The following is a 71,516-nucleotide window of genomic DNA, read 5'->3' on the forward strand; positions in this document are numbered from 1 at the left end:
TGGAAAGATCGTCTATGATTTCATCTGACATATCTTGTATATTCTCATGGTTACTCAGGGCTTCCCTATGTTTAAGCCTTTGGTCTCTGTTTTGCATGGTGGATGTGTTAAAAAATAAAAATATCAAGTGCAAATGTGTTAAAGTTAGTAAGTAACACTAATCTAGTAGCCCAATAGTATGATATTATTGTGTATATAGTGATAATGTGATACAATAATTGTAAAAATCACATGTGGTACAAAAAGTATAAATATATTCTGTATGTATAACAGTGCAGTGATTACAAGCAGGATATAAGAACCACTGTTCTTTTCTATGTGAGGGTGTGCACAAAAAAGTGGTAATTTATATATGTGCACAAAATAGTGCGGTATCATAAAGGTTAACTACCGTATAACCACATATATAGTGGCCGGTATGGTAATATATAATAAAAGTAGTCGCTAACTGGTCATACCCAAAGAACAAAAGATTAATAAATGTGAAAAAAACCAGTGCGCCAAATACCTGTGTATAAATAAAAGTGAAAAAACCAACATATAATGCAATGATATAAAATACCCCTATATATATATAAATACAGGAGTGAAAACTGCAAAATATATACAATGTGAAAAAAGTCCCAATCAAACCAATGTAGTAGATGATGGAAATATGATATTGGACAGTTCGTCTAGTCCATAATCCAGATTCTGATATCTGGAACGGATGGCAGGCTGCTTCTTCGAAATTCTTGTCGGTGTCCCAAGATGTTATATTCTGCAGAAGTAAAAGATAAAAAAAGGCAATAAAAGTTCGTGGTTTTAATTATTATGTATATTGCACCTGAGGAAACGGTCAGGAGAGACCGAGAAACGTTGTGCTGCTATACTCCAAATAAAGTCTGTTTGCTTTTACAAGACTTTTGCCACGAATCATCTTTTATTCATTCATATATTTCACATTTTAATTCAACATTTTGATCCATTTGATACATTGGATCTACTAGTGTATCTACTATTACTAGTGTATCTACTATTAACAGTGGACAAGTATTAGACGATCCGGCTCTGTGAAAAGCCTGTGGCTGGATACTGCATGCTGTTTGCTATCGCCGCTCCCACACTCCAGAGCTACTCCGATATCCACCAGTGTGAGTTAGCTGGACGACTCCTAACAGTCCAGAAGGCATTTGTGACACTTCTCAAGTGTCATACAGCTTGTAAGTACGGTCTTACTTGTATATTTGGCGTGTTTTAATCATCTGATTGTGCACTATGGTGGCGCCTTCTTTTTTTATCTTTTACTTCTGCAGATTCAAGTTCAATCTGATTGGCTGATCCAGTCAGCCAATCAGATTGAGCTCGCATTCTATTGGCTGATCGGAACAGCCAATAGAATGCAAGCTCAATCTGATTGGCTGATTGGATCAGCCAATCGGATTGAACTTGAATCTGATTGGCTGATTCCATCAGCCAATCAGAATTTTCCTACCTTAATTTCGATTGGCTGATAGAATCCTATCAGCCAATAGGAATTTGAGGGACGCCATCTTGGATGACTTCCCTTAAAGGAATCGTCATTCGTCAGGAAGTCGTCGGCCAGGATGGATGTTCCGCATCGGCGGGATGAAGATGGAGCCGGAAGAAAGAAGATTGAAGATGCCGCTTGATAGAAGACTTCTTGCCAGAGGATGGCCCTCTTCAGCCCCCGCTTGGATGAAGACTTCAGCCGGATGATGGACCTCTTCAGCCCCGGCGTGGATGAAGACATCGCCCGGATAGGAGGAAGACTTCAGACCCTCTTCTGGACGGATCGGTGATACCCGGCGTGGTGAAGATAAGGTAGGGGGCTTAGTGTTAGTTTTATTTAAGGGGGGTTTGGGTTTGATTAGGGGTATGTGGGTTGTAATGTTGGGGGGGTATTGTATGGGGTTTTTTTACAGGCAAAAGAGCAGAATTCTTTGGGGCATGCCCCGCAAAAGGCCCTTTTAAGGGCTGGTAAGGTAAAAGAGCTTTTCAATTTTTATTTTAGAATAGGGTAGGGCATTTTTTTATTTTGGGGGCTTTGTTATTTTATTAGGGGGCTTAGAGTAGGTATAATTAGCTTAAAATTGTAATATTTTTATAATGTTTGTAAACAATTTTTTTATTTTTTGTAACTTAGTTCTTTTGTTATTTTTTGTACTTTAGTTAGTGTATTTATTTGTATTTATTTTTAGGTATTTGTATTTAATTTATTTATTGATAGTGTAGTGTTAGGTTTAATTGTAACTTAGGTTAGGATTTATTTTACAGGTAATTTTGTAATTATTTTAACTAGGTAGCTATTATATAGTTAATAACTAAATAGTTATTAACTATATAATAGCTACCTAGTTAAAATAATTACAAAATTACCTGTAAAATAAATCCTAACCTAAGTTACAATTAAACCTAACAATACACTATCAATAAATAAATTAAATACAAATACCTAAAAATAGCTATTGTACCTAGTTAAAATAAATACAAAGTTGCCTGTAAAATAAATATTAATCCTAAAATAGCTACAATATAATTATTATTTATATTGTAGCTATACTAGGGTTTATTTTACAGGTAAGTATTTAGCTTAAAATAGGAATAATTTATTTAATAAGATTTATTTTATTTTGTTAGAATAAAATTATATTTAACTTAGGGGGGTGTTAGGGTTAGGGTTAGACTTAGCTTTAGGGGTTAATACATTTATTAGAGTAGCAGCGAGGTCCAGTCGGCAGATTAGGGGTTAATAATTGTAGGTAGGTGGTGGCGACGTCGGGGCGGCAGATTAGGGGTTAATAAATATAATATAAGGTCAGACTGATATGCTTCAGGAAAGTTCTTCTCTGTGAAAGGCACATGTTGAGCAAAAAGAGGCTGCTTCTTGGGTGGTAACTAGCCATAGAGCAAGCTATTATGCTATTGTTCGTTCCCAGGTTGAGCGCTTCTCTCTTTTTATTTATGCAAATTATGACATTTTGGGAAGTCTCCCTAAGTGTGATGCGGGAATCCAGAGGTGGACCCGTTGCTCAGTGTGCCTAGAGGGATATGGCTGCACCTCACTGACGAGGCCCACAATAGGCCGAAACGTACGTCTGGGGTTTTGCTGTTTCTCTCGTTCAGAGAGGGATTGCCTGGTATTTCGGGGCTGGACTGTACTGTGAAGTCAGGATCAGACTGATATGCTTCAGGAAAGTTCTTCTCTGTGAAAGGCACATGTTGAGCAAAAAGAGGCTGCTTCTTGGGTGGTAACTAGCCATAGAGCAAGCTATTATGCTATTGTTCGTTCCCAGGTTGAGCGCTTCTCTCTTTTTATTTATGCAAATTATGACATTTTGGGAAGTCTCCCTAAGTGTGATGCGGGAATCCAGACGTGGACCCGTTGCTCAGTGTGCCTAGAGGGATATGGCTGCACCTCACTGACGAGGCCCACAATAGGCCGAAACGTACGTCTGGGGTTTTGCTGTTTCTCTCGTTCAGAGAGGGATTGCCTGGTATTTCGGGGCTGGACTGTACTGTGAAGTCAGGATCAGACTGATATGCTTCAGGAAAGTTCTTCTCTGTGAAAGGCACATGTTGAGCAAAAAGAGGCTGCTTCTTGGGTGGTAACTAGCCATAGAGCAAGCTATTATGCTATTGTTCGTTCCCAGGTTGAGCGCTTCTCTCTTTTTATTTATGCAAATTATGACATTTTGGGAAGTCTCCCTAAGTGTGATGCGGGAATCCAGACGTGGACCCGTTGCTCAGTGTGCCTAGAGGGATATGGCTGCACCTCACTGACAAGGCCCACAATAGGCCGAAACGTACGTCTGGGGTTTTGCTGTTTCTCTCGTTCAGAGAGGGATTGCCTGGTATTTCGGGGCTGGACTGTACTGTGAAGTCAGGATCAGACTGATATGCTTCAGGAAAGTTCTTCTCTGTGAAAGGCACATGTTGAGCAAAAAGAGGCTGCTTCTTGGGTGGTAACTAGCCATAGAGCAAGCTATTATGCTATTGTTCGTTCCCAGGTTGAGCGCTTCTCTCTTTTTATTTATGCAAATTATGACATTTTGGGAAGTCTCCCTAAGTGTGATGCGGGAATCCAGACGTGGATCCGTTGCTCAGTGTGCCTAGAGGGATATGGCTGCACCTCACTGACGAGGCCCACAATAGGCCAAAACGTACGTCTGGGGTTTTGCTGTTTCTCTCGTTCAGAGAGGGATTGCCTGGTATTTCGGGGCTGGACTGTACTGTGAAGTCAGGATCAGACTGATATGCTTCAGGAAAGTTCTTCTCTGTGAAAGGCACATGTTGAGCAAAAAGAGGCTGCTTCTTGGGTGGTAACTAGCCATAGAGCAAGCTTCTCTCTTTTTATTTATGCAAATTATGACATTTTGGGAAGTCTCCCTAAGTGTGATGTGGGAATCCAGAGGTGGACCCGTTGCTCAGTGTGCCTAGAGGGATATGGCTGCACCTCACTGACGAGGCCCACAATAGGCCGAAACGTACGTCTGGGGTTTTGCTGTTTCTCTCGTTCAGAGAGGGATTGCCTGGTATTTCGGGGCTGGACTGTACTGTGAAGTCAGGATCAGACTGATATGCTTCAGGAAAGTTCTTCTCTGTGAAAGGCACATGTTGAGCAAAAAGAGGCTGCTTCTTGGGTGGTAACTAGCCATAGAGCAAGCTATTATGCTATTGTTCGTTCCCAGGTTGAGCGCTTCTCTCTTTTTATTTATGCAAATTATGACATTTTGGGAAGTCTCCCTAAGTGTGATGCGGGAATCCAGACGTGGACCCGTTGCTCAGTGTGCCTAGAGGGATATGGCTGCACCTCACTGACGAGGCCCACAATAGGCCGAAACGTACATCTGGGGTTTTGCTGTTTCTCTCGTTCAGAGAGGGATTGCCTGGTATTTCGGGGCTGGACTGTACTGTGAAGTCAGGATCAGACTGATATGCTTCAGGAAAGTTCTTCTCTGTGAAAGGCACATGTTGAGCAAAAAGAGGCTGCTTCTTGGGTGGTAACTAGCCATAGAGCAAGCTATTATGCTATTGTTCGTTCCCAGGTTGAGCGCTTCTCTCTTTTTATTTATGCAAATTATGACATTTTGGGAAGTCTCCCTAAGTGTGATGCGGGAATCCAGACGTGGACCCGTTGCTCAGTGTGCCTAGAGGGATATGGCTGCACCTCACTGACGAGGCCCACAATAGGCCGAAACGTACGTCTGGGGTTTTGCTGTTTCTCTCGTTCAGAGAGGGATTGCCTGGTATTTCGGGGCTGGACTGTACTGTGAAGTCAGGATCAGACTGATATGCTTCAGGAAAGTTCTTCTCTGTGAAAGGCACATGTTGAGCAAAAAGAGGCTGCTTCTTGGGTGGTAACTAGCCATAGAGCAAGCTATTATGCTATTGTTCGTTCCCAGGTTGAGCGCTTCTCTCTTTTTATTTATGTTAATAATTGTAGGTAGGTGGTGGCGACGTCGGGGCGGCAGATTAGGGGTTAATAAATATAATATAGGGGTCGGAGGTGTTAGGGGCAGCAGATTAGGGGTACATAGGGAAAACGTAGGTTGCGGCGGTGTACGGAGCGGCAGATTAGGGGTTAATAATAAAATGCAGGGGGTGGCAGATTAGGGGTTAATAAGTGTAAGGCTAGGGGTGTTTAGACTCGGGGTTCATGTTAGGGTGTTAGGTGCAGACTTAGGAAGTGTTTCCCCATAGGAAACAATGGGGCTGCGTTAGGAGCTGAACGCTGCTTATTTGCAGGTGTTAGGTTTTTTTCCAGCTCAAACGGCCCCATTGTTTCCTATGGGGGAATCGTGCACGAGCATGTTTTTGAAGCTGGCCGCGTCCGTAAGCACCGTTGGTATTTAGAGTTGCAGTGGCGGAAAATATGCCTGTACGCTCCCTTTTTGGAGCCTAACGCAGCCCTTCTGTGCGGGGGGAAAAATACACGCGTAGCTAACGCACCCCTTTGGCCGCAGAACTCTAAATCTAGCCGAAATAGTTTCCTTCCCCTCTTTCTGCCTGCCTGCCTGTCTGTCTTTACAAAAGATAATTATCTTTAATACAATGGACATCTAATTTTTAGTAATTGCAAGCTACAGTTGTTTCAATGAATATTGCTACTATCAGTAAATATGAGGCATGCTTCACTGCTTTAAAAATGAAAAAAAGCCTACCTCACCTGGTGTTCCCAGGCGGCCTCCCATCCAGGTACTGACCAGGTACGCTTCTTCCCAACGCTTTTTGTTCTTGCTCATGCTGTCATTCACGGTCTGTAAAAAATTGAAGAGTTAAAATGGGGTTAAAATTTAGATGGCAAACATATAAATAAATTACTAAATAAATAGTGCCAGTACAGGCCCAGAATCACTTGCTGACCCATGACAAAAAGTATACATAGATACAGAGTTTCCTGCCCCTCTTTCTGCCTGCCTGCCTGCCTGTCTTTCTGTCTTTACAAAAGATAATTATCTTTAATACAATGGACATCTCATTTTTAGTAATTGCAAGCTACAGTTGTTTCAATGAATATTGCTACTATCAGTAAATATGACACATGCTTCACTGCTTTAAAAATGAAAAAAAAAAGCCTACCGCACCTGGTGTTCCCAGGCGGTCTCACATCCAGGTACTGACCAGGTATGGCCCTGCTTAACTTCCGAGATCCAACGGGATGGGGTGCATTCAAGGCAGTGTGGCGGTAGACACCAATCTCTTCTTCCCAACGCTTTTTGTTCTTGCTCATGCTGTCATTCACAGTCTGTAAAATATTGAAGAGTTAAAACGGGGTTAAAATTTAGATGGCAAATATATAAATAAATTAATAAATAGTGCCAGTACAGGCCCAGAATCACTTGCTGACCCATGACAAAAAGTATACATAGATACAGAGTTTCCTGCCCCTCTTTCTGCCTGCCTGTCTGTCTGTCTTTACAAAAGATAATTATCTTTAATACAATGGACATCTAATTTTTAGTAATTGCAAGTGTTATGAGCTGCTTATTCTATTTTCATTATTTTATATGTTTAACCAAACTTTTCCTTTTCTTTTACTGAACTCTTCTCTGAAACTGCAGATATATTACTTCTGTATTTTCCAATAAGTTATGTATCTTTAACAACTTACTTTTAGCCTAATACGTATGTATCAGTACATCTTAAAGTTATGGCTTCTCCCATACATTGTTTTCTAAATATCTGAAACTCAAGGTAAAATCCAAGGCTTCTCTGTACAGTATCAACTTCTAAATCCAATTAGCCAACTAGCCTCTGGTCACATTCCAAGAAAACATATCTCCCAAATTTTAACATAGAGGACCTGTTTTTTTTCCCCTTTCCTAGTAACCACTAATCACGTGAGATTTATTGGCCAATCATTATCAGACAATTAGCTCTCTGATTTGTAAGTTACTGTAATATGGATGCATGTATATGAAAATGTGTTAGTCTTGCGTTGCTGTGTTTTTGTGCTGGTACACTGTTGCAACAGTGTAATAAAGATTACCTCTCCTGAGGTGAGCCCTTGTTTGATAAATATCTGGTCTGGACCTCTTTATTACTGCACCTGAGACAAGCTCACTCATGACAGTAACTTGGCGACTCTGGTGGGACGTGCTTCAGGTCGACCTTTCCGTGCCTCCCTGGCTGGGAACCAACATATGCGCACACCCATCTTATTCAGGTCTATAGCTTACCTGTGGGAGGTTTTGTCTTGTTGGCCAGGGAGTCCCGGGGGGCGATAAGGGAGTACATCCTGAGGAACAGACCAAAAACAACGGACGCAATCTACCCCTTGGACAAGTCTGTGAGTGTCTTCTTGTCTTTTGTGTTCATGTACGTGTAATATATGTTGTGGGTCTTTTACCCTGTTTTTGTTTTATATACTGGATCACTATTAAATTCAGTGGGACATCTGTCTGGCAGTTAAATACCATTAGGGTGCCAGCCCACTATAAAATAAAGTTTCAGGTGGTAGGGATTTTACAGAGGCAGAAATAGTGATCCAAGACATATTGTGACTTGAGACTATAGTGCTAATCTCTAAGCAGGGACGTTGAGGTAGTGTCCGTCCGGTAACTGCAGGGACTTGACTTGACTATAGTGCTAATCTCTCCCGCTAAGCAGCGACGTTAAGGAAATGTCCGTCCGAAAACTGCAGGGACTTGATTAGGGATTAAAGTGAGGTGTGGATTTTGAGGAGTTAAAGTGCCCCTGTTTTTGGTCTAATTTTTGTAGACTGGGCACTTTGTCATCAAAATTTACATTCACTTTAAGGAACAGGGATATAATAATGGGATCCCGGCTGTCTAAAGTAGACAAAGACTCTCTCCTTGTTAAAGTATATGCAAATTAGGGAAAACTCAGTACTGCTTGGTTATTAAAAAATTAGACTTTATACTTTGTGCACAGAGCTCTGAGTTTCCTATACTCTCAGCCTTGATCCTGAATTAAGGTGGCCGAGATTTGGGTCCTTTGAGCTCTCTAAATTAATTGCCCTCCGCAATCTTCTGGTTGATATATGCCCTGACCAGATGGACTACTATTATCTTTTTGAGAATAGTAGGGTTGCGGACGTCAAAACCCAAATGAAAATGTGTTTTCTGTATTACTAAAAGTTTCATGTATGTTAACATTGCTTTAGAATAAATGCTGGGAGTGAAATATTTGAGGTATGCGAGTTGATATGAATTTTTGTGTACAATCGCTGCAAAAGAAAGCTGACTTTGATGTCTGATGCAGGCTAGAGCTGTGTGTGTGTGTGTATCAGGGATTCTTAGCTAAGAAATTTGACGCTGTAATGATTTGCTTGTTATTGCTGTAACTTGGTTTTAAAGTCATATGTATGTATCTTAATTTTGTGTGCCAATAATAGCATTTTTTTTAGTTTTAAGTGATATTTGTTTTATGTATGGGCTGATAAGAGATTTAATGTGTTTCCATCTGTTTGAGTCATATAAAATATATGCAAGTGAAGTAACTAAGGACTTTGAAAGTGCGATGGTGTGTGTCATTTTTGTCACGCTCTAGTAAATATGAGTTTTTCTTGTATATGATTAATGGGTTAAGTATGTTTGTGGAAAAGATAATAAGGTAAAAAAACTTGTCTTGTTTGCCATTGCAGTTCTGCTTCTTTGCTGTATTATGGACTGTGTGTCATTAGATGTATGTATTTGGGTCTGTTTCTTTTGCAATAAATATTTAAGTATATGCAGGTTGTGATGCAGTAGGGAGGTGGAGTTTTAATGGTAAATAAGACAATAAGGTTGAATATATAATATACATGATAAATGGTCAGCCCTTATGGGGACAGTACACTGTAAAATTGTTTTTATATTAATGTATTTTCAATGACTTGTTATACAAGCTGCATAGTATAAAATATAGGAGAAATTGCATTTGCAAGTTTATTTGTATATATATGAAGTAGCTGGTTTTATGCTTTCAAAACACAGTTGATTGCAATGGGTTGAATTTTAGATAATAAGAATATCTCATTGTGTTATATTTGTCTGTAAAATCCGAGCTCAGTGCTTAGACAGAGCAATGGAAAATTGTCATTTTATTACTTAAAGGACCAGTTCACTCATGGGAGTTCATGAGCAGCAATAACACTGGATTAGCAAGTAAAGAAGATAATATATAAAATGTAGTAGTTTGTAAAATATATTATTTTTTTTAAATTTTTTATCTTCTTCTTTGCAGTTCAGCTAAATGTCCCTGGAATGCCCTGATAAAAGGGCAGTGCTACAATGCTCTATTACCCCGCACCATGGCCAATCAAAGTGCTTTAGTAAATGATATGCTAAAGACAGTAAACCTCCAATGTGCACACACAATCGGCAGCTAACAAAATAAATTTAAATATCACTCCCCACACTTTACACTCAGGTTTTATAAAATTTTCATGATTCAGATACAGCATGTAATTTTAAAAAACTTTCCAATTTACTTCCATTAAAAATAATGTGCACAGTCTTTTATATTTACATTTTTTTTTAGTCACCAGCTCCTACTGAGCATGTGCAAGAACTCAGACTATACGTATATGCATTTGTGATTGGCTGATTGCTATCACATGGTACAGGGGGGAGTAGAAATGTGTTAGAAAAGAATCTACTACTCATTTGAAATTCAGACTAAATGCTATTGTATTGTCTTGTTATCTTGCATTTGTTGATTATGCAAATCTGCTGTGTTTACTGGTCCTGTCTCTGGGAGCATAATAATTGGATAAGACCTGGATGATTTTCTATATTTTTACTTTAGTTTGTTTTACAATAGTTTGCTTACATAATCACCTTATGCAGACAATATAAAATCCGTGAGACTAGCAGTGAAAAAAAAAAGAGTTACATTTGCTTTCCAGCTGATTGAGGCTTCATGCCGATGTGGATTTGACTTCTGAGTTGAATACATACAGTTCTGTGTAAAAGTGTGTTCTAATACAGGAGTGGAATTGCATGTTGCAAACGCTTTTTTTTTGTTTTTTTTTAAGTTGCAAACTGAGAGATATCACTGACCTGAATGTATTCAAGCTCTAAAAAAAAAACTGCTCACTGCTCAACATGGAGTCAGGGGGTGGAGCAAGTGCTATGCACAGAAGGTAGGGAAAGAAAAAAAAATATTTAAAGGGTATAGGCAAACTGATATAAAATCTGAGATTTCAAAAAATATTTACAGAGAAAGAAAATGAAGTTTATTGTATGCTCAGCACTAGTATATTTAACTATGTCAGCAGTTTCAATTAAAAATTATTTTTAATTTGGGTAAACTGTCCCTTTAACTATCCTGCACCCCACTGTGAGTGTGGTTTCTTATGCTGGCTTGTTTACTTAGGCTGATTGATAGCTGAGACTCCAGTATAAAACTTTTACTATAGGTGGGAATACCAGAGGCTAAATCGGCTATTTCAAATGCCAAAATAAAAGGCAAAGGAGCTTGTACAGGGACATTGTTTACACATTTATGTGCCACACGCAGTACATCTCTTACTCAATAAGACAAATACACAACATTTTTTTTAAACCAACGTCTCACTAGGTATGAGACATTGCTTCTTGTACCTTGTAATATCACTATCATCCACTGTACCTCTCTCAACCCAGCAACTTTGTTACCTCTGTCTGAAGATGGTACCCCACACTATGACTATTTATCTGTATCTCTCTTTTCCTCCAAACCAAGGGATGACCTCTCTGATGTGCCTCTACCTAGCCTGGATTGGACACTGTTCTGTGATGGAAGTTTGAGGATGGTGAATGTTTCTGGTGTAGTCATGACAGATTCTGTTATAGAGGCCGAGCCCCTCCCATCTCACTACAGTGCCCAAGCGGCTGAGCTACATGCACTCACACTAGCTTTTCAGCTCTCAAAGGACAGGGAGGTCAGTCAACATTTACACTGATAGTAAATATGCTTTAGGGATTGTATATGCCACTGGTCAATTATGGAAATTAAGGGGTTTTCTAACTTCTGCTGGTACCCAAATTGCCAATGCACCACAAGTTTCTGCACTCCTTGACTCAATCCATTTACCCACTTCCATCTCTGTCATGCATTGCAAAGCACACACCCACTCACAGGCACCCATTTCACTTTGTAATAGTTATGCTGATCAAATTGCTTAGCATGCAGCTTCTCTGCCATTTACACTACATTGTCTTCTCTTCACACTTCTCTTCCTGAACAAACTGTTCACCTCTGGACTATTCTTGGTCTTACCTGTGACTCTTTTGGTATCTGATCCACTCCAGATGGATGCCCTGCTCTACCTCAACCACACCTCTCTCTTATGCTATCCTTTCTGCATAACCAAACACACTGAGGTACCACACAACTTCCTGAAACCCTTAACAGACAGTGGTTTGCCCCCCCATCAAGCTGCGAAATGAGTTGTATTGAATTGTGAGACATGCTCAATTCAATCCAAGGGGGGAACCTAAAGGCCCACCAGGCGAATGCCCATGGGCATTTCAACCTTTTGAACGTTTACAAATTGACTTTTCTGACATACCTCCCTGTAGGGGTTTCAAACATTTACTTGTGATAGTGGACCAACTTACTGGATGGGTCGAGGCCTTTCCTACAAGAACTGTGAAAGTCCAAGAAGTTGCCAAGTGAATGCTAAAAGAACTCATACCCAGGTTTGGCCTCCCAGAGTAATTGAATCTAACAGAGGAACACATTTCACAAGTAATATTATTCAGCAACTGACATTAGCCTTAGGCTTTACTTGGCATCTTCATACCCCTTGGCATCCAGAAAGATCAGGCCAAGTGGAAAGAAAGAACCAGACCCTAAAACAGACTATTGCTAAAATTTGTTCTCAAGAAAGCCTTAAATGGGTAGATGCTTTGCCCCTAGCACAGTTTGGGACTCGCACAAACCATAGGGGGACCCTCAAGCTCTCACCATATGAACTGTTGTTTGGTAGGCCACCTCCTTTGTATAGTGCCAACACTTTACACCTGCCTGACCTTGCGGTGGGTGATGTACAATTAACTGCCTATCTTTTGCAATTGCAAAAGCAATTACATTCTCTCCACAGACATGCCTCTCTCTCTCTCAGCCCTTGCCATTGGATGTGACTGCACACTCCAGGTGACTCCATTTTGGTCTAGACTTATCAAAAGAAGCCACTGCAGCCTCTCTGGAAAGGTCCTTACTGGTTTTGCTGACTACTCCAACAACTATTAAAGTTGCCAAGGTCGACTCTTGGATCCACTACTCCAGGTGTAAAAGATACAGCCCAGAAAAAGAAGCAGCCTACAATGTAGCAAAGAAAGAAGAAGCTGGGGCAGCCAAGGCCTCTGAAGAAGGGGTAACCAAGACCCCTGACGACGAGTGATTAATTCAGACCCTTCTTGGTTTGAAACTCAGACTAACCAGAAATAGTAAAATCTCTCTATCTGAATGAGTGAAACTTAAAGATTTGTCTTCCTTACTCTTATTTTCATTGTCTCACTCCTCTGTTATCTTGAGTAACATCCCTCAATATGTCTCCTTTGTTTTGTGTCACACTTTTGACCATGCTCTCTTACTCTATTTCCCAATTTGTGTCTTCTGTTCAGTGTGTTTGTCCTAACCCTTTACTAAATACTCTTGTTCTGGTAACCTTGTATCTGTGGCAGTTTTCCTCCTACTACTAGCTGCCCTCAACAAGTAATTATACTCAAAGTTCGTATTTAAAGGTCCTAAGGGGTTTGTTATCCAGTTTATTTGCATAGCCCCACTAGTGAATGTGGTTTGAAAATTATGAAGTGGGTAGCTGAGAAACTAAAGTCACCCCTTCTTGCTTGATGTTCCCATGTAACTACCTCTGCCACAACCCCTATTTACCCCCATGATTCTTTCCCCCATAATGATAATTTACCTAATGCCCAATTGTCCACAGAGAACTATTCTTTAGGTGAATGGGGACTAAACTCACATGTTGTCCTACTCCGAACTATAGCCAATCACACCGAGGGCAATTGTTATATTTGTGCTCGCATTCCCACTCATCATAAGGGGGGTATTCCTCTTATGGGTATTAATGTTGATTTGTTTACATTTGATTTGTCTACTTTTATTCCTCCAGGTACACCATTGTTCAACCTATCAGGTAATTTTATCTCTATGGGAGGCACCTCATATGGTACTATCTGCAGGGAAATTGGCCAAGGTAAGGTGCGGTTGGGTGCCTCCCTATGTGAGTATGTAATCTCCAGTAATGGCACTCATTTCCAGCTGGTAAATTCCTCTGGTATGATCCTAACTGTGAATCATAATCTCACTGCACTTTTTTGTTTCCTCCAGGGCCCCAATTGTACTTTTGTTTCCCCATCCCTTGTACAATCTTTCCTCAGCAGACCACCCCCTGGGTTGTATTGGATATGTGGACAGACAGCGGTGTCAGTCTTCCCTGGTAACTATACAGCCATCTGCTTCCTGGGTGTGGTAACCCCAGCCATCCGTGTTGTCCCCACGCTGCCCTTGGGCCCAATTCGCAATAAACGTGAATCTGGAAGCTTGCTGCCCCCCCTTGTCCAACAGTATGCTGGAGATTCAACTGGTCGAGCTATCCTCCCGGCCGTTGGTGTCTACCTGAATCATCAGGACATCATCATGTTATCTGTGATACTACAGACCTTCATGAATGAGAGTGCAGGAGTTGTTCAGAGTGTGGCCCAAGAGTTGAAGCAGCTTAGACAACTAGCATTGCAGAATAGGATGGCCCTTGATTACCTCCTGGCTTCCCAAGGAGGGGAGGGGAGGGGGGGTGTAGTCTTGTGAGCAAAGAATGTTGTACCTATGTTACGGATCAATCACTTAATTTGAATCACCATCTCACAGTTATTAGGTCCCTATCCCAGGATGTCCAAGATGTGATTGATGACAAATTTAGCCTTGGAGGTATTTTTAACCATCTCTTTGATTGGCTACCTAATTTGGGATGGTTACACTCCCTTTTTCTGTATGGCATTGTTATTATAGTATGCCTTATCCTGATGTGTTGCTGTATACAATGTGTACATGGTCTAATCTCTACATGCAAGAATGTTTCCACTGTATCTCATTCTTCTCCCAAATACTTGTTTCCCTCTATCCGTTTTGAATCTCTCCACCATGTTGAGATCTCTCTTGACCCTGATTTCTTCTGAGTTCACCTACTTCTCTCCTACTCTATGTCTCTTTTGACCTCTTTATCTTACAATGTTATTACCTACCCACCAGCTGTGCCCTAAAATTCCCTGTCTTTTCCCTATGCAGGATGCACTACGTCCCTAGGATCGTCTAGAATTTTCCTACATTGGGAAACTGGCCACGGAGAGACCATGGACCATCATCTACCTTGATGGCCACCCCGGTCGTAGCCTGTATAACCTACTCCTTTTTCCCTCCCTGGTGGTTTCTATTTCTTCATTGTCTTTCTGTATTATTTTATTTTGCTTTCATATTGCATTACCTTATACTTACACTCTCTATATTTCCTTCACAGGTGCGGAATTCCTTCACCTCCCAAACATGCCATGATACTGCCTGACAACCCACTATTCACCATCAACTCTACAAGAATGATGGGGATTGTTAATTGTTGTTAATGAATCTGGGAGGGGATGTTTCTGCACTATGTCATGCCACACACACATATACAACATAGGAATGTTTAGGTAGTTGTCAACTCCACCCGATGGCGACTAGCGTCCTGGAATAGCGGAAGAGTCTCCTACCTAACAACTTAACTCCTACCTTGTTTTTGCTTACCCTCTTGTAGTCCTGTGAACCATCTTGGACAGGAGCACCCATGTACTAATAGCATTGTGATGGTCAAACCGCCATGAGTCGCATTTACTTTTTGTGATCGCGGCACTTTGACGTTTGCGATCAAAGGGGGGAATGTTATGAGCTGCTTATTCTATTTTCATTATTTTATATGTTAAACCAAACTTTTCCTTTTCTTTTACTGAACTCTTCTCTGAAACTGCAGATATATTACTTCTGTATTTTCCAATAAGTGATGTATCTTTAACAACTTACTTTTAGCCTAATATCAGTACATCTTAAAGTTATGGCTTCTCCCATACATTGTTTTCTAAATATCTGAAACTCAAGGTAAATCCAAGGCTTCTCTGTACAGTATCAACTTCTAAATCCAATTAGCCAACTAGCCTCTGGTCACATTCCAAGAAAACATATCTCCCAAATTTTAACATAGAGGACCTGTTTTTTTTTCCCTTTCCTAGTAACCACTAATTGTGAGATTTATTGGCCAATCATTATCAGCCAATTAGCTCTCTGCTTTGTAAGTTACTGTAATAGTATAAAAATGCATGTATATGAAAATGTGTTAGTCTTGCGTTGCTGTGTTTTTGTGCTGGGACACTGTTGCAACAGTGTAATAAAGATTACCTCTCCTGAGGTGTGCCCTTGTTTGATAAATATCTGGTCTGGACCTCTTTATTACTGCACCTGAGACGAGCTCACTCATGACACAAGCTACAGTTGTTTCAATGAATATTGCTACTATCAGTAAATATGACACATGCTTCACTGCTTTAAAAATGAAAAAAAAAGCCTACTGCACCTGGTGTTCCCAGGCGGTCTCCCATCCAGGTACTGACCAGAGCTTGCCCTGCTTAACTTCCGAGATCAGACAGGATCGGGTGCATTCAAGGCAGTGTGGCAGTAGACAATTAGCGCTTCTTCTCAACGCTTTTTGTTCTTGCTCATGCTGTCATTCACAGTCTGTAAAAAATTGAAGAGTTAGAACGGGGTTAAAATTTAAATGACAAATATATAAATAAATTAATAAATAAATAGTGCCAGTACAGGCCCAGAATCACTTGCTGACCCATGACAAAATGTATACATAGATAGAGAGTTTCCTGCCCCTCTTTCTGCCTGTCTGTGTTTACAAAAGATAATTATCTTTAAGACAATGGACATCTCATTTTTAGTAATTGCAAGCTACAGTTGTTTCAATGAATATTGCTACTTTCAGTAAATATGACGCATGCTTCACTGCTTTAAAAATGAAAAAAAAAAAGCATACCGCACCTGGTGTTCCCAGGCGGTCTCCCATTCAGGTACTGACCAGGCCTTGTCCTGCTTATCTTCCGAGATCAGACAGGATTGGGTGCATTCAAGGCAGTGTGGCGGTAGACGCTTAGCACTTCATCCCAACACTTTTTGTTCTTGCTCATGCAGTCATTCACAGTCTGTAAAAAATTGAAGAGTTAAAACGGGGTTAAAATTTAGATGGCAAATATATAAATAAATTAATAAATAGTGCAGTACAGGCCCAGAATTACTTGCTGACCCATGACAAAAAGTATACATAGATGCAGAGTTTCCTGCCCCTCTTTCTGCCTGTCTGTGTTTACAAAAGATAATTATCTTTAATACAATGGACATCTAATTTTTAGTAATTGCAAGTTACAGTTGTTTCAATGAATATTGCTACTATCAGTAAATATGACGCATGCTTCACTGCTTTAAAAATGAAAAAAAAGCCTAACTCACCTGGTGTTCCCAGGCGGCCTCCCATCCAGGTACTGACCAGGCCTGGCCCTGCTTAACTTCCAAGATCAGATGGGATCGGGTGCATTCAAGGTAGTGTGGCAGTAGACACTTAGCACTTCTTCTCAACGCTTGTTGTTCTTGTTCATGCTGTCATTCACGGTCTGTGAAAAATTGAAGAGCTAAAACAGGGTTAAAATTTAGATGGCAAATATATAAATAAATTAATAAATAGTGCCAGTACAGGCCCAGAATCACTTGCTGACCTATGTCAAAAAGTATACATATATAAAGAAATTCCTGCCCCTCTTTCTGCCTGCCTGCCTGCCTGTCTTTACAAAAGATAATTATCTTTAATACAATGGACATCTAATTTTTAGTAATTGCAAGCTACAGTTGTTTCAATGAATCTTGCTACTATCAGTAAATATGACGCATGCTTCACTGCTTTAAAAATGAAAAAAAAAGCCTACCGCACCTGGTGTTCCCAGGCAGTCTCCCGTCCAGGTACTGACCAGGCCTGGCCCAGCTTAAATTCCAAGATCAGACAGGATCGGGTGCATTCAAGGCAGTGTGGAGGTAGACACTTAGTGCTTCTTTCCAACTCTTTTTGTTCTTGCTCATGCTGTCATTCACAGTCTGTAAAAAATTGAAGAGTTAAAACGGGGTTAAAATTTAGATGGAAAATATATAAATAAATTAATAAATAGTGCCAGTACAGGCCCAGAATCACTTGCTGACCCATGACAAAAAGTATACGCAGATAAAGAGTTTCCTGCTCCTCTTTCTGCCTGCCTGCCTGTCTGTCTGTCTTTACAAAAGATAATTATCTTTAATACAATGGACAGCTAATTTTTAGTAATTGCAAGATACATTTGTTTCAATAAATATTGCTAGTATCAGTAAATATGACGCATGCTTCACTGCTTTAAAAATAAAAAAAAGTCTACCGCACCTGGTGTTACCAGGCGGTCTCACATCCACCTGGATGTGAGACCGACCTGGTAACACCAGGTGCGTTGGGAAGAAGCGATAAGTGTCTATCTCCACACTGTTTTGAATGCACCCGATCCCGTCTGATCTCGGAAGTTAAGCAGGGCCAGGCCTGGTCAGTACCTACTGACCAGGCCTGGCCCTGCTTAACTTCCGAGATCAGACGGGATCAGGTGCATTCAAGACAGTGTGGAGATAGACACTTATCGCTTCTTCCCAACGCTTTTTGTTCTTGCTCATGCTGTCTTTCACAGTCTGTAAAAAATTGAAGCATTAAAACGGGGTTAAAATTAAGATGGCAATTATATAAATAAATTAATAAATAGTGCCAGCACAGGCCCAGAATCACTTGCTGACCCATGACAAAAGGTATACACAGATAAAGAGTTTCCTGCCCCTTTTTCTGACTGCCTGTCTGTCTGTCTGTCTTTACAAAAGATAATTATCTTTAATACAATGGACATCTAATTTTTAGTAATTGCAAGCTACAGTTGTTTCAATGAATATTGCTACTATCAGTAAATATGAGGCATGCTTCACTGCTTTAAAAAAAAAAAAAAAAAGCCTACCTCACCTGGTGTTCCCAGGCGGTCTCCCATTCAGGTACTGACCAGGCCTGGCCCTGCGTAATTTCCGAGATCAGATGGGATCGGGTGCATTCAAGGGAGTTTGGAGCTAGACACTTAGCGCTTCTTCCCAACGCTTTTTGTTCTTGCTCATTGTTCTTGCTCATGCTGTCATTCACAGTCTGTAAAAAATTGAAGAGTTAAAACAGGGTTAAAATTTAGATGGCAAATATATAAATAAATTAATAAATAGTGCCAGTACAGGCCCAGAATCACTTGCTGACCCATAACAAAAAGTATACATAGATAAAGAGTTTCCTGCCCCTCTTTCTGCCTGTCTATCTGTCTTTACAAAAGATAATTATCTTTAATACAATGGACATCTATGTTTTTGTAATTGCAAGCTACAGTTGTTTCAATGAATATTGCTACTATCAGTAAATATGAAGCATGCTTCACTGCTTTAAAAATGAAAAAAAAAGCCAACCGCACCTGGTGTTCCAAGGCGGTCTCACATACAGGTACTGACCAGGCCTGGCCCTGCTTAACTTCCAAGATTAGACGGGATCGGGTGCATTCAAGGAAGTGTGGCGGTAGACACTTAGCACTTCATCCCAACACTTTTTGTTCTTACTCATGCTGTCATTCACCGTCTGTATTAAATTGAAGAATTAAAACGGGGTTAAAATTTAGATGGCAAATATATAAATAAATTAATAAATAGTGCCAGTACAGGCCCAGAATCACTTGCTGACCCATGACAAAAAGTATACATAGATACAGAGTTTCCTACCCCTCTTTCTGCCTGCCTGTCTGTATTTACAAAAACATAATTTATGTAAGAACTTACCTGATAAATTCATTTCTTTCATATTAGCAAGAGTCCATGAGCTAGTGACGTATGGGATATACATTCCTACCAGGAGGGGCAAAGTTTCCCAAACCTTAAAATGCCTATAAATACACCCCTCACAACACCCACAATTCAGTTTACCGAATAGCCAAGAAGTGGGGTGATAAGAAAAAAGTGCGAAAGCATATAAAATAAGGAATTGGAATAATTGTGCTTTATACAAAAAAATCATAACCACCACAAAAAAGGGCGGGCCTCATGGACTCTTGCTAATATGAAAGAAATGAATTTATCAGGTAAGTTCTTACATAAATTATGTTTTCTTTCATGTAATTAGCAAGAGTCCATGAGCTAGTGACGTATGGGATAATGACTACCCAAGATGTGGATCTTTCCACACAAGAGTCACTAGAGAGGGAGGGATAAAATAAAGACAGCCAATTCCTGCTGAAAATAATCCACACCCAAAATAAAGTTTAATGAAAAAACATAAGCAGAAGATTCAAACTGAAACCGCTGCCTGAAGTACTTTTCTACCAAAAACTGCTTCAGAAGAAGAAAATACAACAAAATGGTAGAATTTGGTAAAAGTATGCAAAAGAGGACCAAGTTGCCGCTTTGCAAATCTGATCAACCGAAGCTTCATTCCTAAACGCCCAGGAAGTAGAAACTGACCTAGTAGAATGAGCTGTAATCCTATGAGGCGGAGTCTTACCCGACTCAACATAGGCAAGATGAAATAAAGATTTCAACCAAGATGCCAAAGAAATGGCAGAAGTTTTCTGGCCTTTCTAAAACCGGAAAAGATAACAAATAAACTAGAAGTCTTGTGGAAAGACTTAGTAGCTTCAACATAATATTTCAAAGCTCTAATAACATCCAAAGAATGCAACGATTTCTCCTTAGAATTCTTAGGATTAGGACATAATGAAGGAACCACAATGTCTCTACTAATGTTGTTGGAATTCACAACTTAGGTAAAAATTCAAAAGAAGTTCGCAACACTGCCTTATCCTGATGAAAAATCAGAAAAGGAGACTCACAAGAAAGAGCAGATAATTCAGAAACTCTTCTGGCAGAAGAGATGGCCAAAAGGAACAAAACTTTCCAAGAAAGTAATTTAATATCCAATGAATGCATAGGTTCAAATGGAGGAGCTTGAAGAGCCCCCAGAACCAAATTCAAACTCCAAGGAGGAGAAATTGAATGAATATCAGGAAGAATAGCAATCTTTCTGTGAAAAAGAACAGAAAGAGCAGAGATTTGACCTTCAAGGAACTTGCGGACAAACCCTTATCTAAACCATCCTGAAGAAACTGTAATATTCTCGGTATTCTAAAAGAATGCCAAGAAAAATGATGAGAAAGACACCAAGAAATAAAAGTCTTCCAGACTCTATAATATATCTCTCTGGATACAGATTTATGAGCCTGTAACATAGTATTAATCACAGAGTCAGAGAAACCTCTTTGACGAAGAATCAAGCGTTCAATCTCCATACCTTAAAATTAAGGATTTCAGATCCTGATGGAAAAAAGGACCTTGAGACAAAAGGTCTGGTCTTAACGGAAGAGTCCACGGTTGGCAAGAGGCCATCCGGACAAGATCCGCATACCAAAACCTGTGAGGCCATGCCGGAGCTACCGGCAGAACAAACGAGCATTCCTTCAGAATCTTGGAGAATACTCTTGGAAGAAGAACTAGAGGCGGAAAGATATAGGCAGGATGATACTTCCAAGGAAGTGATAATGCATCCACTGCCTCCGCCTGAGGATCCCGGGATCTGGACAGATACCTGGGAAGTTTCTTGTCTAGATGAGAAGCCATCAGATCTATTTCTGGAAGTTCCCACATTTGAACAATCTGAAGAGATACCTCTGGGTGAAGAGACCATTCGCCCGGATGCAACGTTTGGCGACTGAGATAATCCGCTTTCCAATTGTCCATACCTGGGATATGAACCGCAGAGATTAGACAGGAGCTGGATTCCGCCCAAACCAAAATTCGAGATACTTCTTTCATAGCCAGAGGACTGTAAGTCCCTCCTTGATGATTGATGTATGCCACAGTTGTGACATTGTCTATCTGAAAACAAATGAACAACTCTCTCTTCAGAAGAGGCCAAGACTGAAGAGCTCTGAAAATTGCACGGAGTTCCAAAATATTGATCGGAAATCTCACCTCCTGAGATTCCCAAACCCCTTGTGCCGTCAGATACCCCCACACAGCTCCCCAACCTGTAAGACTTGCATCTGTTGAGATTATAGTCCAGGTCGGAAGAACAAAGAAGCCCCCTGAACTAAACGATGGTGATCTGTCCACCATGTCAGAGAGTGTCGTAAAATCGGTTTAAAGATATTAATTGAGATATCTTAGAGCAATCCCTGCACCATTGGTTCAGCATACAGAGCTGAAGAGGTCGCATGTGAAAACGAGCAAAGGAGATCGCATCTGATGCGGCAGTCCTAAGACCCAACATTTCCATGCATAAGGCTACCAAAGGGAATGATTGTGACTGAAGGTTTTGAAAAGCTGATATCAATGTTAAACTTCTCTTGTCTGACAAGGACAGAGTCATAGATACTGAATTTATCTAGAAACCTAAAAAGGTTACCCTTGTCTGAGGAATCAATGAACTGATTGGTAAATTGATCCTCCAACCATGAACTTGAAGAAACAACACAAGTCGATTCGTATGAGATTCTTCGAAAATGAGAAGACTGAGCAAGTACCAAGATATCGTCCAAATAAGGAAATACCAAAACCCTATTCTCTGATTACAGAAAGAAGGGCACCGAGAACCTTTGAAAAAAATTCTTGGAACTGAGGCTAGGCCAAACGGTAGAGCCACAAAACTGGTAATGCTTGTCTAAAAAGAGAATCTCAGACACTAAAAGTGATCTGGATGAATCGGAATATGCAGATACACATCCTGTAAATCTATTGTAGACATATAATGCCCTTGCTAAACAAAAGGCAGGATAGTCCTACAGTAACCATCTTGAATGTTGGTATCCTAACATAACGATTCAATAATGATAGATCCGGAACTGGTCTGAAGGAATTGACCTTCTTTGGTACAATGAAGAGATAAAATAAAACCCCAGCCCCTGTTCCAGAACTGGAACTGGCATAAATACTCCAGCCAACTCTAGATCTGAAACACATTTCAGAAATGCTGAGCCTTTGCTGTGTTAACTGGGACACGGGAAAGAAAAGAATCTCTTAGCAGGAGGCCTTAACTTGAAGCCAATTCTGTACCTTTCTGAAACAATGTTTCTGAAACCAGAGATTAAGAACGGAATTGATCCAAATTTCTTTGAAGAAAACGTAATCTGCCCAATACCAGCTGAGCTGGAATAAGGGCCGCACCTTCATAGGTACTTAGGAGCTGGCTATAGGTTTCTATAAGGCTTGGATATATTCCAAACTGGAAATAGTTTCCAAACTGATACCGCTCCTGAGGATGAAGGATCAGGCTTTTGTTCCTTGTTGTGAGGAAAGGAACGAAAATGATTATTTACCCTGGAAAGAAAGGGAAAGCAAAGTTGACTTAGAAGACATGTCAGCATTTCAAGTTTAATCCATAAAGCTTTTCTAGCTAAAATAGCTAGAGACATATACCTGACATCAACTTTAATGATATCAAAAGATGGTATCACCAATAAAATTATTAGCATGTTATAGAATAATAATAATGCTATAAAATTATGATCTGTTACTTGTTGCGCTAAAGCTTCCAACCAAAAAGTTGAAGCTGCAGCAACATCCGCTAAAAATATAGCAGGTCTAAGAACGAATAAATTCCACCTTGAACAAATACAAAGATTTATCAGCATCAACCTCTGAGACAGAAACCTCTGAACCAGAAGAACCATTATCAGTATCAGAATGATGATGTTCATTTAAAAATTCATCTGAAAAAAGAGAAGTTTTAAAAGACTTTTATGTATACTAGAAGGAGAAATAACAGACATAGCCTTCTTAATGGATTTAAAAAATAAAAATCTCTTATGTTATCAGGAACACTCTGAAAATTAGATGTTGACGGAACAGCAACAGGTAATGTAACAGTACTAAAGGAAATTTTATCTGCATTAATAAGTTTGACATGACATGCAATACAAATAACAGCTGGAGAAACAGATACCAAAAGTTTATAGCAGATACACTTAGCTTGGTAGCTCCAGCACTGTGCAGTGATTTTCCTGAAGTATCTTCTGACTCAGTTGCAACGTGGAACATCTTGCAATATGTAAAAGAAAAAAACAACATATAAAGCAAAATTGATCAAATTCCTTAAATGACAGTTTCAGGAATGGGAAAAAAATGCCAGTGAACAAGCTTCTAGCAACCAGAAGCAATAAATAAAGAGACTTAAATAATGTGGAGACAAAAATGACGCCCATATTTTTTAGCGCCAAAAAAGACGCCCACATTATTTGGCGCCTAAATGCTTTTGGCGCCAAAAATGACGCCACATCCGGAACGCCGACATTTTTGACGCAAAAAAAACGTCAAAAAATGACGCAACTTCCGGCGACACGTATGACGCCGGAAACAGTAAAAAAAATTTGCGCCAAAAAAGTCCGCGCCAAGAATGACGCAATAAAATGAAGCATTTTCTGCCCCCGCGAGCCTAACAGCCCACAGGGAAAAAGTCAAATTTTTTAAGGTAAGAAAAAATGATTGAAACAAATGCATTTATCCCAAATATGAAACTGACTGTCTGAAAAAATAAGGAATGTTGAACATTCTGAGTCAAGGCAAATAAATGTTTGAATACATATATTTAGAACTTTATAAATAAAGTGCCCAACCATAGCTTAGAGTGTCACAGAAAATAAGATTTACTTACCCCAGGACACTCATCTACATGTTTGTAGAAAGCCAAACCAGTACTGAAACGAGAATCAGCAGAGGTAATGGTATATATAAGAGTATATCGTCGATCTGAAAAGGGAGGTAAGAGATGAATCTCTATGACCGATAACAGAGAACCTATGAAATAGACCCCGTAGAAGGAGATCACTGCATTCAAATAGGCAATACTCTCCTCACATCCCTCTGACATTCACTGCACGCTGAGAGGAAAACCGGGCTCCAACTTGCTGCGGAGCGCATATCAACGTAGAATCTAGCACAAACTTACTTCACCACCTCCATTGGAGGCAAAGTTTGTAAAACTGAATTGTGGGTGTGGTGAGGGGTGTATTTATAGGCATTTTAAGGTTTGGGAAACTTTGCCCCTCCTGGTAGGAATGTATATCCCATACGTCACTAGCTCATGGACTCTTGCTAATTACATGAAAGAAAGATAATTAGTATCAGAAAATAAGATGCATGTTTCACTGCTTTAAAAATGAAAAAAAAGCCTACCTCACCTGGTGTTCCCAGGCTACCTCCCATCCAGGTACTGACCAGGCCTGGCCCTGCTTAACTTTCAAGATCAGGCGGGATGGGGTGCATTCAAGGCAGTGTAGCAGTAGACACATAGTGCTTCTTCCCAATGCTTTTTGTTCTTGCTCATGCTGTCATTCACAGTCTGTAAAAAATTGAAGAGTTAAAACGGGGTTAAAATTTAGATGGCAAATATATAAATAAATTAATAAATAGTGCCAGTATAGTTCCAGAATCACTTGCTGACCCATGACAAAAAGTATACACAGATAAAGAGTTTCCTGCCCCTCTTTCTGCCTGCCTGTCTTTACAAAAGATAATTATCTTTAATACAATGGACATCTAATTTTTAGTAATTGCAAGCTACAGTTGTTTCAAGGAATATTGCTACTATCAGTAAATATGAGGCATGCTTCACTGCTTTAAAAATGAAAAAAAAAGCCTACCTCACATGGTGTTCCCAGGCGGCCTCCGATCCAGGTACTGACCAGTCCTCGCCCTGCTTAACTACCGAGATCGGGTGCATTCAAGGCAGTGTGGCAATAGACACTTAGTGCTTCTTCCCAACGCTTTTTGTTCTTGCTCATGCTGTCATTCACAGTCTGTAAAAAATTGAAGCATTAAACCGGGGTTAAAATTTAGATGGCAAATATATAAATAAATTAATAAATAGTGCCAGTACAGGCCCAGAATCACTTGCTGAACCATGACAAAAAGTATACATAGATAAAGAGTTTCCTGCCCCTCTTTCTTCCTGTCTATCTGTCTTTACAAAAGATAATTATCTTTAATACAATGGACATCTATGTTTTTGTAATTGCAAGCTACAGTTGTTTCAATGAATATTGCTACTATCAGTAAATATGAAGCATGCTTCACTGCTTTAAAAATGAAAAAAAAAGCCAACCGCACCTGGTGTTCCCAGGCGGTCTCACATACAGGTACTGACCAGGCCTGGCCCTGCTTAACTTCCAAGATTAGACGGGATCGGGTGCATTCAAGGAAGTGTGGCGGTAGACACTTAGCACTTCATCCCAACACTTTTTGTTCTTGCTCATGCTGTCAGTCACCGTCTGTATTAAATTGAAGACTTTAAACGGGGTTAAAATTTAGATGGCAAATATATAAATAAATTAATAAATAGTGCCAGTACAGGCCCAGAATCACTTGCTGACCCATGACAAAAAGTATACATAGATACAGAGTTTCCTACCCCTCTTTCTGCCTGCCTGTCTGTCTGTATTTACAAAAGATAATTATCTTTAATACAATGGACATCTAATTTTTAGTAATTGCAAGCTACATTTGTTTCAATAAATATTGCTAGAATCAGAAAATAAGATGCATGTTTCACTGCTTTACAAATGAAAAAAAAGCCTACCTCACCTGGTGTTCCCAGGCCGCCTCCCATCCAGGTACTGACCAGGCCTGGCCCTGCTTAACTTTCAAGATCAGGCGGGATCGGGTGCATTCAAGGCAGTGTAGCAGTAGACACTTAGTGCTTCTTCCCAATGCTTTTTGTTCTTGCTCATGCTGTCATTCGCAGTCTGTAAAAAAATTGAAGAGTTAAAACGGGGTTAAAATTTAGATGGCAAATATATAAATAAATTAATAAATAGTGCCAGTATAGTTCCAGAATCACTTGCTGACCCATGACAAAAAGTATACACAGATAAAGAGTTTCCTGCCCCTCTTTCTGCCTGCCTGCCTGCCTGCCTGTCTGTCTTTACAAAAGATAATTATCTTTAATACAATGGACATCTAATTTTTATTAATTGCAAGCTACAGTTGTTTCAAAGAATATTGCTACTATCAGTAAATATGAGGCATGCTTCACTGCTTTAAAAATGAAAAAAAAAGCCTACCTCACATGGTGTTCCCAGGCGGCCTCCGATCCAGGTACTGACCAGTCCTCGCCCTGCTTAACTACCGAGATAAGACGGGATCGGGTGCATTCAAGGCAGTGTGGCAATAGACACTTAGTGCTTCTTCCCAACGCTTTTTGTTCTTGCTCATGCTGTCATTCACAGTCTGTAAAAAATCTAAGCATTAAACCGGGGTTAAAATTTAGATGGCAAATATATAAATAAATTAATAAATTAATAGTGCCAGTACAGGCCCAGAATCACTTGTTGACCCATGACAAAATGTATACATCGATACAGAGTTTCCTGCCCCTCTTTCTGCCTGCCTGTCTGTCTGTATTTACAAAAGATAATGATCTTTAATACAATGGACATCTAATTTTTAGTAATTGCAAGCTACATTTGTTTCAATAAATATTGCTAGTATCAGTAAATATGACGCATGCTTCACTGCTTTAAAAATGAAAAAAAAAAGCCTACTGCACCTGGTGTTCCCAGGCGGTCTCCCATCCAGGTACTGACCAGGCCTGGCTCTGCTTAACTTCCGAGATCAGATGGGATCAGGTGCATTCAAGCCATTGTGGCAGTAGACACTTAGTGCTTCTTCCCAACGCTTTTTGTTCTTGCTCATGCTGTCATTCAGTATGTAAAAAAATTGAAGAGTTAAAACGGGGTTAAAATTTAGATGGCAAATATATAAATAAATTAATAAATAAATAGTGCCAGTACAGGCCCAGAATCACTTGCTGACCCATGACAAAAAGTATACATAGATAAAGAGTTTCCTGCCCCTCTTTCTGCCTGCCTGTCTGTCTGTCTTTACAAAAGATAATTATCTTTAATACAATGGACATCTAATTTTTAGTAATTGCAAGCTACATTTGTTTCAATAAATATTGCTAGTATCAGTAAATATGACACATGCTTCACTGCTTTAAAAATTAAAAACAAAAGCCTACCACACCTGGTGTTGCCAGGCGGTCTCCCATCCAGGTACTGACCAGGCCTGGCCCTTCTTAACTTCCGAGATCAGACTGGATCGGGTGCATTATTATTATTATCGGTTATTTGTAGAGCGCCAACAGATTCTGCTGCGCTATAAACAAAGGGGGAGTACAACAAAACAATTATAGGGTAGAGGGCCCTGCCAAGAGTTGCACTTTTGTAGTCAGCTCTTAAGAAGGTGATCTACAAACAGCTGGACTCTTAGGCTTACATGCTAAGGGGGTTCAGGGGATTGCAGTGGAGGAGAGGAACTGGTATTAGGAAAGGTTAGCGTAGGTTGTATGCGTCCCTGAACAGTAGAGTCTTTAGGGAGCACTTGAAGCTTTAAAAACTAGAAGAGAGTCTTGTGGAGTGAGGCAGAGAGTTCCACAAGATGGGAGCCAGTCTGGAGAAGTCCTGTAAACGGGAGTGTGATGAGGTGACAAGAGAGGAGGAGAGTAGGAGGTCATGAGTAGAGCGAAGGGGACGGGAGGGAGAGTATCTGGAGACAAGGTCTGAGATGTAGGGGGGAGCAGTGCAGTTGAGGGCTTTTTATGTAAGAGTGAGAGTTTTGTGTTTGATCCTAGAGGCAAGAGGAAGCCAGTGAAGGGATTGGCAGAGAGGCGCAGCAGATGAAGAGTGACGTGTAAGGAAGATGAGTCTGGCAGAGGCATTCATTATGGATTGTAAAGGAGCTAGGCGGCAGGTGGGGAGACCAGAGAGGACAGAGTTGCAGTAATCAAGGCAGGAAAGAATGAGAGAGTGGATTCAAATCTTAGTTGTGTCTTGTGTAAGGAAGTGTCTAATTTTAGAGATGTTTTTAAGGTGGAAGCGGCAGGTTGTAGCCAAGGACTGAATGTGAGGAGTGAAGGAAAGATCTGAGTCAGATGTGACCCCGAGACATCGGGCATGCGGGGTAGGGGTAATGATGGAGTTGTCGACAGTTATAGAGATATTGGGGGTGGAGATTTGGAAGAAGGGGGGAAAATGAGGAGCTCAGTTTTGGAGAGATTTAGCTTGAGGTAGTGAGAGGACATCCAGGAAGAGATGTGAGAAAGACAGTTAGTGACACGGGTTAGCAAGGAAGGAGATAGTTCTGGTGCAGAGAAGAAGATTTGGGTGTCATCGGCATACAAATGATATTGGAAACCATGGGACTTAATTAGGGAACCTAGTGATGACATATAGATTGAGAAGAGAAGGGGACCGAGGACAGAGCCTTGCAGTACTCCGACAGAAAGTGGTGACGGGGCAGAGGAGGCTCCAGAGAAGACTACACTGAGGGTACGGTTTGACAGGTAGGAAGAGAGCCACGAAAGGGCTGTGTCACAGATGCCGAAGGATTGGAGGGTTTGGAGCAAAAGAGGGTGGTCGATACTTTCAAAGGCTGCGGACAGATCAAGGAGGATAAGCAGAGAGAAGTGGCCTTTTGATTTAGCTGTAAGTAGGTCGTTGGTGACCTTAACAATAGCTGTCTCTGTGGAGTGATAGGGACGAAATCCAGATTGCAGCGGGTCAAGAAGGGAGTTTAACGTAAGGAAATGGGATAGGCATGCATATACTAGTTTTTCGAGAAGCTTTGAAGCAAGAGGGAGGAGGGAAATAGGGCGGTAGTTGGATGGGGAGGTAGGATCAAGGGAAGGTTTTTTGAGGATAGGTGTGACCAGTGCATGTTTTATTGATGAGGGAAATGTACCAGTGCTGAGGGAGAGGTTAAAAATGTGTGTTAGTATAGGGGTAAGGGTAGCAGAGAGAGAGGGGAGCAGCTGTGAGGGGATAGGGTCAAGGGGACAGGTAGTGAGGTGAGAGCGCAGTATAAGTGCTGAAACTTCTTCCTCAGTAACAGGGGAGAATGAACTAAGTTTCAGGTTATGAGGGTTGTGGTTGAGTGAGAGTATTTGAGGGGGGGAGAGAATGGAATTATGTTGAGAGATGATTTCATGTCTGATGGAATCAATTTTGTTAATGAAGTGACTGGCAAAGTCTTGAGGTGACAGAGAAGTTGTATAAGGAATTGGGGGAGGGCGGAGGAGAGTATTGAAAGTGGAGAACAGACGTTTTGGGTTTGAAGAAAAATTAGAGATAAGAGTAGAGAAGTAGTGTTGCTTGTGGAGATTAAGGGCAGAGTAGTAGGAGTTCAAGATGAATTTGTAATGAAGAAAATCAGCTGAACTCCGTGATTTTCTCCAATGCCGTTCAGCAGTACGGGAACATCTGCATAGGTACCGTGTCAGAGGAGTATGCCAGGGCTGGGGATGAGTGTGTGATTTCCGAGCAGTGGTAAGAGGGGCGAGATTGTCAAGGACGGATATAAGGGTGGAATTATAGTGGCAGATAGATTGTTCAGGGCAGGAAAAGGAGGAGAAGGATGAGAGGAGCGGTTTAAGGGAATTAGCAAGTTGTTGCTGATCTAAAGACCTAATGCTTCTGTGAAGTTTGGTGTGAGGAGTAGAAGGTGGGAGAGTTGTAGGAAGGGATGATATGTTGCAAGTAAAGAGATGGTGGTCAGAAAGAGGAAAAGGGGAGTTTGAGAAGTTTGAGAGACTGCATCGATAGCTAAAGATCAGGTCAAGAGAGTGACCGTCTTTGTGAGTGGGAGAGTCAGTCCATTGTGACAGACCAAAAGAGGAAGTGAGTTGCAGAAGTTGTTTAGCAGATGAGGCAGTGGGATTGTTAAGGGGGATGTTGAAGTCGCCAAGAATGAGGGCAGGGGTGTCTGAGGAAAGGAAATAGGGTAGCCAGGCAGCCAAGTGATCTAAAAATTGAGTTGCAGAGCCAGGGGGTCGGTATATGACTGCAACACGTACAGAGAGAGGGGAGAATAAGCGAATCATGTGGGTTTCGAATGAGGGAAAAGTGAGGGAAGAGATAGGGTGTATTTGTTGAAAGGTGCAACGAGAGGAAAGTAAAATACCTACACCACCTCCTTGTCTATTACCAGACCTAGGAGTGTGGCTGAAGTGGAGACCCCCATGTGACAGAGCAGCAGTGAATGCAGTGTCTAGTGGAGAGAGCCAGGTTTCTGTTAGGGCCAGAAGGTTGAGGGAGCGGGAGATGAAGAGGTCATGTATAGAAGTGAGTTTGTTGCAAATAGAGCGAGAGATCCAGAGTGCACAAGTGAAAGGGGTAGTGGCTTTAGATGCAAGAGGAATGTGAGTAAGGTGTGCAGAGTTTTGTTTTCTGAGTCTATGGGATGGTACACATGGATGTGCACGGCTTGTCAGTGGTTGGGGACCAGGATTAGGGGAGATGTCACCAGTAGTAAGTAGAAGCAAGAGGGAGAGTGACATGAGATGAGATACAGATTTGCAGTAGTGAGACTGCTTTTGAGATGAGCTGCAGGGGGTAGTGAGAGTGTTTAGGAATAGGTAAAGTTCATGAGTAGAAAAGTAAGGTGAGTTTAAGAGAGATGGGCTAATGAACAGTGCAGGTGGAGAGGGAGAAGGAGTAATTGAATAGTGTAGTTTGTTATAGAGACAAAGGGTAGCAAAAAGGAATATGAATATATTGAGCATTTTTACAGAATTGGGAACCAGTTAAAAACATAAGACACAGAATTTCTGTAACAATTGCAAGGCAGTGTGGCGGTAGACACTTAGCGCTTCTTCCCAACGCTTTTTGTTCTTGCTCATGCTGTCATTCACAGTCTGTAAAAAATTGAAGAGTTAAAACGGGGTTAAAATTTAGATGGCAAATATATAAATAAATTAATAAATAGTGCAAGTACAGGCCTAGAATCACTTGCTGACCCATGACAAAAAGTATACAAAGATAAAGAGTTTCCTGTCCCTCTTTCTGCCTGCCTGCCTGCCTGCCTGTCTTTACAAAAGATAATTATCTTTAATACAATGGACATCTAATTTTTAGTAATTGCAAGCTACAGTTGTTTCAATGAATATTGCTACTATCAGTAAATATGAGGCATGCTTCACTGCTTTAAAAATGAAAAAAAAGCCTACCTCACCTGGTGTTCCCAGGCGGCCTCCCATCCAGGTACAGACCAGGTCTGGCCCTGCTTAACTTCCGAGATCAGATGGGATCGGGTGCATTCAAGGCAGTGTGGCGGTAGACACTTAGTGCTTCTTCCCAACGCTTTTTGTTCTTGCTCATTGTTCTTGCTCATGCTGTCATTCACAGTCTGTAAAAAATTGAAGAGTTAAAACGGGGTTAAAATTTAGATGGCAAATATATAAATAAATCAGTAAATAGTGCAAGTATAGGCCGAGAATCACTTGCTGACCCATGACAAAAAGTATACACAGATAAAGAGTTTCCTGCCCCTCTTTCTGCCTCCCTGTCTTTACAAAAGATAATTACCTTTAATACAATGGCCATCTATTTTTTAGTAATTGCAAGCTACAGTTGTTTCAATGAATATTGCTACTATCAGTAAATATTACACATGCTTCACTGCTTTAAAATGGAAAAAAAAGCCTACCACACCTGGTGTTCCCAGGCGGTCTTCCATCCAGGTACTGACCAGGCCTGGCCTTGCTTAACTTCCGAGATCAGACGGGATCGGGTGCATTCAAGTCAATGTGGCGGTAGACACCTAGCATTTCTACCCAACGCTTTTTGTTGTTGCTCATGCTGTCATTTTACAGTCTGTAAAAAATTGAAGCGTTAAAACAGGGTTAAAATTTAGATGGCAAATATATAAATAAATTAATAAATAGTGCAAGTATAGGCCTAGAATCACTTGCTGACCCATGACAAAAAGTATACACAGATAAAGAGTTTCCTGCCCCTCTTTCTGCCTCCCTGTCTTTACAAAAGATAATTATCTTTAATACAATGGCCATCTAATTTTTAGTAATTGCAAGCTACAGTTGTTTCAATGAATATTGCTATTATCAGTAAATATGACGCATGCTTCACTGCTTTAAAAATGAAAAAAGAAGCCTACCACACCTAGTGTTCCCAGGCGGTCTCCATCCAGGTACTGACCAGGCCTAGCCCTGCTTAACTTCCGAGATCAGACGGGATCGGGTGCATTCAAGGCAGTGTGGCGGTAGACACTTTGCGTGTCTTCCCAACGCTTTTTGTTCTTGCTCATGCTGTCCTTCGCAGTCTTTAAAAAATTGAAGAGTTAAAACGGGGTTAAAATTTAGATGGCAAATATATAAATAAATTAATAAATAGTGCCAGTATAGGCCCAGAATCACTTGCTGACCCATGACAAAAAGTATACACAGATAAAGAGTTTCCTGCCCCTCTTTCTGCCTCCCTGTCTTTACAAAAGATAATTATCTTTAATACAATGGCCATCTAATTTTTAGTAATTGCAAGCTACAGTTGTTTCAATGAATAGTGCTATTATCAGTAAATATGACACATGCTTCACTGCTTTAAAAATTAAAAAAAAAGCTTACCACACCTGGTTTTCCCAGGCGGTCTCCATCCAGGTACTGACAAGGCCTGGCCCTGCTTAACTTTCGAGATCAGACGGAATCAGGTGCATTCAAGGCAGTGTGGCGGTAGACACTTAGCGCTTCTTCCCAACGCTTTTCGTTCTTGCTCATGTTGTCATTCACAGTCTGTAAAAAATTGAAGAGTTAAAACAGGGTTAAAATTTAGATGGCAAATATATAAATAAATGAATAAATAGCGCCAGTACAGGCCCAGAATCACTTGCTGACCCATGACAAAAAGTATACATAGATAAAGAGTTTCCTGCCCCTCTTTCTGCCTGCCTGCCTGTCTGTCTGTCTTTCAAAAGATAATTATCTGTAATACAATGGACATCTATTTTTTAGTAATTGCAAGCTACAGTTGTTTCAATGAATATTGCTACTATCAGTAAATATGAAGCATGCTTCACTGCTTTAAAAATGAAATAAAAAAGCCTACCTCACCTGGTGTTCCCAGGCGGTCTCCCATACAGGTACTGACCAGGCCTTGCTCTGCTTAACTTCCGAGATCAGACGGGATCGGGTGCATTCAAAGCAGTGTGACGGTAGACACTTCATCCCAACGCTTTTTGTTCTTGCCCATGCTGTCATTCACAGTCTGTAAAAAAATGAAGTTAAAACAGGGTTAAAATTTAGATGGCAAATATATAAATAAATTAATAAATAGTGCCAGTACAGGCCCAGAATCACTTGCTGACCCATGACAAAAAGTATACATAGATACAGAGTTTCCTGCTCCTCTTTCTGCCTGCCTGTCTTTACAAAAGATTATTATCTTTAATACAATGGACATCTAATTTTTAGTAATTGCAAGCTACATTTGTTTCAATGAATATTGCTAGTATCAGTAAATATGATGCATGCTTCACTGCTTTAAAAATGAAAAAAAAAACGCCTACCACAACTGGTGTTACCAGGCGGTCTCTCATCCAGGTACTGACCAGGCCTTGCCCTGCTTAACTTCCGAGATCAGACAGGATCGGGTGCATTCAAGGCAGTGTGGCAGTAGACATTTAGTGCTTCTTCCCAACGCTTTTTGTTCTTGCTCATGCTGTCATTCACAGTCTTTAAAAAATTGAAGAGTTAAAACGGGGTTAAAATTTAGATGGCAAATATATAAATAAATTAATAAATAGTGCCAGTATAGGCCCAGAATCACTTGCTGACCCATGAGAAAAAGTATACACAGATAAAGAGTTTCCTGCCCCTTTTTCTGCCTGCCTGTCTTTACAAAAGATAATTATCTTTAATACAATGGACATCTAATTTTTAGTAATTGCAAGCTACAGTTGTTTCAATGAATATTGCTACTATCAGTAAATATGAGGCATGCTTTACTGCTTTAAAATTGAAAAAAAAAAGCCTACCGCACCTGGTGTTCCCAGGTGGTCTCCCATCTAGGTAATGACCAGGCCTGGCCCTGCTTAACTTCCGAGATTAGATGGGATCGGGTACATTCAAGGCAGTGTGGCGGTAGACACTTAGCGCTTCTTCCCAACGCTTTTTGTTCTTGCTCATGCTGTCATTCACAGTCTGTAAAAAATTGAAGAGTTAAAACGGGGTTAAAATTTAGATGGCAAATATATAAATAAATTAATAAATAAATAGTGCCAGTACAGGCCCAGAATCACTTGCTGACCCATGACATAAAGTATACATAGATAAAGAGTTTCCTGCCCCTCTTTCTGCCTGCCTGCCTGCCTGTCTGTCTTTACAAAAGGTAATTATCTTTAATACAATGGACATCTAATTTTTAGTAATTGCAAGCTACATTTGTTTCAATAAATATTGCTAGTATCAGTAAATATGATGCATGCTTCACTGCTTTAAAAATGAAAAAAAAGCCTACTGCACCTGGTGTTCCATGCGGTCTCCCATCCAAGTAGTGACCAGGCCTGGCCCTGCTTAACTTCCGAGATCAGACGGGATCGGATGCATTCAAGGCAGTGTGGCAGTAGACAATTAGCGCTTCTTCCCAACGCTTTTTTTTCTTGCTCATGCTGTCATTCACAGTCTGTAAAAAATTGAAGAGTTAAAACGGGGTTCAAATTTAGATGGCAAATATATAAACAAATTAATAAATAGTGCCAGTACAGGCCCAGAATCATTTTCTGACCCATGACAAAAAGTATACATAGATACAGAGTTTCCTGCCCCTCTTTCTGCCTGCCTGCCTGTCTGTCTTTACAAAAGATAATTATCTTTAATACAATGGACATCTAATTTTTAGTAATTGCAAGCTACAGTTGTTTAAATTAATATTGCTACTATTAGTAAATATGATGCATGCTTCACTGCTTTAAAAATGAAAAAAAGCCTACCGCACTTGGTGTTACCAGGCGGTCTACCATCCAGGTACTGGCCACGCCTGGCCCTGCTTAACTTCCAAGATCAGAGGGGATCGGGTGCATTCAAGGCAGTGTTGCGCTAGACACTTAGTGCTTCTTCCCAACGCTTTTTGTTCTTGCTCATGCTGTCATTCACAGTCTGTAAAAAATTGAAGAGTTAAAACGGGGTTAAAATTTAGATGGCAAATATATAAATAAATTAATAAATAAATAGTGCCAGTACAGGCCCAGAATCACTTGCTGACCCATGCCAAAAAGTATACATAGATACAGAGTTTCCTGCCCCTCTTTCTGCCTGCCCACCTGTCTGTCTTTACAAAAGATAATTATCATTAATACAATGGACATCTAATTTTTAGTAATTGCAAGCTACAGTTGTTTAAATGAATATTGCTACTATCAGTAAATATGATGCATACTTCACTGCTTTAAAAATGAAAAAAAAAGCCTACCGCACTTGGTGTTACCAGGCGGTCTCCCATCCAGGTACTGACCACGCCTGGCCATGCTTAACTTCCGAGATCAGACAGGATCGGGTGCATTCAAGGCAGTGTGGCGGTAGACACTTAGCGCTTCTTCCCAATGCTTTTTGTTCTTGCTCATGCTGTCATTCACAGTCTGTAAAAAATTGAAGAGTTAAAACGGGGTTAAAATTTAGATGGCAAATATATAAATAAATTAATAAATAGTGTCAGTACAGGCCCAGAATCACTTGCTGACCCATGACAAAAAGTATACATAGATACAGAGTTTCCTGCCCCTCTTTCTGCCTGCCTGTCTGTATTTACAAAATATAATTATCTTTAATACAATGGACATCTAATTCTTAGTAATTGCAAGCTACATTTGTTTCAATAAATATTGCTAGTATCAGTAAATATGACGCATGCTTCACTGCTTTAAAAATGAAAAAAAAAAGCCTACCGCACCTGGTGTTACCAGGCGGTCTGATGTGAGACCGACCTGGTAACACCAGGTGCGTTGGGAAGAAGCGATAAGTGTCTATCTCCACACTGTCTTGAATGCACCCGATCCCGTCTGATCTCGGAAGTTAAGCAGGGCCAGGCCTGGTCAGTACCTGGATGGGAGACCAGGCCTGGCCCTGCTTAACTTCCGAGATCAGACGGGATCGGGTGCATTCAAGACAGTGTGGAGATAGACACTTATCGCTTCTTCCCAACGCTTTTTGTTCTTGCTCATGCTGTCTTTCACAGTCTGTAAAAAATTGAAGCATTAAAACAGGGTTGAAATTTAGATGGTAAATATATAAATAAATTAATAAATAAATAGTGCCAGTACAGGCCCAGAATCACTTGCTGACCCATGACATAAAGTATACATAGATAAAGAGTTTCCTGCCCCTCTTTCTGCCTGCCTGTCTGTCTGTCTTTACAAAAGATAATTATCTTTAATACAATGGACATCTAATTTTTAGTAATTACAAGCTACAGTTGTTTCAATGAATATTGCTACTATCAGTAAATATGACACATGCTTCACTGCTTTAAAAATGAAAAAAAAGACTAACTCACCTGGTGTTCCCAGGCAGTCTCCCATCCAGGTACTGACCAGGCCTGGCCCTGGTTAACTTCCGAGATCAGAAGGGACTGGGTGCATTCAAGGCAGTGGGCAGTAGACACTTAGCGTTTCTTCCCAACGCTTTTTGTTCTTGCTCATGCTGTCATTCACAGTCTGTAAAAATTGAAGAGTTAAAACGGAATTAAAATTTAGATGGCAAATATATAAATAAATTAATAAATAGTGCAAGTATAGGCCTAGAATCACTTGCTGACCCATGACAAAAAGTATACACAGATAAAGAGTTTCCTGCCCCTCTTTCTGCCTCCCTGTCTTTGCAAAAGATAATTATCTTTAATACAATGGACATCTAATTTTTAGTAATCACAAGCTACAGTTGTTTTAATGGATATTGCTACTTTCAGAAAATATGAGGCATGCTTCACTGCTTTAAAAATGAAAAAAAAAGCCTACCACACCTGGTGTTCCCAGGCAGTCTTCCATCCAGGTACTGACCAGGCCTGGCCCTGCTTAACTTCCGAGATCAGACAGGATCGGGGGCATTCAATGCAGTGTGGCCGTAGACACTTAGTGCTTCTTCCCAACGCTTTTTGTTCTTGCTCATGCTGTCATTCACAGTCTGTAAAAAATTTAAGAGTTAAAATGGGGTTAAAATTTAGATGGCAAATATATAAATAAATTAATAAATAGTGCCAGTACAGGCCCAGAATCACTTGCTGACCCATGACAAAAAGTATACATAGATACAGAGTTTCCTGCCCCTCTTTCTGCCTGCCTGCCTGCCTGTCTGTCTTTACAAAAGATAATTATCTTTAATATAATGGACATCTAATTTTTAGTAATTGCAAGCTACAGTTGTTTCAATGAATATTGCTACTATCAGTAAATATGAGGCATGCTTCACTGCTTTAAAAATGAAAAAAAAAAAGCCTACCTCACCTGGTGTTCCCAGGCGGCCTCCCATCCAGGTACTGACCAGGCCTGGCCCGACTTAACTTCTGAGATCAGACGGGATAGGGTTCATTCAAGGCAGTGTGGCAGTAGACACTTAGTGCTTCTTCCCAATGCTTTTTGTTGGCACCCTAATGGGGTTTAACTGCCAGACAGATGTCCCACTGAATTTAATAGTGATCCAGTATATAAAACAAAAACAGGGTAAAAGACCCACAACATATATTACACATACATGAACACAAAAGACAAGAAGACACTCACAGACTTGTCCAAGGGGTAGATTGTGTCCGTTGTTTGTGGTCTGTTCCTCAGGACGTACTCCCTTATCGCCCCCCGGGACTCCCTGGCCAACAAGACAAAACCTCCCACAGGTAAGCTATAGACCTGAATCAGATGGGTGCGCGCAGATGTTGGTTCCCAGCCAGGGAGGCACGGAAAGGTTGACCTAAAACACGTCCCACCAGAGTCGCCACGTTACTGTCATGAGTGAGCTCGTCTCAGGTGCAGTAATAAAGAGGTCCAGACCAGATATTTATCAAACAAGGGCACACCTCAGGAGAGGTAATCTTTATTACACTGTTGCAACAGTGTCCAAGCACAAAAAACAGTAACGCAAGACTAACACATTTTCATATACATGCATTTTTATACTATTACAGTAACTTACAAAGCAGAGAGCTAATTGGCTGATAATGATTGGCCAATAAATCTCACGTGATTAGTGGTTACTAGGAAAGGGGGGGAAAAAAACAGGTCCTCTATGTTAAAATTTGGGAGATATGTTTTCTTGGAATGTGACCAGAGGCTAGTTGGCTAATTGGATTGAAAAGTTGATACTGTACAGAGAAGCTTTGGATTTTACCTTGAGTTTCAGATATTTAGAAAACAATATATGGGAGAAGCCATAACTTTAAGATGTACTGATACATACTTATTAGGCTAAAAGCAAGTTGTTGAAGATACATCACTTATTAGGTCAGGAGTGAATTGCTGGAAAGTAATATATCTGCAGTTTCAGAGAAGAGTTCAGAAAAGAAAAGGAAAAGTTTGGTTAAACATATAAAATAATGAAAATAGAATAAGCAGCTCATAACAGTAGTTAAAGATGCTGCCATGTCCCGTTGCAGCTCAATGGAACGCTTTTGTAAAGTCTGTTGACTCCTGTAAAACCTACGTTGATCCCTCTGCATTCTCTCGCAGGTTGATGTGAGACTCTCGCAGGTTACTGTTTGGCTCCTCTGTAGGGCAATGTATTCATCGCCCATGTGGGAAGTCAGCGGATCCATGGGCTCTTCCCCAGCAGGGACCCTAGGCACCGGTTCCATTTCTATATCCTCAGCTGGTGGTGCGGGCTGTGGAATCTCAGCTGGTGGTGCGGGCTGTGGAATCTCAGCTGGTGGTGCGGGCTGTGGAATCTCAGCTGGTGGTGCGGGCTGTGGAATCTCAGCTGGTGGTGCGGGCTGTGGAATCTCAGCTGGTGGTGCGGGCTGTGGAATCTCAGCTGGTGGTGCGGGCTGTGGAATCTCAGCTGGTGGTGCGGGCTGTGGAATCTCAGCTGGTGGTGCGGGCTGTGGAATCTCAGCTGGTGGTGCGGGCTGTGGAATCTCAGCTGGTGGTGCGGGCTGTGGAATCTCAGCTGGTAGAGCTCTTCCAAGTGCAGCAGATGGTGCAGATGTCCGGATGGACTGATAGTCCCATTGCCTGCTGGTGTGCACCCACTCAGCCTGCTGGTAGAATCCCGGAGTGGCCTGATATTGTTCGGGGGGGGGGGTAAAGACATCTACCCTTCGGGGCTGGCTTGGCTCCCCCTCCAAGCCAAAGGAATAGTCCTCCTGCCAGGGCTTCTGCCAGGTAACCTCATGTAATGCTGGTGGCATAACATTCGGATTGTCAATTGAGGCAGTCCAACCCAGGTCATGCCTGGCATACTCCTGCTGGACTCTCCGGACCAGTGGTCGAGGTGGAGAAATACTTTGTTCCGGTGGTGGAGGGGGATGCATGGGCGTTGGCACCCTGGTGACTGGAGGTTCTGTGGAGGATTTAAATGATGAGAGGGATTAGTACAGTCAGATATATATCCATGTGGGCATACAATATACATGCTAGGGCCTATACACATTCTCATGTCAAACTCTATAACATGCATGTGCACATTGAGATTTGTGATATGAGGGTTTTTAATATGCAAAGTATACATGTATGTGTTTCATACAGTAGTGTTCTTTAAGTGACACTATGGTTGTGATGACTATAGTGTCCATTAACTGAAAACTCTACATGTGGCTTGTGGCCTGTGTTACTCTGAGATATGTTAGTATTTCACTATTCCACCTAATATCATGAATTTCAATGTGTTAAGTAGCATTAAATGGACATTAAACCCATTTTGATTCTTTCATGATTCAACTAGAGCATGCAATTGTAAACAACTTTGTAATTTACTTCTATTACCTAATTTGCTTCATTCTCTTGATATTCTTAGCTGAAAAGCATATCTAGATAGGCTCAGAAGCTGCTGATTGGTGGCTGCACATCAATGCCTCGTGTGATTGCCTCACCCATGTGCATTGATATTTAATAAACAAAGATTAAGAAAATAATGAAGCAAAATAGATAATAGAAGTAAATTGGGATGTTGTTGAAAACTGTATTCTCTATCTGAATAATGAAATAAAAAGATTTGGTTTCATGTCCCTTTAATGTTAAATCTCATTGTAGATGTTTTTGTTAGTAGGCCAAATACCATGCTCCTCATTGTGTACATGAATGTGTGACAATATAGGATGTTATAACTCAAATACATATAATACTGGTGTGTGGGATGTTACTCACCAGCATGCTGTGCTGATGTTGCAATCCCTGAGTCACGAGCCCCTGGAAGTCCACGGACTGCTGTGTCGCTCAGGGACCTACGAATCAGCTCCTGCCACTCGTTGTATTCCGCCTCATAGTGAGGCCCACCTCCTGTTGCCCTCTGGGACATTGCTTCTTGGCTCATCTTCTCCTTAACTCTCCTCTTACAGTCGTTCCACCTCTTCTTTAGGCCATCCACATTCCTCCTCTGCTGGGACACACCATTAACGGCCTCCACCACCTTCTGCCAGGCATCTTTACGCCTACGGGCAACTCCTTTGCCCTTCTCTTGGCCAAAGAGGGCGGTATAGTTCTCCAGGACAGCCTGGACTAGAGCGAGATTTTCAGCGAATGTGAAGTTGGGGCACCTCATACGCTCATCGTCCTGGGCCACCTGGCTCCCTCCCTGGGATGTCATTGGTGTGGGTTCCTCCCTATCCTCTCCCTCCTCCCCCCTTCTATCCCCATGTGCACCCTCTATCCCTCTTCTGAGTGTGCCTGGCCTTGGGACAACCCCACTCCCATCCTCCCTTCTAGCTCTCCCTCTCCCCACTCCGCTCACTCCCTGATGGGGACTCTGCTGCTCCTCCTGTCCATAATCCTCCCCCTGCAACTCCCCTTCCCTCCTCCCCCCCCGCCCTAGCTCTCCCTGACATCCTCACACTACACACACTCACACACTCAAACTCACTCCCACTTCAATCCCACACAATCACAACCAAACACTCAGCCTTTCACACTGTAAAAGATAAATAAAATGTGTAAGGTGTTATAAAAAAAAGTTTGGTGTATTTTGTAACAAATCCACCAAATCCGACCTAACTAAATATTATGCAATGCGCCTCTCTCTCTACTCTAACGACTTTCTCCTACTCACTGTAGTGTGCTGTAGCTCCAAGAACGGACCAAACACACTAAAGAAAATGGCGGCTGCGCAGGGGTTTAAGTATGAATTTTGAATCTCGTCATTACGTGGCGCATCTCTTAGAACTGGAGTAATTTTTTACGAGTCGTAGGCTAATTTGCATAAAACTACACTTTATTGAGACTTTACGTGAACAAAATACTGGCGCAAGTAGTTGCGACGACTAAAATGTGTATTTGCGCACATTTTAGCTGATCGCCGGTTTTTCCTACTTACGCCAGTTTAGCATCTGACGGCGCTGTATATTGGATAGCTCGAGTTGCGAGCTGAAACTGCGGGCGACGCGGGTTCCCTTGCTTGCGCCGCTAACTACGCCGTATATCGGATCGCGCCCCTGTTCAACAGAGGCCTCATTTTTAAAAGCCCATGTGGAAGCTACCGCTCTAGTGGAATGAGCTGTAATCCTTTCAGGAGGCTGCTGGCCAGCAGTCTCATAAGCTAAACGGATTATGATTCTCAGCCAAAAAGAAAGAGTAGCTTGTAAATAAAACTTTAAAGCACGAACCACGTCAAGATTGTGTAATAGACGTTCCTTCTTTGAAGAAGGATTAGGACACAGTGATGGAACAACAATCTCCTGATTGATATTCTTATTAGAAACCACCTTAGGAAGAAAACCAGGTTTGGTACGCAAAACTACCTTATCTGTATGGAAGATTAGATAAGGGGAATCACACTGTAAGGCAGATAACTCTGAAACTCTTCAAGCCGAAGAGATAGCTACCAAAAACAGAACTTTCCAAGATAGAAGTTTGATATCTATGGAATGCAGAGGTTCAAACGGAACCCCTTGAAGAACTTTAAGAACTACATTTTAACTCCATGGTGGAGCAACAGGTTTAAACACAGGCTTGATTCTAACTAAAGCCTGACAAAACGCCTGAATGTCTGGAACATCTGCCAGACACTTGTGCAGAAGAATAGACAGAGCAGAAATCTGTCCCTTTAAGGAACTAGCTGACAATCCCTTCTCCAATCCTTCTTGGAGAAAGGATAATATCTTAGGAATCCTGACTTTACTCCATGAGTAGCCCTTGCATTCACACCAATGAAGATATTTACACCATATCTTATGATAGTTTTTTCTGGTGACAGGCTTTCGAGCCCGAATTAGGAAATCAATGACCGACTCAAAGAAACCACATTTTGATAAAATCAAGCGTTCAATCTCCAAGCAGTCAGACGCAGAGAAATTAGATTTGGATGTTTGAATGGACCTTGGAGTAGAAGGTCCTGCCTCAGCGGCAGAGTCCATGGTAGAAGGGATGACATGTCCACCAGATCTGCATACCAAGTCCTGCGTGGCTATGCAGGTGCTATCAAAATCACTGAAGCTCTCTCCTGCTTGATCTTGGCAATCAGACTAGGGAGGAGAGGAAATGGTGCGAACACATAAGCCAGGCTGAAGGACCAGGGCACTGCTAGAGCATCTATCAGCGCTGCCTGGGGATCCCTTGACCTGGACCCGTAACAAGGAAGCTTGGCGTTCTGACGAGACGCCATCAGATCCAGTTCTGGTTTGCCCCATAGTTGAATCAGCTGGGCAAATACCTCCGGATGGAGCTCCCACTCCCCCGGATGAAAAGTCTGTCTACTTAGAAAATCCGCCTCCCAGTTCTCTACTCCTGGGATATGGATAGCTGAGAGATGGCAAGAGTGAACCTCTGCCCATAGAATTATCTTTGAAACCTCCAACATTGCAAGGGGGCTTCTTGTTCCCCCCTGATGGTTGATATAGGCTACAGTCGTGATATTGTCCGACTGAAATCTGATGAACCTGACCGCAGCTAGTTGAGGCCAAGCCTGAAGAGCATTGAATATCGCTCTCAGTTCCAGAATGTTTATCGGAAGGAGGGCTTCCTCCCGAGTCCACGAACCCTGAGCCTTCAAGGAGTTCCAGACTGCGCCCCAGGCCAGAAGGCTGGCATCTGTCATCACTATAGTCCACTCTGGCCTGCGGAAACTCATTCCCCTGGACAGATGGACCTGAGATAACCACCAGAGAAGAGAATCCCTGGTCTCTTGATACAGATTTAGCAGAGGGGACAAATCTGTGTAGTCCCCATTCCACTGATTGAGCATGCAAAGTTGCAGTGGTCTGAGATGTAGGCGGGCAAACGGAACTATGTCCATTGCCGCTACCATTAGGCCGATTACTTCCATACACTGAGCCACTGACGGCCGAGAAGTGGAATGAAGAGCACGGCAGGAAGTTAGAAGCTTTGATAACCTGACCTCTGTCAGAATTTTTTTTATTTCTACGGAATCTATTAGTGTTCTTAGGAAGGAAACTCTTGTGAGAGGGGAGAGAGAACTCTTTTCTTTGTTCACCTTCCACCCGTGAGACCTCAGAAAGGCCATAACAATGTCCGTATGGGACTTGGCGATTTGAAAAGTCAACGCCTGTATCAGAATGTAGTCTAGGTAAGGAGCCACCGCTATGCCCTGTGGCCTTAGAACCACCAGTAGGGACCCTAGAACCTTTGTAAAGATTCTTGGTGCCATGGCTAACCCGAAGGGAAGAGCCACAAACTGGTAATGCCTGTCTAAGAAGGCGAACCTGAGGAACTGATGATGATCTCTGTGAATCGGAATGTGGAGATAAGCATCCTTTAAGTCCATGGTAGTCATATATTGACCCTCCTGGATCATCGGGAGGATGGTTCGGATAGTCTCCATCTTGAAGGATGGGACCCTGAGAAATTTGTTTAGTATCTTGAGATCCAAGATTGGTCTGAAAGTTCCCTCTTTTTTGGGAACTATAAACAGATTTGAATAGAATCCCTGCCCCTGTTCCTCTCTTGGAACTGGGTGGATCACTCCCATAACCAGTAGGTCTTGAACACACCATAAGAATGCCTCTCTCTTTATCTGGTTTACAGATAATTGTGAGAGATGAAATCTCCCCTTTGGAGATGAAGCTCTGAAGTCCAGAAGATATCCCTGGGAAACAATCTCTAATACCCAGGGATCCTGGACATCTCTTGCCCAAGCCTGGGCGAAGAGAGAATGTCTGCCCCCCACTAGATCCGGTCCCGGATCGGGGGCTACTCCTTCATGCTGTCTTAGAGGCAGCCGCAGGTTTCTTGGCCTGCTTCCCCTTGTTCCAAGCCTGGTTAGGTCTCCAGACTGGTTTGGGTTGGGCGAAATTTCCCTCTTGCTTGCATTAGAGGAAACTGAAGCTGCGCCACTCTTGAACCCAAATAAAGACTTATCTCCCTTAAAAAAAAAAAGTCCTATTTATGAAATCATGTAAATGTTTTGTCACTAAGCAATATGAATATTAACATTAGTATTACCCTGTTATGTAAGCATGATCCAGTCGCTGTTAAATCACTGCATCAGGCTTACCTCAAATACACAAGGCTCTGTCAGCATTTTCTAGAACTTATTCATCTCTCTAGAAATAAAAATACTGAACATACCTCAAAGCAGGTAATCTGCAGGCCGTTCCACCAACTGAAGTTTTCCCATATTCTTCAGTTATGTGTGAGAACAGCAATGGACCTTAGTTACAAACCGCTAAGATCATCAAACCTCCAGGCAGAATTCTTCTTCTGATTTCTGCCTGAGAGTAAAACAGTACAACGCTGGTACCGTTTAAAAATAACAAACTCTTGATTGAAGGTAAAACTACACTAAGTCACCACATATCTCTTGATACTTCCTTTCTTGTCGAGAGTTGCAAGAGAATGACTGTGAGTGGCAGTTAGGGGAGGAGCTATATAGACAGCTCTGCTGTGGGTGTCCTCTTGCAACTTCCTGTTGAGAAGGAAATATCCCACAAGTAATGGATGAACCTGTGGACTGGATACACCTTACAAGAGAAATTACTTTTCTTTTATGTAATTGGCAAGAGTTAGTGACGTATGAGCTAGTGACGTAAGGGATATACAATCCTACCAGGAGGGGCAAAGTTTCCCAAACCTCAAAATGCCTATAAATACACCCCTCACCACACCCACAATTCAGTTTTACAAATTTTGCCTCCTATGGAGGTGGTGAAGTAAGTTTGTGTTAAGATTTCTACGTTGATATGCGCTTCTCAGCATTGTTGAAGCCCGATTCCTCTCAGAGTACAGCGAATGTCAGAGGGACATTCACTTATTGAATACGATGATTTCCCTAACGGGGGTCTATTTCATAGGTTCTCTGTAATCGGTCGTAGAGATTCATCTCCTACCTCCCTTTTCAGATCGACAATATACTCTCATTTTACCATTACTTCTGCTGATAACTGTTTCAGTACTGGTTTGGCTATCTGCTATATGTAGATGGGTGTCTTTTTGGTAAGTATGTTTTTTATTACTTAAGACACCTCAGCTATGGTTGGGCATGCATTTATATAAAGTTCTAAATATATGTATTGTACTTATATTTGCCATGAGTCAGGTTCATGTATTTCCTTCTGCAGGCTGTCAGTTTCATATTTGGGGAATATAAACATTTTTTTAAGATTTTTTTTTCTTAAATGGGGTTTAGTCTTTTTTCAATTGACTACTTCTTGCAAAGTGCGCCAAATGCTAAACTTTATTGCGTCATTCTTGGCGCGAGAATTTTTTTGGCGTGAAAGATACGTCTATGACGCAACTTTGTCATTTCCGGCGTCATAATTGACGCCAAAGCCTTACACGCGGTTGCGTCATTGGTGACGCGAGTGTGTCATTTCAGGTTATTATTGGTGCCAAAAAAGTTTGTTACATTGTGCGTCATACTTGGTGCCAAACTTTTTCATTATTTCAATACCCCATTGATGTTTGCCTCTTGCCTTTTTTCTCTATCAGAAGGCTATGCTATTTGCATTTTTCCCATTCCTGAAACAGTCATATAAGGAAATTGATAATTTTGCTTTATATGTTGTGTTTTCTTTTACATTTTGCAAGACGTCTCAATCTGATCCTGCCTCAGAAGTTTCTGCTGGAACATTGCTGCCTGACATCGGTTCTACCAAAGCTAAGTGCATTTGTTGTAAAATTGTGGAAATTATTTCGCCGAATGTCATTTGTAATAGTTGTCATGATAAACTTTTACATGCAGATAGTGTGTCCATCAGTAATAGTACATTGCCAGTTGCAGTTCCTTCAACTTCTAATGTACATGATATACCTGTGAATTTTAAAGAATTTGTTTCTGATTCTATTTTGAAGGCTTTGTCTGCATTTCCACCTTCTAATAAACGTAAAAGGTCTTTTAAAACTTCTCATTCAGTTGATGACATTTCAAATGACCAACAACATAATAATTTATCCTCTTCTGATGAGGATCTATCTGATACAGAAGATCCTTCCTCAGATATTGACACTGACAAATCTACTTATTTATTTAAAATAGAGTATATGCGTTATTTATTAAGAAGTGTTAATTACTTTGGATATTGAGGTAACCAGTCCTCTTGACGTTCAGTCTAATAAACATTTAAATGCTGTTTTTAAACCTCCTATGTTTTCTCCAGGGGTTTTTCCTATTCTTGAGGCTATTTCTGATATGAGTTCTAAGGAATGTAATAAGCCAGGTACTTCTGTTATTCCTTCTTCAAGGTTTAAAAAATTGTATCCTTTACCAGCAAAGTCTATAGAGTTTTGGGGAAAAATCCACAAAGTTGATGGGGCTATTTCTACTCTTGCTAAATGTACCACTATTCCTATGGAAGATAGTACTTCCTTTAAGGATCCTTTAGATAGGAAGCTTGAATCTTATCTAAGGAAGGCCTATTTATATTCAGGTCATCTTCTTAGACCTGCAATTTCTTTGGCTGATGTTGCGGCTGCATCAACTTTCTGGTATTTGTGGAATGTGTAGAATGCAATGATGTCATAGTGATCGTTTTCCATGACATTGTCCAATAGTATTATGTGTAAATGTAAATGTTGATTTGTGATGGTGTCGTATTTGTGAAGTGTTGTGAATGTTCGTTTGTACTAATATTCCGTAATGTTGAATGCGAGTGTTTTGATTTTGTATGAGTGTGCATTTATTTTTTCGTTTTGTTTTTCCGGATCGTAAGGTATATGTGTATTCCTCGTTTACTGTAATGTTTGCTTTTCCCCGCTTGTGAATGTGTAATGCGTGTGGGCTATGTTTTGTGATTGTTGTTATTACATTTTCATTTTGTTTTTATTGTGCATTATGTGGTATAGGTCATAAGACCCAGCAGTGCATATTTCTCGCGAGATCGAGTGTTAGTTGAAAAAGCGTGCTTTTCTGATTTCTCATTGATCTCTATGGGAGACTGTCTAACGTGGGAGTGATTACGCATATAAAATATACGTGTAGGAGTCACGTAAGGAGCTTGTTTTAAAACTCGTAATACCAGCGTTAAAAACAGCGTGCGTTTAAAAAAAACGTTGCGTAGCTAACGCACCCCATCTAACACAAAACTCTAAATCTAGGCGATAGTATGCTGAACATAAATGTAATATTTCATGTCCCTTCTAATAATATACCTTTATATCAACTATAAAATGTATTCCTTTGTCTGATTAGTCAGAATGTGATTCCTCTGTAACACAAAGTAGGGGTAATGTATGTAAAATTAAAATATTCTAATCTAGGACATGTAACTATTCCTAATTCTTAACATTCTTCCTCCTGTGATTCGTAACTAGCATGCATTGTGCAAACCAACCTGTATGCATGGTCTTTGAAAGTCAATTATCTTAAAAAACAATTTATGTAAGAACTTACCTGATAAATTCATTTCTTTCATATTAGCAAGAGTCCATGAGCTAGTGATGTATGGGATATACATTCCTACCAGGAGGGGCAAAGTTTCCCAAACCTCAAAATGCCTATAAATACACCCCTTACCCCACCCACAATTCAGTTTAAAGAATAGCCAAGAAGTAGGGTGATAAGAAAGGAGCGAAAGCATCAAAAAATAAGGAATTGGAATAATTGTGATTTATACAAAAAAATTATAACCACCACAAAAAAGGGTGGGCCTCATGGACTCTTGCTAACATGAAAGAAATGAATTTATCAGGTAAGTTCTTACATAAATTATGTTTTCTTTCATGTAATTAGCAAGAGTCCATGAGCTAGTGACGTATGGGATAGCAAATACCCAAGATGTGGAACTTCCACGCAAGAGTCACTAGAGAGGGAGGGATAAGATAAAGACAGCCAATTCCGCTGAAAAAATAATCCACAACCCAAATCAAAAAAATGAAATAATAAGCAGCAGAATCAAACTGAAACAGCTGCCTGAAGTACTTTTCTACCAAATACTGCTTCTGAAGAAGAGAAAACATCAAAATGGTAGAATTTAGTAAAAGTATGCAAAGAAGACCAAGTTGCTGCTTTGCAAATTTGATCAACAGAAGCTTCATTCCTCAAAGCCCAGGAAGTAGAAACTGACCTAGTAGAATGAGCTGTAATCCTTTGAGGCGGGGACTTACCCGACTTTACATAAGCATGATGAATCAAAGATTTTAACCAAGATGCCAAAGAAATGGCAGAAGCCTTCTGACCTTTCCTGGAACCAGAAAAGATAACAAATAGACTGGAAGTCTTTCTAAAACCTTTAGTAGCTTCAACATAATATTTCAAAGCTCTTACTACATCCAAAGAATGTAAAGATCTCTCCAGAGAATTCTTAGGATTAGGACATAATGAAGGGACAACTATTTCTCTACTAATGTTGTTAGAATTCACAACCTTAGGTAAAAATGTAAATGAAGTCCGCAACACCGCCTTATCCTGATGAAAAATCAGAAAAGGAGATTCACAAGAAAGAGCAGATAACTCAGAAACTCTTCTAGCAGAAGAGATGGCCAAAAGGAACAACACTTTCCAAGAAAGTAATTTAATATCCAGAGAATGCATAGGTTCAAACGGAGTAGCCTGTAAAGCCCTCAGAACCAAATTAAGACTCCAAGGAGGAGAGATTGACTTAATGACAGGCTTGATACGAACCAAAGCCTGTACAAAACAATGAATATCAGGATGATTAGCAATCTTTCTGTGAAAAAGAACAGAAAAAGCAGAGATTTGACCTTTCAAAGAGCTTGCAGACAAACCCTTATCCAAACCATCCTGAAGAAACTGTAAAATTCTAGGAATTCTAAAAGAATGCCAAGAGAATTTATGAGAAGAACACCAAGAAATGTAAGTCTTCCAGACTCGGTAATAAATCTTCCTAGACACAGATTTACGAGCCTGTATCATAGTATTAATCACTGAGTCAGAGAAACCTCTATGACTAAGAATCAAGCGTTCAATCTCCATACCTTCAAATTTAATGATTTGAGATCCTGATGGAAAAATGGGCCTTGAGATTGGTCTGGCATTAACGGAAGTGTCCAAGGTTGGCAACTTGCCATCCGAACGAGATCCGCATACCAAAACCTGTGAGGCCATGCTGGAGCCACCAGCAATACAAACGAACGTTCCATTAGAATTTTGGAAATCACTTTTGGAAGAAGAACTAGAGGCGGAAAGATATAAGCAGGTTGATAATTCCAAGGAAGCGACAACGCGTCCACTGCTTCCGCCTGAGGATCCCTGGATCTGGACAGATACCTGGGAAGTTTCTTGTTTAGATGAGAGGCCATCAGATCTATTTCTGGAAGTCCCCAGATTTGAACAATCTGAAGAAATACCTCTGGGTGAAGAGACCATTCGCCCGGATGTAACGTCTGGCGACTGAGATAATCCGCTTCCCAAATGTCTACACCTGGGATATGAACCGCAGAGATTAGACAGGAGCTGGATTCCGCCCATACAAGTATCCGAGATACTTCTTTCATAGTCTGAGGACTGTGGGTCCCACCTTGATGATTGACATATGCCACGGTTGTGACATTGTCTGTCTGAAAACAAATAAACGATTCCCTCTTCAGAAGAGGCCAGAACTGAAGAGCTCTGAAAATTGCACGGAGTTCCAAAATGTTGATTGGTAATTTCGCCTCCTGAAATTCCCAAACCCCCTGTGCTGTCAGAGATCCCCATACAGCTCCCCAACCTGAAAGACTCACATCTGTTGAGATTACAGTCCAGGTTGGACGGAAAAAAGAGGCCCCTTGAATTAGACAATGGTGATTCAACCACCAAGTCAGAGAAGATCAAACATTGGGATTTAAGGATATTAATTGTGATATCTTTGTATAATCCCTGCACCACTGGTTCAGCATACAAAGCTACCGAAGGGAATGATTGAGACTGAAGGTTTCGACAAGCTGAAACCAACTTCAGACGTCTCTTTTCTGTTAGAGACAAAGTCATAGACACTGAATCTATTTGAAAGCCCAAAAAGGTTACCTTTGTCTGAGGAATCAATTAACTCTTTGGTAAATTGATCCTCCAACCATGTCTTTGAAGAAACAACACAAGTTGATTTGTATGAGATTCTGCAGAATGTAAAGACTGATCAAGTACCAAGATATCGCCCAAATAAGGAAATACCGCAATACCCTGTTCTCTGATTACAGAGAGAAGGGCACCAAGAACCTTTGAAAAGATCCTTGGAGCTGTTGCTAGGCCAAACGGAAGGGCAACAAACTGGTAATGCTTGTCTAGAAAAGAGAATCTCAGGAACTGATAGTGATCTGGATGAATTGGAATATGAAGATATGCATCCTGTAAGTCTATTGTAGACATATAATGCCCTTGCTGAACAAAAGGCAGAATAGTCCTTATAGTCACCATTTTGAATGTTGGTATCCTTACATAACAATTCAATATTTTTAGATCCAGATCTGGTCTGAAGGAATTCTCCTTCTTTGGTACAATGAAGAGATTTGAGTAAAACACCAGACCCCGTTCCAGAACTGGAACTGGCACAATTACCCCAGCCAACTCTAGGTCTGAAACACATTTCAGAAACGCCTGAGCCTTCACTGGGTTTACTGGAATGCGTGAGTGAAAAAATCTTCTCACAGGCGGCCTTACCTTGAAACCTATTCTGTACCCTTGTGAAACAATGTTCTGAATCCAAAGACTGTGAATCAAATTGATCCAAATATCTTTGAAAAATCGTAACCTGCCCCCTACCAGCTGTGCTGGAATGAGGGCCACACCTTCATGCGGATTTGGGAGCTGGTTTTGACTTTCTAAAAGGCTTGGATTTATTCCAGACTGGAGAAGGTTTCCAAACGGAAACTGTTCCTTTAGGGGAAGGGTCAGGCTTTTGTTCCTTATTCTGATGAAAGGAACGAACCGTTAGATTTTTTGACCTGAGGCAAAAAAGTTCTTTCCCCCCAGTAACAGTTGAAATTATAGAATCCAACTGTGAACCAAATAATTTATTACCTTGGAAAGAAAGAGAAAGCAAAGTTGACTTAGAAGTCATATCTGCATTCCAAGATTTCAGCCATAAAGCTCTTCTAGCTAAAATAGCTAAAGACATATACCTGACATCAATTCTAATGATATCAAAAATGGCATCACAAATAAAGTTATTAGCATGTTGAAGAAGTTTAACAATGCTATAAGCATTATGGTCTGACACTTGTTGCGCTAAAGCCTCCAACCAGAAAGTGGAAGCTGCAGCAACATCAGCCAAAGAAATAGCAGGTCTAAGAAGATTACCTGAACATAAATAAGCTCTCCTTAGAAAGGATTCAAGCTTCCTATCTAAAGGATCCTTAAAGGAAGTACTATCTGCTGTAGGAATAGTAGTACGTTTAGCAAGAGTAGAGATAGCCCCATCAACTTTAGGGATTTTGTCCCAAAATTCTAATCTATCAGATGGCACAGGGTACAATTTATTAAACCTTGGAGAAGGAGTAAATGAAGTACCCAGACTATTCCATTCCCTAGAAATTACTTCTGAAATAGCATCAGGAACTGGAAAAACTTCTGGAATAACTACATGAGGTTTAAAAAATGAATTTAAACGCTTAGTAGATTTAGTATCAAGAGGACTAGACTCCTCCATATCTAAAGCAATCAACACTTCTTTAAGTAAAGAACGAATAAACTCCATCTTAAATAAATATGAAGATTTATCAGTGTCAATATCTGAAACAGAATCTTCTGAACCAGATAGATCCTCATCAGAAATAGATAAGTCAGAATGATGGCGGTCACTTTAAAATTCATCTGAAATATGAGAAGTTTTAAAAGACCTTTTACGTTTACTGGAGGAATATCAGACAGAGCCTTCCTAATAGAATTAGAAACAAATTCTTTAACATTAACAGGAACATCCTGAACATTAGATGTTGAAGGAAAAACAACAGGTAAAGGATTATTACTAATGGAGACACTATCTGCGTTAGAAAGCTTATCATGACAACTAACACAAACTACAGCCGGAGGAACAGTTACCAAAAGTTTACAACAGATGCACTTAACTTTGGTAGAACCAGCATCAGGCAGCGTCTTTCCAGAAGTAGATTCTGATCCAGGGTCAGGTTGTGACATCTTGCAATATGTAATAGAAAAAACAACATATAAAGCAAAATTATCAAATTCCTTAAATGACAGTTTCAGGAATGGGAAAAGATGCAAAATAAACAAGCCTCTAGCAACCAGAAGCAATAAAAAAGTGAGACTTAAATAATGTGAAAAAGGTGGAGATCAGAATGACGCCCACATTTTTTGGCACCAAGTATGCCGCAACATCCTCTAACGTCAAAAATGACGCCCACATTTTTTGGCGCAAAAAAAGTCTGTGACACACATACGTCAAAATATGACGCAACCACGAACAAACTTCCGGCGTCAACTATGGCGCCGGAAATGACAAAATTTTGCGCCAAAAAAGTTCGCGCAAAGAATGACGCAATAAATTGAAGCATTTTCTGCCCCTGCGAGCCTAACAGCCCGCAGGGAAAAAAGTAAATTGAAAATTTTTAAGGTAAGAAAAAATTTATTTATTCATATGCATTATCCCAAATAATGAAACTGACAGTCTGAATGAAGGAATACTGATTATCCTGAATCATGGCAAATATAAGTTTAAACACATATATTTAGAACTTTACATATAAAGTGCCCAACCATAGCTTAGAGGGTCATAAATAAAATAAGACTTACTTACCCTAAGACACTCATCTACGTATAGTAGATAGCCAAACCAGTACTGAAATGAGAATCAGTAGAGGTAATGGTAGATAAGAGTATATCGTCGATCTGAAAAGGGAGGTAGGAGAAGAAATCTCTACGACCGATAACAGAGAACCTATGAAATAGATCCCCTAGAGGAAGACCATTGTATTCAAATAGGCAATACTCTCTTCACATCCCTCTGACATTCACTGCACTCTGAGAGGAAAATCGGGCTCCAGCCTGCTGCGAAGCACATATCAACGTAGAATCTAGCACAAACTTACTTCACCACCTCCATGGGAGGCAAAGTTTGTAAAACTGAATTGTGGGTGTGGTGAGGGGTGTATTTATAGGCATTTTGAGGTTTGGGAAACTTTGCCCCTCCTGGTAGTTATGTATATCCCATACGTCACTAGCTCATGGACTCTTGCTAATTACATGAAAGAAAGATAATTATCTTTAATACAATGGACATCTAATTTTTAGTAATTGCAAGCTACATTTGTTTCAATAAATATTGCTAGTATCAGAAAATAAGATGCATGTTTCACTGCTTTAAAAATGAAAAAAAAGCCTACCTCACCTGGTGTTCCCAGGCTGCCTCCCATCCAGGTACTGACCAGGCCTGGCCCTGCTTAACTTTCAAGATCAGGCGGGATGGGGTGCATTCAAGGCAGTGTAGCAGTAGACACATAGTGCTTCTTCCCAATGCTTTTTGTTCTTGCTCATGCTGTCATTCACAGTCTGTAAAAAATTGAAGAGTTAAAAAGGGGTTAAAATTTAGATGGCAAATATATAAATAAATTAATAAATAGTGCCAGTATAGCTAATTACATGAAAGAAAACAGAATTTATGCTTACCTGATAAATTACTTTCTCCAACGGTGTGTCCGGTCCACGGCGTCATCCTTACTTGTGGGATATTCTCTTCCCCAACAGGAAATGGCAAAGAGCCCAGCAAAGCTGGTCATATGATCCCTCCTAGGCTCCGCCTACCCCAGTCATTCGACCGACGTACAGGAGGAAATATGCATAGGAGAAACCATATGATACCGTGGTGACTGTAGTTAGAGAAAATAATTCATCAGACCTGATTAAACAAACCAGGGCGGGCCGTGGACCGGACACACCGTTGGAGAAAGTAATTTATCAGGTAAGCATAAATTCTGTTTTCTCCAACATAGGTGTGTCCGGTCCACGGCGTCATCCTTACTTGTGGGTACCAATACCAAAGCTTTAGGACACGGATGAAGGGAGGGAGCAAATCAGGTCACCTAAATGGAAGGCACCACGGCTTGCAAAACCTTTCTCCCAAAAATAGCCTCTGAAGAAGCAAAAGTATCAAATTTGTAAAATTTGGCAAAAGTGTGCAGTGAAGACCAAGTCGCTGCCTTACATATCTGGTCAACAGAAGCCTCGTTCTTGAAGGCCCATGTGGAAGCCACAGCCCTAGTGGAGTGAGCTGTGATTCTTTCAGGAGGCTGCCGTCCGGCAGTCTCATAAGCCAAACGGATAATGCTTTTAAGCCAAAAGAAAAGAGAGGTAGAAGTTGCTTTTTGACCTCTCCTTTTACCAGAATAAACAACAGACAAAGAAGAAGTTTGTCCGAAATCTTTAGTGGCCTCTAAATAGAATTTTAGAGCACGGACTACGTCCAAATTGTGTAACAAACGTTCCTTCTTTGAAACTGGATTCGGGCACAAAGAAGGTACAACTATCTCCTGGTTAATATTCTTGTTGGAAACAACTTTCGGAAGAAAACCAGGCTTAGTACGCAAAACCACCTTATCTGCATGGAACACCAGATAGGGCGGAGAACACTGCAGAGCAGATAACTCTGAAACTCTTCTAGCAGAAGAAATTGCAACCAAAAACAAAACTTTCCAAGATAATAACTTAATATCTACGGAATGTAAGGGTTCAAACGGAACTCCTTGAAGAACTGAAAGAACTAGATTAAGACTCCAGGGAGGAGTCAAGGGTCTGTAAACAGGCTTGATTCTAACCAGAGCCTGAACAAACGCTTGAACGTCTGGCACAGCTGCCAGCCTTTTGTGAAGTAAAACAGATAACGCAGAAATCTGTCCCTTCAGAGAACTTGCAGATAATCCCTTCTCCAAACCCTCTTGTAGAAAGGATAAAATCCTAGGAATTTTTATCTTGTTCCATGGGAATCCTTTAGATTCACACCAATAGATATATTTTTTCCATATCTTATGGTAAATTTTTCTAGTTACAGGCTTCCTAGCCTGAATCAGAGTATCTATTACAGAATCTGAAAACCCACGCTTTGATAAAATCAAGCGTTCAATCTCCAAGCAGTCAGTTGGAGAGAAACCAGATTCGGATGTTCGAATGGACCTTGAACAAGAAGGTCCTGTCTCAAAGGTAGCTTCCATGGTGGAGCCGATGACATATTCACCAGGTCTGCATACCAAGTCCTGCGTGGCCACGCAGGAGCTATCAAGATCACCGAAGCCCTCTCCTGGTTGATCCTGGCTACCAGCCTGGGAATGAGAGGAAACGGTGGGAAAACATAAGCTAGGTTGAAGGTCCAAGGTGCTACTAGTGCATCTACTAGAGTCGCCTTGGGATCCCTGGATCTGGACCCGTAACAAGGAACCTTGAAGTTCTGACGAGACGCCATCAGATCCATGTCTGGAATGCCCCATAATTGAGTTATTTGGGCAAAGATTTCCGGGTGGAGTTCCCACTCCCCCGGATGGAATGTCTGACGACTCAGAAAATCCGCTTCCCAATTTTCCACTCCTGGGATGTGGATTGCAGACAAGTGGCAGGAGTGATCCTCCGCCCATTGAATTATCTTGGTCACTTCCTCCATCGCCAGGGAACTCCTTGTTCCCCCCTGATGGTTGATATATGCAACTGTCGTCATGTTGTCTGATTGAAACCTTATGAATTTGGCCTCCGCTAGATGAGGCCAAGCTTTGAGAGCATTGAATATCGCTCTCAGTTCCAGAATGTTTATCGGGAGAAGAGGTTCTTCCCGAGACCATAGACCCTGAGCTTTCAGGGGTTCCCAGACCGCGCCCCAGCCCACCAGACTGGCGTCGGTCGTGACAATGACCCACTCTGGTCTGCGGAAGCTCATTCCCTGTGACAGGTTGTCCAGGATTAGCCACCAACGGAGTGAATCTCTGGTCCTTTGGTCTACTTGAATCGTCGGAGACAAGTCTGTATAATCCCCATTCCACTGTCTGAGCATGCACAGTTGTAATGGTCTTAGATGAATTCGTGCAAAAGGAACTATGTCCATTGCTGCAACCATCAATCCTATTACTTCCATGCACTGCGCTATGGAAGGACGAAGAACAGAATGAAGGACTTGACAAGAGCTTAGAAGTTTTGATTTTCTGACCTCCGTCAGAAAAATCCTCATTTCTAAGGAGTCTATTATTGTTCCCAAGAAGGGAACTCTTGTTGACGGGGAAAGAGAACTTTTTTCTATGCTTACTTTCCATCCGTGAGATCTGAATAATCTCTTTCAAATCAGGACCAAACAGTGTTTTGCCCTTGAAAGGGATGTTAAGCAATTTTGTCTTGGAAGACACATCCGCTGACCAAGACTTTAGCCAGAGCGCTCTGTGCGCCACGATAGCAAAACCTGGATTTTTCGCCGCTAATCTCGCTAATTGCAAAGCGGCATCTAGAATAAAAGAGTTAGCCAATTTAAGTGCATGAACTCTGTCCATAACCTCCTCATACGAAGATTCTTTATTGAGCGACTTTTCTAGTTCTTCGAACCAGAAACACGCTGCCGTAGTGACAGGAACAATGCATGAAATTGGTTGAAGAAGGTAACCTTGCTGAACAAACATTTTTTTAAGCAAACCTCTAATTTTTTATCCATAGGATCTTTAAAAGCACAACTATCTTCTATGGGAATAGTAGTGCGTTTGTTTAGAGTAGAGACCGCCCCCTCGACCTTAGGGACTGTCTGCCATAAGTCCTTTCTGGGGTCGACTATAGGAAATAATTTCTTAAATATAGGGGGAGGCACAAAAGGTATGCCAGGCCTTTCCCATTCCTTGTTTACTATGTCCGCCACCCGCTTGGGTATAGGAAAAACATCGGGGGGCACCGGAACCTCTAGGAACTTGTCCATCTTACATAATTTCTCTGGAATGACCAAATTGTCACAATCATCCAGAGTAGATAATACCTCCTTAAGCAGTGCGCGGAGATGTTCTAATTTAAATTTAAATGTTACAACATCAGGTTCAGCTTGTTGAGAAATTTTTTCCTGAATCTGAAATTTCTCCCTCAGACAAAACCTCCCTCCTGGCCCCTTCAGATTGGTGTGAGGGTATGTCAGAAGCGTTATCATCAGCGTCCTCTTGCTCTTCAGTGTTTAAAACAGAGCAATCGCGCTTTCTTTGATAAGTAGGCATTTTAGATAAAATATTTGCAATAGAATTATCCATAACAGCCGTTAATTGTTGCATAGTAATAAGTATTGGCGCACTAGATGTACTAGGGGCCTCTTGTGTGGGCAAAACTGGTGTAGACACAGAAGGGGGTGATGCAGTACCATGCTTACTCCCCTCATCTGAAGAATCATCTTGGGCACTATTATTATCTGTGGCATCATTGTCCCTACTTTGTTTGGACACCATGTCACAATTATCACATATATTTAAATGGGGAGACACATTGGCTTTCATACATATAGAACATCGTTTATCTGATGGTTCAGACATGTTAAACAGGCTTAAACTTGTCAACAAAGCACAAAAAACGTTTTAAAATAAAACCGTTACTGTCACTTTAAATTTTAAACAGAACACACTTTATTACTGAATATGCGAAAAAGTATGAAGCAATTGTTCAAAATTCACCAAAATTTCACCACAGTGTCTTAAAGCCTTAAAAAGTATTGCACACCAAATTTGAAAGCTTTAACCCTTAAAATAACGGAACCGGAGCCGTTTTTACATTTAACCCCTATACAGTCCCAGGAATCTGCTTTGCTGAGACCCAACCAAGCCCAGAGGGGGAATACGATACCAAATGACGCCTTCTATAAGCTTTTTCAGTGGATCTTAGCTCCTCACACATGCATCTGCATGCCTTGCCTTCCAAAAACAACTGCGCATTAGTGGCGCGAAAATGAGGCTCTGCCTATGACTAGAGAAGGCCCCCATCTGAAAAAGGTGTCCATACAGTGCCTGCCGTTTTTTAACAACAATCCCCAAGATTATAATAACTATAAAGCGCTATAATCTGTCAAATATGCTTAGCAAGTAATCGTTTTAGCCCAGAAAAATGTCTACCAGTTTTTTAAGCCCTTATAAAGCCTTTATTCTTTTACTCAGTCTAAGAAAATGGCTTACCGGTCCCCATAGGGAAAATGACAGCCTTCCAGCTAATGCTGGAAGGCTGTTAGAAATGTGGCCATCATACCTCAGGCAGAAAAGTCTGCCAACTGCTTCCCCCAACTGAAGTTACTTCATCTCAACAGTCCTGTGTGGAAACAGCAATCGATTTTAGTAACGTTTGCTAAAATCATCTTCCTCTCACAAACAGAAATCTTCTTCTCTTTTCTGTTTCAGAGTAAATAGTACATACCAGCACTATTTTAAAATAACAAACACTTATAAAAACTACATTTAAACACCAAAAAACTCTTAGCCATCTCCGTGGAGATGTTGCCTGTGCAACGGCAAAGAGAATGACTGGGGTAGGCGGAGCCTAGGAGGGATCATATGACCAGCTTTGCTGGGCTCTTTGCCATTTCCTGTTGGGGAAGAGAATATCCCACAAGTAAGGATGACGCCGTGGACCGGACACACCTATGTTGGAGAAATAACAGTTTATCTTCATTAAATGTCTTATTCATCATTTTCAGATGAGATGATTGGGAAATACCATCTAAAATTAAAAAAAAACATCTAAGTGTCTCCAATAGGATGCATCCACAGCCTTAGTCCATCAAATTGTTGCCACTTACCATGTGAACGTGTCTTTGTATGGTTTTCAAGGTCAGCACATTTGAAAGACAATGCCAAACATGATCACATTGGCATTCTTCACTTTCAATCTTGGATTCTTCACTTTCAATCTTGAATTCTTCACTTTCAGTCTGGGATTCTTCACTTTCAGTCTGGGATTCTTCACTTTCAGTCTGGCATTCTTCACTTTCAGTCTGGGATTCTTCACTTTCAGTCTTTAGATGAAGTCATCTCCATAATGGCAGAGAAAGTGAGAAACAATCAATTAATACAAGTGTGTTAATTATTTCTGCACCCCTCTCCCACCCCCTATTTCTGAAAAGATTTCTGTCACTAGCTTACTAAGCGTATGTAGCATCCTGTGTTATGTTCTATCAATCAAGTGTGAAGATGAGTCATATCTTGAGCAGACCTAACCTCTAATGTGTGACTTTGAATCTGACTTTGAACCACAATCTTGCTAGAGGATCCCTTTCTGAGTATCCAAAATTCAAGTAATGTGTAAAATAAATACATTATTTATACTTACCAGCTGATGTTGTCTTTAAAAACCAGGCAGCAAAGTCGTTACAGGACCCAATGACCAGAGCATCACCTATAGTAATAAATTTAAAATTTTTAATCATTTGATGAACAATCCTAACATATTTTCACAATTCTCGACTTGTCATTTCCCTAGAATTCACACATATTCACAATACTCCTATCTAACTTCTATTATTTACCGTCTGAAGTGGCGGTTGATTATGTCTGCCCTGACATTGAGCTCCCCGTCCCGGAATGGCCCCTCTAGAATAGGCTCGTCCTCCTCATCTCTGAGGAGGTGTTGGGGCACCTGGACAGCCTGCAGCATCCCAGCCCGCTCTGCAATATTATGCAGGACGCTGCAGGCTATAATGATCTTCGCCACCTTACTAGGGCTGTATTGGAGGGCTCCTCCCGACCTGTCAAGGCATCAGAGTCTCATTTTGAGGAGCCCAAACATCCTCTTGTCTACAGCCCTAGTCCGCTTGTGCGCCCTATTGTAGCGCTTCTGGGCCTCATCAGTGGGTTTACGTATAGGCATAATAAGCCAAGGCCGGCTCATTTAACCAGAATCACCTATAAATAATGAAAATAACAAAAGGACAAATATTAATAATGTATTTATAATTATTATATTAAAATACTTTTCATTTGTGTACACGAAAATCCCCTAAAATAAACATTTTACTTAAAAAAGATATATATGTTTAAATCGCATTCTCGATCTGGCCATTTAAGCTAAGACATGCTACATGTCTGTTTTGAGCTAAAACTAGACATTTGCGGAAAGAGACAATGACATGGTTAAATTGCATTCTCTATATGGCCATTTAAGCTAAGACATGCTAGATATCTGTTTAAAAGTAAAACTAGACATTTGCGGAAAGAGACAATGACATAGTTAAATTGCATTCTCTATCTGCCCATTTAAGCTAAGACATGCTACATATGCATATTTCGCATAAACCATACATTTTCTAGAATAAAAACAAAATGGTTAAATTGCATTCTCTATCTGGCCATTTAAGCTAAGACATGCTACATATCTGTTTTAAAGTAAAACTAGACATTTGCGGAAAGAGACAATGACATGGTTAAATTGCATTCTCTATCTGCCCATTTAAGCTAAGACATGCTACATATGCGTATTTCGCATAAACCATACATTTGCTAGAATAAAAACAAAATGGTTAAATTGCATTCTCTATCTGGCCATTTAAGCTAAGACATGCTACATATCTGTTTTAAAGTAAAACTAGACATTTGCGGAAAGAGACAATGACATGGTTAAATTGCATTCTCTATCTGCCCATTTAAACTAAGACATGCTACATATGCGTATTTCGCATAAACCAGACCTTTGCTAAACTAAAAACAAAATGGTTAAATTGCATTCTCGATATGGCCATTTAAGCTAAGACATGCTACATTTCTGTTTTAAAGTAAAACTAGACATTTGCGGAAAGAGACAATGACATGGTTAAATTGCATTCTCTATCTGCCCATTTAAACTAAGACATGCTACATATGCGTATTTCGCATAAACCAGACCTTTGCTAAAATAAAAACAAAATGGTTAAATTGCATTCTCTATCTGGCCATTTAAGCTAAGACATGCTACATATCTGTTTTAAAGTAAAACTAGACATTTGCGGAAAGAGACAATTAAATGGTTAAATTGCATTCTCTATCTGCCCATTTAAGCTAAGACATGCTACATATGCATATTTTGCATAAACCATACATTTGCTAGAATAAAAATAAAAAGGGTTAAATTGCATTCTCTATCTGGCCATTTAAGCTAAGACATGCTACAGATCTGTTTTCAGCTAAAACTAGAAATTTGTTGAAAGACAATTAAATGGTTAAATTGCATTATCTATCTGCCCATTTAAGCTAAGACATGCTACATATGCGTATTTCGCATAAACCAGACCTTTGCTAAACTAAAAACAAAATGGTTAAATTGCATTCTCTATCTGGCCATTTAAGCTAAGACATGCTACATATCTGTTTTAAAGTAAAACTAGACATTTGCGGATAGAGAAAGAAATGGTTAAATTGCATCTTATAGCTGCACATTTTGCACATTACACAAACACAACTTTTTTTAAGACTACAGTGGCAATTGTCTAACTAATTAACCATGTTGTGCACAAGTACTCAGCAACAAGCCACCCAGGGGGAAACTGTTTTTCCTCAAACTGCCGACACAGGGACGACTGTCTGAGGATGCGGGCATCATGACAAGCCACGCCGAAATTTGCACACACGTGCATAATCCACATCCGTGCGTCACAAACATACTGCATGTTGAGGCTATGGAAATGTTTGCGATTTCGGAAGAGCAAGTCATCGGCTGGAGCACGCAGCGCAATGTGGGTGCAATCTATTGCTCCCAAGACATTGGGCAATTCAGCTATTGCAAAGAATTCCCTCTTCAGGCGCCTCCAATCACCATCATTCTGAGGGAATCCTATGTAATGCTTACTAACACATACCATGGCATCCAGAAAGTTATTAAAAACCACCGAGAATGTACCTTGAGACAGGCCATGCATGTACATCTCTCCAGATTGAAAACTCCCGGAGGCCAGGACGTATATACAACTTAGCATCTTGGTAATGCCAGGGACAGCAGTCCTTATTCGTATACGTGGCTCCAGATGAGGTCTAAGAACATCATAAAGGCCAATGAGCTGTTCGCGATTGAGCCTATACTTGTCATAAACCTCTTAGTCACTCATGTTTTCCAAGGTGGGTCTCACCCTGTAGACACGAGGAACTTGAACCAAACAAGCCCTTTGTCTCACTCGGAGCCGCCGAGCCCACCTGATTCTCTGAATCTCTACTTGTGCAGCAGCACCAGCAGCAACGTCTAACAAATCGTCATCCATATTTGCCAAGCTAAGCAGCACAAAGCCAAACAGCAGAGCAAACACAACACAAGGAGTAACAAGGTATGCAAAAACACAGAAGCAAATTGATACAATGTCGATCACAAGGGACACCTTGGCCATGTTGTTTGGGGGATTTATAGTGCAATTAGTCCAATGGTAGTGTGTTCGTAATGATTGCTGATTGTATACACTTGTTTGTATATGAGCGGCACGAATGCTTTCAAAGTGGGAGTTTTTTTAGGTGTTTGTTGAAATTTTGTTTTACCCCAATGAATCGCAATGTGAAAGTGTAAAATGTGACAGTGCGAGTGAAGTATGCTTGTAATGGAGGCCCGGGATCAAGCCATCTCACCTTCCTCTGTAGTATTGTATATAAGTGATTTGCGAGATGTCAATATTGTACGCGTCCCTTTAAAAACGCAATAATACTGAAGATCTTCCGGCTGCCATCTTTAGTATTGTATATAATTGATTTGCGAAATGTCAATATTGTACGCATCCCTTTAAAATCGCAATAATAATGACGATCTTCAGGCTGACATCTGTAGTATTGTATATATAATTGCTTTTCGAGCTGTCAATATTTTGTACGCATCCCTTTAAAATCACCATAATAATTTTTGGTCCAGGACTGGACTCAATCATATCCACTCATCTTCGTAATGTTTGTTCATATGCGTAATAAATACTTAATAAACACGCTAACATGAATGAAAGTGCAAACTTGTGTATAATGGCATAGAATGTGATCGATCAATGTTGCTGCAATATTGTTTGTAAAACGATAAAGTAACAGCTGCCATCTGTAGTATTGTATATATAAGTGATTGGCGAGATGTCAATATTGTAGGGGTCCCTTTAAAATCGCAATAATACAGAAGATCTTCCGGCTGCCATCTCTAGTATTGTATATATAAGTGATTTGTGAGATGTCAATATTGTACGCGTCCCTTTAAAAACGCAATAATACTGAAGATCTTCCGGCTGCCATCTCTAGTATTGTATATAAGTGATTTGCGAGATGTCAATATTGTACGCGTCCCTTTAAAATCGCAATAATAACGACGATCTTCCGGCTGACATCTGTAGTATTGTATATATAATTTCTTTTCGAGCTGTCAATATTTTGTACGCATCCCTTTAAAATCACCATAATAATGATGTTCCAAACTGTCGTTTACATATATGTTGTATTGTAGTATTGAGTGCTAAACTTCTGAAAGGGACGGTATAGTCCTAAAGCTGTAATGTGTATGGTTGAAGCTTCTAATGACGTCATCATATCATCCTGCCTGTGTAGTTATGAAATCCTCATTGTGTTATTGTATTTTACTACATTGTTATTGTGTGCTGATTTAAATATAAATGTGTGCTTTGTTGTTGCGTGATGCGTGTTATGTACATCTATACGTATATATTGTGATTGTCTCCCACACATGCTGACTTCTATAAATCAGTATAGCATTCTTGTTCCTTCCCAAAAAGTGACAGCTGTAATCTGTTCTAATGATGTTCTTATTGTACGTAATTCCTAATGGTATATTCTGAGTGAATTGTGATGTTAAAGAGACAGTAAAATCCCTATTTTATGTTTCCTGATTCATAGAGAGAATGTAATGTGTTTTCCCCCATCATGTATGAGTGAATGCTAAAAGTAAAGTATGTGCATCCATTAATGATCATGTGTTAAGCCTATGTAGATATTGCTGTTCATGCAAGCATATGAGTTAAATAAATGAAATGCTATAATAGAGGTAAATGAGAGGTGTTTCCAATAGTCTACTGTTTGTGAATCATGAAATGTTAAAATTATTTTTCTGTCCGTTTAAATCTGATGTAATTACTCCAAATGTTTGTTACTAGTGATGGTGATTTGTAGTTGATGTAATGTAAATGTATAAAACAATTTGATGTTGTTGTGAATTTCACAGAAGTAAAAGCCATAACTCTATAGGGAAATAGCCATTTTGTGATCTATTTGTCATAGCGGGACTAACGCAGGAAAACATGAGTTAGTTTCACAATTCTAACGCTGATATTTAGAGTTTTCTTGTCTACGCTTTTTGCGTGTGTTAGGGAAATCTGTCTGTTGCGTGCACAAGCATGTCTTCCCCATAGAAGTCAATGGAGGAGAAAAATGTGTGTCTAAATAAAATCCAAGACTGGTTTTGAGCGTAAAGTGAGTGACGTCATCGTCTTGTGTGAAAAAGTAGCTAAATCGAGTTTATTTCCTTATAAAAATGTGATTTGTGTATGTAATGTGGTGTATATTATTTGTATGTATGTGATAATAATATTAGTTAGATGTAGCTATATGAGTGTCTGTTCCCGTCTGTCAATGTAAGTCAATGGAAAAACATAATTTATATAAGAACGTACCTGATAAATTCATTTCTTTCTTATTAGCAAGAGTCCATGAGCTAGTGACGTATGGGACATACATTCCCACCAGGAGGGGCAAAGTTTCCCAAACCCCAAAATGCCCACAAATACACCCCTCACCACACCCACAATTCAGTCTAACGAATAGCCAAGAAGTGGGGTGATAAAAAAGGAGGGAAAGCATCAAAATAAGGAATTAGAATAATTGTGCTTTATACAAAAAAAATCATAACCACCACAAAAAAGGGTGGGCCTCATGGACTCTTGCTAATATGAAAGAAATTAATTCATCAGGTAAGTTCTTACATAAATTATGTTTTCTTTCATGTAATTAGCAAGAGTCCATGAGCTAGTGACGTATGGGATAATAAATACCCAAGATGTGGAACTTCCACGCAAGAGTCACTAGAGAGGGAGGGAAAAAATAAAGACAGCCAATTCCCGCTGAAAAATAATAATCCACAACCCAAAACAAAAGTTTTAATCTCAATAATGAAAAAAACTGAAATTATAAGCAGAAGAATCAAACTGAAACAGCTGCCTGAAGTACTTTTCTACCAAAAACTGCTTCAGAAGAAGAAAACACATCAAAATGGTAGAATTTAGTAAAAGTATGCAAAGAAGACCAAGTTGCTGCTTTGCAAATCTAATCAACAGAAGCTTCATTCCTAAACGCCCAGGAAGTAGAAACTGACCTAGTAGAATGAGCCGTAATTCTTTGAGGCGGGGATTTACCCGACTCTACATAAGCATGATGAATCAAAGACTTTAACCAAGATGCCAAAGAAATGGCGGAGGCCTTCTGACCTTTTCTGGACCCAGAAAAGATAACAAATAGACTAGAAGTCTTTCTAAAATCTTTAGTAGCTTCAACATAATATTTCAAAGCTCTTACTACATCCAAAGAATGTAAAGATCTTTCCTTTGAATTCTTAGGATTAGGACACAAAGAAGGAACAACAATTCACAACCTTAGGTAAAAATTTAAATGAAGTCCGCAACACTGCCTTATCCTGATGAAAAATCAGAAAAGGAGATTCACAAGAAAGAGCAGATAACTCAGAAACTCTTCTAGCAGAAGAGATGGCCAAAAGGAACAGAACTTTCCAAGAAAGTAATTTAATGTCCAGAGAATGCATAGGTTCAAACGGAGGAGCTTGTAAAGCCCTCTGTAAGGATTCCAGTCCTGCTTTTACTTTTTGCCTCAACTTACCTTCCTCACCTGTACTTAAGGCATCACCCCGCCCCAAACAAGTGCTTAGTTGTTGAGTATTGTTTGCTGAAACCAGTGCTCTCTTTCTTATAAGCTATATACTTATCAAAGAAGTTATACTTCTACTACTTTAACATTTGGATTTACAAATACCAGCTGCAGTTTGGTCACAAAGGGACTAATAACAACTAGTCTCATTCATCCTGAAGATTGCTATTCCAAGAAGTATTAAGTTATTCAACTCCTCATCTCTACAGGAATTGCTATCTAATTTCCAACAGGAGGATTCTACCAACTACTACTACGGTATTAGTATCAAATCTAATTTACCTTGGATGCCTTAGGTAACGGCTAATTACAAATTTCATGTTTCCTTTTTGAACTTTTGTAAACTGACTTTGTCTCTCAGAAATTACTTGATTGCAACGAATGTTTTATTTAATTCTATGAACTTCCCTTGAATACATTCTCATACCGGACAGTAACGGACTTTATGTGACGTCACACAGCTTCATACATCTCAGCGTGCCATACAGCTCTTTACAACTCAGCGTGTCTCACAGCTCCATTTACAATCACTAGTCTGTGTTCAGATTGCCACGCTGCAAAGCCTTACTCTGTGTGCTGTGTCTCGCAGCAGGTCACGCCCCTGTCAGCAGCTGCAGTCTGTGTGTCTCACATCTCTCATGCCTCAGTGATTATTACAATGAACACTATCTCTCACATTTGGGTTTGAGCACAATTATTGTCAAAAGTTTTATTAATAATAATACTTATTTTCAGCCTCTAAATATTTATATGGTATAACGATATAATATAACCATATAAAGACTTACTGCCATTACTTATAAAAATCACTCTGAATAAAACAGTCTATGCTGATATAATAGCCTGTACTTCAGTTGTGAAACAAATATAATTTATTTAGACTCTGCAGTTGTGATTCAAATAACCAAGGAACCTGATATAACAACTAAGCCATAAAATATGGATCCAGCAGAGCTTCCTCAAATTGTTTATAATTTAACACAAAGAGTTGACCAACTTAGTCAAGCCTTTAGAGAGTTACAATTAGAAAATGAAACTTTAAGAAAAGTAATAAAAGACACTGTCTCTATTAAACAGAGCCTTCCTGACAATCTGTCAGAACCATTTATTGCACCTCCAGATTTTTTCAATGGAGATAGGAATTTATACCGTCAATTTAAAAATGCTTGTCTGCTTAATTTCACCCTTAAACCTAAAACATACCCAAATGATAGGGTTAAAGTCCTTACAATGATAAGCTATTTAAGAGGTGAACCTCGCATTTGGGCAGACACTCTCTTTGAGACAAATAATGCTGTTCTTTCATCTTTTTCATCTTTTCTGGATATCATGGATGAATTATACTATGATTCTAACCTACAGTATACTGCTGAGAAAAAGATGAGGAACTTAAAACAAGGTAACAAACCTGTTGAATGTTACATAACAGAATTCAAGCAATATTCTATTGACTCTCAGTGGAACGCCATTGCTTTAAAAAACCAGTTCAGGCTTGGACTCTCTGACGCAGTAAAAGATGAATTAGCCCGAACTGAGTTACCTGAAACATTGGAAGGCCTTATGAAGCTCAGCAGGCAAATTGATAGGAGATTACGTGAAAGAAGATTTGAACGTCAATACCCTGAAATTGTTCATAAGAAGGATAAGGTTTTTAACCATTCCACTTCTAACAGTCCTCATACTGGTTCAACTGGTGCTGAAGCAATGGATATAAGTTTTTTCAAAGGACCTCTAACTCCTGAAGAACGTATCAGAAGGAAGACTAGAGGCCTCTGCATGTATTGCGCATCCTCATCTCATACTTTAAAGGATTGCCCATCTTTGCCACAGAACAAGAAGAGTAAGTACCATACCAATCTTTCTCTCCAGTCAAAGCATAACAACCCTCTTCATTGTTCTTTACTTCTTTCTCTACAGTGGGCAAATAAGCAACTGACCATTCCAGCCATCTTGGATACAGGAGCACAAGGAAACTACATTGACAGTTCTCTGGTTTCTAAAAATAAAATACCATTGATAAAAAAGTTGTCTCCTATTTTCCTTCGTGTGGTTGATGGCTCTGAGATATCATCAGGGCCAATTACACATCACACCATCCCGCTCTCTGTCACTACATTAAAAACACATCATGAACATCTCACTTTTGATGTAATCACTTCTCCATTATTCCCAATAGTACTTGGGCTAGCTTGGTTACAGCTACACGAACCTGATATTAATTGGAAATCCTTAAAAGTTCAATTAAATTCTGATTTCTGTCAACAGACTTGCCATAGAACCTTTTTTCACAGTTTATCCTCCACATCAGAAACTCTGATACCAGAAATGTACAAGCAGTTCTCTGAAGTCTTCAGTAAGAAGGAAGCAGATACCCTTCCCCCACACAGAATCTACGACTGCCCTATTGAACTGAAACCTGGAACCACGCCACCTATTGGACATTTATACCCACTTTGTCAACCGGAACTGGATCATCTAAAAACTTACCTAGATGAAAATCTAAAGAAAGGGTTTATCCGTCCTTCGGTTTCTCCTGCTGGTGCAGGAATGTTCTTTGTGCGGAACAAAGACCAATCTCTTCGGCCTATCATTGACTTCAGACAATTGAACAAAATAACCATAAAAAACCGATACCCTCTCCCCCTCATTCCTGAACTCATAGAAAGACTCAGACATGCTCAGATTTTTACTAAATTAGATTTGAGAGGGGCGTACAATTTAGTGCGTATCCGTGAGGGGGATGAGTGGCTTACCGCTTTTAGAACTAGGTATGGGTTGTTTGAATATCTAGTTATGCCTTTCGGCTTAACTAACGCACCCGCAACTTTCCAGTTCTTTATCAATGACATTTTCCATGATCTCCTTGACACAAGTGTTGTTGTCTACCTAGATGACATTTTAATCTATTCCACAAATCTAGAAGAACATATCAAACATGTTAGTTGGGTTTTAGCAAGACTCCAAGTCCATCGGCTATACGCCAAATTGGAAAAATGTATTTTCCACACCAACAAAATAGAGTTCCTGGGTTACTCCATCAGCCCAAATGGGATTCAAATGCAAGATAACAAAGTGGAAGCAGTAAAATCATGGCCCACACCTTCAACACGGAAAGAACTACAAAAGTTTCTTGGTTTCAGTAACTATTACAGAAAGTTCATTCGCAATTTTTTCTAAAATTGCAAAACCTCTGACTAAATTAACTAGTGCTAATTGCTCTTTCCAGTGGACTAAAGAACAGGATGATGCGTTCAACTTCCTAAAGAATTCCTTTTCATCTGCCCCCATTCTGAAATATCCTGATCCAAACCTTCAATATACCCTAGAGGTAGATTCTTCAGATTATGCTCTTGGCGCTGTCCTCTCCCAAAGACAGTCTCCTACAGAACCACTACACCCAGTTGGGTTCTATTCAAAAATTATGACTCCAGCAGAGATCAATTATTCCATTGGGGACAAGGAACTTCTAGCCATTAAAAGAGCCTTCGAATTCTGGAGACATCTCCTTGAAGGTACCTCCCTACCTATAGTGATTTATACGGATCACCGGAATTTGGAATATCTACAAAATAATAAAACTTTATCTGGACGTCAAGTGAGATGGAGTCTCTACTTTAGTCGTTTCAATTTCCAAATCATGTACAGGCCGGGTTCAAAAAATGGGAAGGCAGATGCACTCTCTCGACGAGATCCAAGACCTATACAGGAAGACTCTCCTACTAGCATTCTTCCCCCTACTCGATTTCTTGCTATCCTATCTCAACAGGATAAGGAATACCAATCTGATCTTTCTTCAGAAGACCAAACCCTACTAGATAGCCTAACCCTCCAGGATGGTTTTTACTTCCATGGTTCTAAACTTTATATTCCAGAACGTTTCAGACAGAAAATAATCAAAGATCATCATGACCCTCCACTAATTGGTCATCCAGGAATCAAACGTACACATGAGCTCATCTCCAGAAGTTACTGGTGGCCATCGATGAAAACCAGTATAAAGGAATATATACAACATTGTACAACCTGTACAGTATCAAAACCAGAAAGGAGACCTCCCTATGGCTATTTAATTCCTTTGGAAATACCGGAATCTCCTTGGTCTCATTTGGGAATGGATTTTATAGTTGATCTACCACCTAGTTCTGGACAAACCACCATTTTAGTTGTTACCGATCATTTTACTAAAATGGCACATTTTATTCCTTTTCATAAGTTACCCACTTCCATTGAAACAGCATATTTATTTCTAAACCACATTGTACGATACCACGGGTTACCATCCATTTAACTACTGATAGAGGAACCCAATTCACCTCACGCTTCTGGAAAGCACTCACTAAAGCACTCCAAATCGATCAAAGGTTAAGCACAGCCTTCCACCCTCAGACTAATGGCCAAACTGAGAGACTCAATCAGTGGCTTGAGCAATATCTACGATGCTATTGCTCATATCATCAAAATAAATGGACTTCCTTTCTCTCCATGGCTGAATTTGCCTATAACAATACCATTAACAGCACTACAAATTACTCTCCCTTTTTCGCCAACTATGGTTTTAATCCAAGATTCACTATCCAAACGACTTCTACACATGACTCACCATCTGTTGATGTGCTAACACAAAACATAGCTGAAAATTTCTTACATTTACGAGATAACATCAAACAAGCTCAGGCGTCTCAGAAGAAATTTTATGATCTACGTCGTAGAGCTTCTCCGAAATATTCTATAGGGGACTATGTTTGGTTATCTTCCAAAAACATTAAAATGCACTTACCAAGTAAAAAATTGGCTGGGTTGTTCCT

General features: G+C 40.4%; 6 non-coding genes and 18 pseudogenes across 6 annotated transcripts; all 24 read right to left on the reverse strand.

The window, feature by feature from the left end:
• Positions 1–6,575: 6,575 nt before the first annotated feature.
• Positions 6,576–6,694, reverse strand: LOC128650982 (uncharacterized; annotated as a pseudogene).
• A 9,348-nt stretch (positions 6,695–16,042) lies between these two features.
• On the reverse strand, positions 16,043–16,161 carry LOC128650779 (5S ribosomal RNA). The gene has a single exon (XR_008401037.1). It is a non-coding gene; the product is annotated as a 5S ribosomal RNA (ribosomal RNA).
• A 354-nt stretch (positions 16,162–16,515) lies between these two features.
• LOC128650938 (uncharacterized) lies at positions 16,516–16,634 on the reverse strand (annotated as a pseudogene).
• A 346-nt stretch (positions 16,635–16,980) lies between these two features.
• LOC128650854 (uncharacterized) lies at positions 16,981–17,099 on the reverse strand (annotated as a pseudogene).
• Positions 17,100–17,455: 356 nt separating this feature from the next.
• Positions 17,456–17,574, reverse strand: LOC128651012 (uncharacterized; annotated as a pseudogene).
• A 970-nt stretch (positions 17,575–18,544) lies between these two features.
• LOC128650865 (uncharacterized) lies at positions 18,545–18,663 on the reverse strand (annotated as a pseudogene).
• A 365-nt stretch (positions 18,664–19,028) lies between these two features.
• Positions 19,029–19,147, reverse strand: LOC128650983 (uncharacterized; annotated as a pseudogene).
• A 5,626-nt stretch (positions 19,148–24,773) lies between these two features.
• LOC128651117 (uncharacterized) lies at positions 24,774–24,892 on the reverse strand (annotated as a pseudogene).
• An 809-nt stretch (positions 24,893–25,701) lies between these two features.
• LOC128650946 (uncharacterized) lies at positions 25,702–25,820 on the reverse strand (annotated as a pseudogene).
• A 355-nt stretch (positions 25,821–26,175) lies between these two features.
• Positions 26,176–26,294, reverse strand: LOC128651021 (uncharacterized; annotated as a pseudogene).
• Positions 26,295–27,139: 845 nt separating this feature from the next.
• Positions 27,140–27,258, reverse strand: LOC128650847 (uncharacterized; annotated as a pseudogene).
• A 4,344-nt stretch (positions 27,259–31,602) lies between these two features.
• LOC128650761 (5S ribosomal RNA) lies at positions 31,603–31,721 on the reverse strand. Its single transcript, XR_008401019.1, has one exon. It is a non-coding gene; the product is annotated as a 5S ribosomal RNA (ribosomal RNA).
• A 360-nt stretch (positions 31,722–32,081) lies between these two features.
• LOC128650767 (5S ribosomal RNA) lies at positions 32,082–32,200 on the reverse strand. The gene has a single exon (XR_008401024.1). It is a non-coding gene; the product is annotated as a 5S ribosomal RNA (ribosomal RNA).
• A 349-nt stretch (positions 32,201–32,549) lies between these two features.
• Positions 32,550–32,667, reverse strand: LOC128650771 (5S ribosomal RNA). The gene has a single exon (XR_008401028.1). It is a non-coding gene; the product is annotated as a 5S ribosomal RNA (ribosomal RNA).
• A 348-nt stretch (positions 32,668–33,015) lies between these two features.
• Positions 33,016–33,133, reverse strand: LOC128651013 (uncharacterized; annotated as a pseudogene).
• Positions 33,134–33,493: 360 nt separating this feature from the next.
• On the reverse strand, positions 33,494–33,612 carry LOC128650732 (5S ribosomal RNA). Its single transcript, XR_008400992.1, has one exon. It is a non-coding gene; the product is annotated as a 5S ribosomal RNA (ribosomal RNA).
• Positions 33,613–33,953: 341 nt separating this feature from the next.
• LOC128650998 (uncharacterized) lies at positions 33,954–34,072 on the reverse strand (annotated as a pseudogene).
• Positions 34,073–34,421: 349 nt separating this feature from the next.
• Positions 34,422–34,540, reverse strand: LOC128650777 (5S ribosomal RNA). The gene has a single exon (XR_008401035.1). It is a non-coding gene; the product is annotated as a 5S ribosomal RNA (ribosomal RNA).
• Positions 34,541–34,903: 363 nt separating this feature from the next.
• On the reverse strand, positions 34,904–35,021 carry LOC128650848 (uncharacterized; annotated as a pseudogene).
• Positions 35,022–35,375: 354 nt separating this feature from the next.
• Positions 35,376–35,494, reverse strand: LOC128651001 (uncharacterized; annotated as a pseudogene).
• A 360-nt stretch (positions 35,495–35,854) lies between these two features.
• On the reverse strand, positions 35,855–35,973 carry LOC128650834 (uncharacterized; annotated as a pseudogene).
• Positions 35,974–37,394: 1,421 nt separating this feature from the next.
• LOC128650962 (uncharacterized) lies at positions 37,395–37,513 on the reverse strand (annotated as a pseudogene).
• A 362-nt stretch (positions 37,514–37,875) lies between these two features.
• LOC128651063 (uncharacterized) lies at positions 37,876–37,994 on the reverse strand (annotated as a pseudogene).
• Positions 37,995–54,242: 16,248 nt separating this feature from the next.
• LOC128651072 (uncharacterized) lies at positions 54,243–54,361 on the reverse strand (annotated as a pseudogene).
• Between the last annotated feature and the right edge of the window lie 17,155 nt (positions 54,362–71,516).

The sequence above is a fragment of the Bombina bombina genome, chromosome 2 (genome assembly GCF_027579735.1).
Source record: "Bombina bombina isolate aBomBom1 chromosome 2, aBomBom1.pri, whole genome shotgun sequence".
NCBI lineage: Eukaryota > Metazoa > Chordata > Amphibia > Anura > Bombinatoridae > Bombina > Bombina bombina.